General features: G+C 49.3%; 3 protein-coding genes across 8 annotated transcripts; 1 reads left to right on the top strand and 2 right to left on the bottom strand.

Annotated features, from left to right (window-relative positions):
- Positions 1–26,350: 26,350 nt before the first annotated feature.
- On the bottom strand, positions 26,351–42,861 carry CIMIP4 (ciliary microtubule inner protein 4). The gene is made up of 5 exons (XM_007165666.2): positions 42,840–42,861; positions 38,134–38,585; positions 36,127–36,271; positions 26,638–26,748; positions 26,351–26,442 (listed from the first exon to the last, which is right to left on the bottom strand). Exons 1-5 carry the CDS (start codon positions 42,859–42,861, stop codon positions 26,351–26,353), a joined length of 822 nt encoding a protein of 273 aa, XP_007165728.2.
- Positions 42,862–51,347: 8,486 nt separating this feature from the next.
- On the bottom strand, positions 51,348–62,698 carry TST (thiosulfate sulfurtransferase). 4 transcript variants are annotated; one of them, XM_057556830.1, is made up of 3 exons: positions 62,610–62,698; positions 57,617–58,232; positions 51,348–51,817 (listed from the first exon to the last, which is right to left on the bottom strand). In XM_057556830.1, the coding sequence occupies exons 2-3, from the start codon at positions 58,209–58,211 to the stop codon at positions 51,519–51,521; spliced, it is 894 nt and encodes a 297-aa protein (XP_057412813.1). In that variant the 5' UTR covers positions 58,212–58,232; positions 62,610–62,698; the 3' UTR covers positions 51,348–51,518. The 4 variants fall into 4 exon arrangements, with proteins under 4 accessions (XP_057412813.1, XP_057412812.1, XP_057412810.1 ...); XM_057556829.1 differs by lacking the exon at positions 62,610–62,698 and adding an exon at positions 59,382–59,523; XM_057556827.1 differs by lacking the exon at positions 62,610–62,698 and adding an exon at positions 58,881–58,941.
- On the top strand, positions 59,004–66,339 carry MPST (mercaptopyruvate sulfurtransferase). 3 transcript variants are annotated; one of them, XM_057556833.1, is made up of 3 exons: positions 59,004–59,260; positions 62,906–63,527; positions 65,753–66,339. In XM_057556833.1, exons 2-3 carry the CDS (start codon positions 62,933–62,935, stop codon positions 66,049–66,051), a joined length of 894 nt encoding a protein of 297 aa, XP_057412816.1. In that variant the 5' UTR covers positions 59,004–59,260; positions 62,906–62,932; the 3' UTR covers positions 66,052–66,339. The 3 variants fall into 3 exon arrangements, with proteins under 3 accessions (XP_057412816.1, XP_057412815.1, XP_057412814.1); XM_057556832.1 differs by having other exon boundaries at positions 59,004–59,356; XM_057556831.1 differs by lacking the exon at positions 59,004–59,260 and adding an exon at positions 61,355–61,491.
- The last annotated feature ends 3,635 nt before the right edge of the window (positions 66,340–69,974 follow it).

Genomic DNA, 69,974 nt, shown 5'->3' with positions numbered 1-69,974 from the left:
TTGATAACCTTGAGAAGCTCAATAGGAGACCATCTGAGGCCCTGCACACACCCTAATACTTATCAGCAACCCTACCCTTGAACCATCGCTATAAAACTCTTCACCAAATCCTCCCGGGTTGGGACACACAGTTTTGAGAGGCACAAGCCCACTGCATCCCCCTTTGCCTGGTAAAGCGATAAAGTTATTCTTTTCTACTTCACCCAAAACTCTGTCTCCAAGATTCGATTTGGCATGGTGCACAGAGACCAGTTTTCGGCATCACTACTCTTAGAGGTTCCAGAGATGCCTCGAATTCAACATCCTGACCATGACCCCTCAGCCCCCGACCACTTCTCCTTTTATAAGTGGCCTTGCCCCGGGCCACTGGTTCTGCTAAGGCCACAGAAGTGCTGGACATGGGCCAGGGTGGCCTGATCCAAAAATGAGGAACTAGAGAGGAGGCACCACACCCCTCCCCAAGCCACCTGCCTTTCTCAAGGGCGGGTCAAAGGAGATACCAGGAACTACTCTGCAGTCACGAGGAAGATGAATCTCTCAGTGCTCATTATCTCCAAAGACAGAGAAGAAGCAGCTCCCATATGATGACAGAGGGAAGAGTCTAGGGCTCAGAAACATGGCAGCCTTCCCTCTCCAATGATGGGACTACGCTTATGAAAATCCCTTGCATGGGAACCCCTGGCCAAGAAACTCATGCCTGGGTTCGCAGCCCGGATCTGTGGGAGGAGTGACTTTGCAGTCACATGGGAGGTTGAATCCTGCTGTATGGTCAGGTCACTCAAAATGACTGTTCTCTTGCTCTCTGTACATCCCCTGCCCGACCAGCACTTGCTTCACCTACACCCTACTCATATGATTGACCTTCCTACATACTTGCCCCAGGCCCCAGCTAGAGATTGTTCTTATCAAAGGGGCAGTGAGGGGCATGCCCCTCTGCTGGTTTCCCTGGTAACTAATGAGCCAACCTGACGTAATTCCCCCTTAAAATTGGTAACCTCTTCTTACCCCCAGGAGTGAGGACTGCCACCGTGTCCTGCCCACCATCACCGCACACGGTGGGGTGTTGCTTCAGACGTGTAAGCTTCCCCCTGTCCATTAAACCACTGATGTCTCTGTTGCTGACTCCCGGATCTTTCTTCGGTCTTAAAACTGGGCAAGTGCAGGCCTCATAGGCCTGTGGGATACAGCCCAACACCTGCTCTGCCACTAAGCTATGTGAACTTGAACAAGTTACTTCATCTTTTTGAGTCTCAGTTTCCTTATCTGTAAAATGGGAACAATCATAGCTGTTCCTGTACTTCATAAAGTTATCATAAGGATTACTGAGATTAGGGTAATCATCCTTCCACAAGAACTGTTCTTGGTGGGGGAGGTGGGGGGGCCCTCTTGAGAATGAGAAGAAGCCGAGGAACAAAGGGGCTTTTGTGTCTGCAGATCATGGAGGGTGCTGTGGGAGCCTGGGGCAAGAGGCCCTGTGTCTGGTCTATATGCCTGCACCTGTCCTTTGTCAATGAAAAATTAATCAGTCAGTCTAAGAAAGAAATGGAAAATTTTATTCGAGCCAAATTTGAGAATTGTAATCTGGGAAGAGCATCTTAGAAAGCTCTGAGAACTGTTCTGCCCATTAGAAGTCAAGGCACAAATATATAAGTTTTTTGAGACAGAGGGCTGTACATCAAATTGTTACCAAGTCCAAGCTTGCTCTGCTCACTGCACGACCCGCCAATAAATTGGGAGACAAGGTGCTGAGGCAAAGAATAGCGACTTTATTCGGAAAGCCCACAGACCGAGAAGATGGCGAACTAGGATCCCCAGAAAACAATCTTATCAGGGTCTGGATGCCAGTTTCTTTTATAGAACAGAGAGGGGGAGGAGGTGAGGAAGTAAAGTAAAAAGGCCATTTATCTTGCAAAATAGGAAGGGATGTGTTAATTTCTTCTTTTCTGCAGCCATTCACAGGTGGGCAGGGTCAGAATATCTCTCTGTGAGGGCTTCCCTGGTGGTGCAGTGAGTGGTCAAGAATCCAACTGCCAATGCAGGGGACACGGGTTCAAGCCCTGGTCTGGGAAGATCCCACATGCCGTGGAGCAACTGAGCCTGCGCACCACAACTACTGAGCCTGCGCTCTAGAGCCCGCAAGCCACAACTACTGAGCCCGTGTGCCACAACTACTGAAGCCCGTGCACTTAGAGCACGTGCTCTGCAGCAAGAGAAGCGACCGCAATGAGAAGCCCGTGCATCACAATGAAGAGTAACCCCCGCTCACCACAACTAGAGAAAGTCCGCGTGCAGCAACGAAGACCCAACGCAGCCAAAAATAAATAAATAAATAGGAAAAAATTTTTAAAAAGAAAAAAAAGAATGTCTCTCTGTGAGCTGAACAAAGGCACTTTAGCTTAACAGTCAGGCACAGAGGCAGGGTTCCCTGTGGCAGGCCAGTATGTATGCTTACAGCTATAGACAGTGATTATAATAACAAAAGCAACAAAAAGCAAGGGTTAAAGTAAAAGAAAGAGATCCAACGTGGAGTCAGAATTGGCTCTTCCCTGTTACAGAATGACGTATTATTGACAGTATACACAATCTAGAGTTAAGCATCCTTACAAGATCAAGAAGGAATGTTCTCTTTTGTTGTCTTGCTGGGAGAATGTTGCTCTTTGTAGTTGAGCAGGTATTGCTGCTGATGCACAAGGCAGATACACAGTGCGCAGTGCGGGGGGAGAGAGGAGGCCGAAGGGCAGAGAAAAAATTTTATGTTTACATTTTCTTCTCTTGCCATAAAATATGAATTTTATTTCACACCTTGAATGTGATGATTTGGAGGGTGCCAGGGGGCTGGAGGTGGATGATTATACTGCCCTTGGGCCAGTGCCCAGGAGCCATGCTGGGTCAGGAACCAGTCCAGAACCCTCCAAGGGGCAGGCCTCCCAGGACCCTGGGAGCTCAGCCTGAGCTGAGAGGGATCCACGTGCCACCTGTGCCTGGAAGCTTCCACGGAGATGCTTCAGTTCCCAAGTGGGGTCACTGCCTCCCTACAACACTCAGGATATTTATAAGCCCCAGAGGGACCAGCAGGCACCCACCCTATGGGCCAGGTGGAGGTGCCCCTCTCCAAGTCCCCTCTATCCTGAGCTGGGAATAGAGGGGAGAGAGCCACACCACCACTTCTGCAAAATCTTTAAACAGAGTTGGGTGGTAGAGATTGCCAGGAAGGCTCTGAAAGTCCTTAGGCACATATTTGTATTATCACTAAAGTCAAAGATAAAGAGAGCCCATGAGATAAGTTGAACACCATGACACATCTGACTTATGAATGATGGCTGCAGTACAATTTATATCTTGCCCCTGGCTGGCTAGAAACTCTACATCACCTTTAACCAGATACTTAAAATTTCCTCTTGTCTCTTAAGGAAAGTTGGAATAAACAAAAAAAAGTTTTCTCCAAGGGACAATGACACCTTGTTTAGAGCACACCCGCCTTTTACTGCCTTTGAGCTATTTTAAACTCTATAAATGGTACGTAACCGATAGCAATATTAAATAATCCTTGCCTATAGACATGCAAATAAATTCTGTTCAGCAGGGGGACACCCAACCTCAACACACACACACACACACACACACACACACACATACTTGGTTTATTTCAACATTCTCAATCTGTAAATGTAAATATGTCTGTTCTTTGGACTGTCCTTTGAACTGCATGTAATGTCTACTTGGTCTTCTCATTAATAATGAATTAAATGAAATCTTTAACTTGTGTTCATTTTAAATCTGCATAATTTTGTCCTCCTTTAAGGTTCATCAGCATTCAGTGGAGGATCAGATGTAGGGAAAAAAAATGTCATCTGTAACTTGGAGGCAAAGGCCCTGAAAGTTGATCCCACCCAAGGAAGTGGTCCCAGAGTCAGACTGACCGGCTTTTACTGCAGCTGAGGGGCTGGCATGTCAGCCACAGCCCCCAACCCAAGCCCCTCCCACCTTGGGGTACCTTGAGGAGACCTGGCAGTTCTTCCATCAGGCTGGGGTGACGGGTGTGTTCATTACCTTAATTGTGGAGAAGGGACCGTCCAGGACCTGATGGTCTCAGGCAGCCTGGATCTACTTGACTCCCCAAGTCACCCCCAAGCCCCAACCCCTTATCTCCTTGGGACCCTTCTGGTGTGAGTCAGCCCTGTGTCTAAGCAACCTCTGTCCTAATCTCTCAAGGCACGAGCTGACCACTTCCTCTGCCTCATTCAAAGCTATTCATTCAAAAGAATTAAATTATACAGTGGGGAGGGAGCCATGGAAAGGTCTGGAATAACTGTAGTCCAGAGAAAGGCAGGCTCGGACGCTGACCCCCAAGGTCTGTGCGTTTGAAGCTAGGAACTTGGGATGCAGACCTGGGCACCCCTGAAACCTGGGCAGGTGCCTGCCAGTGGTGATTGGTGACTTGGGAGATTCCCAGGACAGGAAACGAGCCAGCTCCCCCTGACCAGGGCCAGGGCCACAGGCTCCCCATGGCTGGGCAGGGCCCCAGCTCAGGAGCCCAGCCCTCCACTCCCGCCTCCCACCTCCCGCCTCCTCCATCAGCACTCCGCCCACTGGCCCTGCATCAGAGGCAGCTCTGTGCCCTGGGCTACACTTGCAGGATTTGTCCATCCAGGTCGCTCTGTGCTCAGCAGGGGGTCCTCCTCTCCCCTTGACTGAGCCCTCTGTGCCCCACCCTCCCATCCCCTCTCTCCCCACCTCCACTGCCTAGCTGGAGGCGGAGAGCCATCCTCAGTCCTAGGACCAACCCTGGCCCTAGGCAGCAGGGATGCCCAGGGCCAGAGCAGTTTCTGACCCCTGTGCACTTTTGTTCTCATCCTTGGGTCCAGTCTCATTCCTGAGAGCTGGGGCAACCCGGGGCCAGCCTCTGACAGCTGAATCCCTGCCTTCTTTCTCATGCTGGAGGCTCTGTCCTACAAGACTCAAGAGTCAGACCTGTCCTGTTCTGTCCCTCCCCAGCTCCTGATGGGCTTCTGGTCCCATACCCTGGGTCCTGCAAGTGGGACCCCTCGTACCAGAGACTTCCTCTTGGCCCCCCTGATTAATGAGTGGGGACTTGCTTCCTCCTCTGTTACTGCTCACCCTTCTTCTCTGCTTTCCTATCTCTCTCTACATAGGTGGTTTCCAAGCTTTGCGTTTTCACTGATACTCGTGAGTAAAAAAGAAAGAAAGAAAGAAAGAAAGAAAGAAAGAAAGAAAGAAAGAAAGAATAAAGAAGAAGAGAAGCAGTACCAACTTTTTTTTAAAAAAGCAGACCAATTAAAAAGAAACCATCAAGGACTTCCCTGGTGGCGCAGTGGATAAGACTCCGCACTCCCAATGCAGGGGGCCCGGGTTTGATCCCTGGTCAGGGAACTAGATCCCACATGCATGCCGCAACTAAGAGTTCACATGCCGCAACTAAGGAGCCCGTCTGCTGCAACTAAGACCCGGTGCAACCAAATAAATAAATATTAAAAAAAAAAAAAGAAAAGAAAAGAAACCATCATTTGGGACTGGCTGTCCAGTGGTTAAAACTCTGTGCTTCCACTGCAGGGGGCGAGGGTTCCATCCCTGGTTGGGGAACTAAGATCCCACATGCCGTGCAAAAAAAAGGGAAAAAGAAAAGAAGAAAGAAACCATCATTTACTAAACCTTAGACCAGGCTCTGACCTCCCTTTTCTTAGAGCCTTTTCTTTAGAAAACTTGTAAACTCTTTCTCTGCCCCTTTGAGATATCACATCGTTTTTAAAAGCCTCTTTCCAGTTTTACAACCCAGAACTGTCTTTCTCAAGGACCTGGCTGCCATCCCTTTGAAGTGTCATCATCAAAGAAAATGGGTCTCTCTCTCCCAGTTACTGCGCACACGCAGACGTAGGTGCCTAACCACAGTGGGCACTTTGCTCCAAGTTGTAAAACTACCTCCTGACATGAGATAAGATAAAGTTTACTTCTTCCTTGGCTAAAGCCAGTTAGCAAACACAGAGAGCCCGTGAGCTTCCTCTCTGGTAAGCTCTTGAAAACCCTCCTGTTCTTTTTGTTTCAGGAAAGTTGAGTTTAAACTTGATTCCAGTCTTTCTCCCCTGTTGCAGTAGTCTTAAATAAAGTCTCCCTTGTTTTATTTTGCCGGGTACAATTTGCTTTGGCAGCGGAAGCCACAGTGGTGGGACAATCCCTTGGAGTCCCAAACCCACCAGGGATTATGGCTTATGGAGAGATTTCTAATGTTATGGGACCTACTGGTAGGGTCCCTCCTTTAATTTATTGTGCTAATTGAGTTCCTAAATTGGCACTATCACTGCCTTGTGGGATTGAATTCTATTCAGTGAGATATTCCTTTAAAACACTGCTGGATCTGATTTGCCAATATTTTATTGATGATTTTGCATCTGCATCTGTAAGTCAGGTTAATCTATAGATCTCTTTTTATGTTAGCTTTATCAAATTTTGGGAGCATGAAAGAAAAAGTTTAAAAGGTTGATAAGTTAAAAAACATTGCTTTCACGTTTGGATTTCAGGAGAAAAAAAGCTGTCAAATATCAAGTATTTTAAAATTCTGTTACAGTAAAAAAGAAAACAGAAGGCTGTCTCTCTTTTTTTTTTTTTCTTTATAAATTTATTTATTTATTTATTTTTGCTGTGTTGGGTCTTCGTTTCTGTGCAAGGGCTTTCTCTAGTTGCGGCGAGTGGGGGCCACTCTTCGTCGCGGTGCGCGGGCCTCTCACTATCGCGGCCTCTCTTGTTGCGGAGCACAGGCTCCAGATGCGCAGGCTCAGTAGTTGTGGCTCACGGGCCTAGTTGCTCTGCGGCATGTAGGATCTTCCCAGACCAGGGCTCGAACCCGTGTGCCCTGCATTGGCAGGCAGACTCTCAACCACTGCGCCACCAGGGAAGCCCAAGGCTGTCTCTCTTAATGCTACAATCATCCATTGAGGTATCATGCTCTCTGAATATCACGCTGCTTTAAGAAATTTGCTAAGCTTGCTGTTGAATCATTTATGTATACTGACATAATATTTGAACCATCATCAGTTTTCATGAATTATATAATTTACCCTGAACAATGTTTCAGAAGCCTTTGAAACAACTGAATTATTCAAAGATTCTTAATATGAGCAATAAAAAGTAAATGAACATGTTTATTAGCATCAGAGGAATTCATTTTTTTCTGGGAGGTGAGTTCAAGTTTAGGTAAAGCAGGTAAAGCAAAAATGCATTGGTTTTGAGGCTTTTTCTTTAGTTTTAACTCTAGCCTGCAAGCCTGCTTCTGATTAGCAGCTGGCCGACCTCCATTCATCTTCCTGATCTTAGGTTTTCTTTCTAAAGAGGGGCTTATGTGCCTTCTCCCCACAGTTTAGGGATGTGACAGCTGCATTGAACTAATTGGGAAGTTTTCTTTCCATCTTTACCTTTCCTCTGGGATCATTTAAATAACACAAGGACTATCTGTTGCTTAAAAGTAACTTGTCTTGGGCTTCCCTGGTGGCGCAGTGGTTGAGAATCTGCCTGCTAATTCAGGGGACACGGGTTCGAGCCCTGGTCTGGGAAGATCCCACATGCCGCGGAGCAACTAGGCCCGTGAGCCACAACTACTGAGCCTGCGCGTCTGGAGCCTGTGCTCTGCAACAATAGAGTCCGCGATAGTGAAAAGGCCCGCACACCGCGATGAAGAGTGACCCCACTTGCCGCAACTGGAGGAAGCCCTCGCACGGAAACGAAGACCCAACACAGCCAAAAATAAATATAAAAATAAATAAATAAATAAAAGAGCCTTCCCTAAATTAAAAAAAAAAGAAAGAAAGAAAAGCAGCTTCATTATTAAAAAAAAAAAAAAAGTAAAACCCATTCTTATTTAAAAAAAAAAAAAGTAACTTGTCTTAAAAAAACTTAAAAACTTAAATGAATTTAAAAATTTAAAAGAACTTGCTAGTTAAACTGTCTAGACCTGATACATTTATAAGTGTTTAATTATTAAATATGCTTTTCCATTTGTTTCTATGATTATTGTTTTTCGGTATTTTAAAACTTAAAAGGAGACTTGGTGTCTGAAAAATACTCTTTCTACATTCACCTCTCAAGGATCTGTGTCCAAAGCAAAAGCCCCTGCAAGAGCTATGTCTGTCTTTTGTAGCATAGTATTAATTTAATATGCTTCTGTGGCATATTTAAAAATTTTATTGAAGTATTGAAGTATAGTTGATTTACAATGTTGAGTTTAATTTCTGCTGTACAGCAAAGTGACTGAGTTATACATATATATCCTTTTCATATTCTTTTCCATTATGGTTTATCACAGGGTATTGAGTACAGTTCTCTGTGCTATACAGTAGGGCCTTGTTTTTTATCCATCTTATATATAATAGTTCGCATCGGCTAATACCAAACTCCCAGTCCTTCCCTCTCCCCCCACCCCCTCCCCCATGGCAATGTGGCATATTATTAAACTGAGCATCAGATTAAAACCAACATCAGAAAGATTCTCATCTTTTTTCTCTCTCATTAGCATTTCTGCTTCTTTTTGAATTGGTTTTGGTGCATTATAGTTTACAGGATAATTGGGCATTTCATCCAGATCTTCCAAGTTATTGGCACAAAGTTGCACATAGTATTTTCTTATACTTCTATTAATTTTCTCTATCTCTATGACAATATCTACTTTTCTCATTTAAACATTACACGCTTTTGTTTTCTCTTTTAAAAATTAGATCTAGGCCAGGACAGCATTAAGTCTTCTAAAATACTTAGAATAAAATTATTGATATAATCTACATATGCTAGATGAGATCATTAATGCCCTTAGTGCAAAATGTTTTCTAGCCCAGATGCAGAAAAAGTCCTAGTTACAACTTCATCAGTATTAACATTTCACCTTTGGTGGGTCATTATCAGGTTCCTTCAAGAAAATTCTTTACATGGAACCTAAGACCTCGTGATACCAAAGCATCTTCCAAATTTTTAAATTCATTTAAGTTTTTAAGTTCTTCATCTACCAAAGAAGAACTTTCTTCTTCTGGTGGGAAGAAAGAGGGGAATTATGCTTCCTCCTTTCATCTCTCCCTCCCTTCTTTCCTTCCTTCCTTCCTTCCTTCCATCCTTCCTCCTTGTTAGCTCTTGCCTCTTTTTCTTAAGTAGGCTATGCCAAGGGCTTCATGTCCCTCCAGGTAAAGCTTGCTTATCTCTAAAAAGAAGGAATTACACCATGTCTGCAAGTTCTTCATTCTCAATTGCCTTCTCAAAATTATGTTTAAAAATAACTCAGAGTTGTGGTTGGAATTCCACTTGCTTGCTGTCTCTGTACGTATATGCTTCTCTTAAAAATTAGAGAAAAGTGAGTGATTGCATCATTATCCCAAGCGAGATAAAAGGAACGTGTGATTGAATGTCACATGGGCCCTGGTAACTTCATCTGGCCGTTGCAGGGGGTCTCTTGGCCACAGGCAAACCCCACTGGTGTTGCCACCATTGGAAAGAGAACTGGTAGAAAGCCAGACTCTAAGACTGCCCCAGAGGTTGAAGAACCCCGTCTTCGAGCAGAGGGCTGGGAACAGGGCCAGGGTGCCTGGCTTAAAGCAACGCCATGTATTATCTCATGGTCTCTGGGTCAGACCAGATGTGGCTTAGCTGGATGGTCCAGCTCAGGGTCTGTGGCAAGGACACAGTCAAGGTGTCACCTGGGGCCACAGTCATCTCAAGGTTTGACTGAGCCAGGATTTGCTGCCAAGTTCACTCAGTGATTGTTGGAGGGATTCAGTGTCTCGTGTACTGGAGGACTGGGAGCCGTGGTTCCTTTCTGACTATTGACCAGAGCCTGACATGCTCGGTTTCGTAGCACTTGAGCTGTTCCTCAGGCAATTGGCACCGTGGCAGCTGGCTTCACCAAAGTTAGCAAGAGAGACCAAGAGAGTACTAGTAGGAGGAAGTCATGGCCTTTTACAACCTAATCTCAGAAGTGAGGTCGCATCACTTGTGTGGTGTTCTATTGATTAGAAGCAAGTCACTAGGTCCATCCCATACTCCTGGGGAGGAGACATAAGGGCATGACTTCTTGAAGGCAGCGATCATTGGGAATCGTTTGAGAAGGCTGCCAACCACAAGAGTGTGAAACAAAACCAGATATGTGTGGGAATTTACTATCAGACAAGGTGTCATTTCACATCCTGGTGAAAGGGTGGATGACTCACCCGAAAATTGTTGAAAGAATTAACTCTCGCTTGGAAGTTAGGTTCCCTACCTCATACTCTTCACAAATATAATTTCCAAATGGACTAAAAATCTAAAAATAAAACAATAGGGATTTCCCTGGTGGCGCAGTGATTAAGAATCCACCTGCCAATGCAGGGGACACGGGTTCGAGCCCTGGACTGGGAAGATCCCACATGCCACGGAGCAACTAAGCCCGTGCGCCACAACTACTGAGGCTGTGCTCTAGAGTCCACAAGCCACAACTACTGAACCCACGTGCCACAACTACTGAAGCCCACATGCCTAGAGCCCGTGCTCCACAACAAGAGAAGCCACTGCAATGAGAAGCCCACGCACCGCAACGAAGAGTAGCCCCTGCTCGCCACAACTAGAGAAAGCCCGCACACATCAACGAAGACCCAACACACCCAAAAATAAATAAATAAATAAATTTATGAAAAATAAAAAAAAATAAATAAAGCAATAGAATACCGTAAAAATAGTAGAAGAAAATACAGGCAACTGTTTTTATGATCTGCAGATAGGAATGTCCTCTAAACCTGATTAGTGGGAACAATTCATGGGAGAAGGAAGTTCCCTAGTGTTGTTAAGATTGTTGTATTCCCAGGACTAGAAACTGTACCTGGCATGTTACAAATGCTTAAGTAATACTTGAAAATGACAGAAGGAATGAAACCCAAAAGCCCTAACAGAAAATACTGACAGATTTGACTATATACAATTTTTAAAGGTGTATGTGGTGGTGAACACTAAAAGTAAAGTTAAAAACAAAACCATATGCAGTCACTTTGGAAAGCAGTATGGAAGTTCCTTGAAAAACTAAAAATAGAGATGCCATATGACCCAGCAATCCCACTGCTGGGCATATATCTGAAGAAGACTATAATTCAAAAAGATACATGCACCCCAATGTTCATTGCAGCACTATTTACAACAGCCAAGACATGGAAGCAAGCTAAATGTCCACTGACAGATGAATAGGTAAGGAAGCTGTGGTATATATATATATATAATGGAATATTACTCAGCCATAAAAAAGAATGAAATAATGCCACTTGCAGCAACATGGATGGACCTAGAGATTGTCATAGTAAGTGAAGTAAGTCGGACAGAGAAAGACACACATCATGTGATATTGCTTATATGCAGAATCTAAAAAATGATGCATATGAACTTACTGAATGTATTTCAAACCAAAGATGTCTCTGAGGAATTTCTTAAAAGACATTTATATCAATCAAGTATCAGAGCACAGATAAAACTGACTTTAGTTTGTGGATGTTGAAACTTCAGGGTACACTTAGCAATTCTATCACTAAATAATAAAATGAAGTATAGAGTTTTTTCTTTAAAAAAAAAAAGGGAGAAAAAACTGAATAGCACTTACACAGTACTCATTTCTGCAACTGACCACATGGACATAACTAGTGTTAATAACTTTCCTTCCACCACCCATTCTGTGTTTTCCTTGCCCTCAACCAGCACTTCCACGCTCCTGGTTCTTTACTTGGTGGGGCAACTCACACCACCCTTGAAGGTGGTTCTGCCTCTCTTGGGTTGCTGTAGTTTTGCTCTAACTTTTACCATTGAGCATGTAATATTAAGAGGCATTGCAAAAAGGCCCTGGGTTCCAGAGGCGCTCTTCCTTCTGCATTGTGTAATAACAATCCTCTTCTCCCTTGAGAGTCACAACTAATCACCCCTACAGGACAGTGACGCCCTTCTTGCCTGTTGGTTTAGTGATGTGAGAAACCCCAACTGGCCAGGTGGCAGCCTCAGCTTCCAGAACAGCAGAACCCTTGTTTGATGTCCCCTGTTAGAAGCATTTCTCCCTTGGGAACTAAGATCTCTAAACCACTAAAACCCAACGTTGCAGAGACAGGAACAAAATTTTTGCCAGTGGGCCATTAAGAAAGGCCAGTCCCAGTTCTGGTCCTTGTTCCTGGACCAGTATTTTCCAAAAGTCTGGATCTTTTCCTTTCCCCGATGCACAGTCCCTTTGGAGAAGGCTAGAAGAAACATTTACTATATACATATTTGGCAGTGTAGCAGGGTCCTTCCTTGAGGGGATCCACCCTTCCCTTCAATCGAGGGGCTCCGGGTCTGTGAACTGGCCGAGTTCTAGGAACTGGACGAGGGGGGAAAGCTCCCTAGTGTGGTGATTCAAATCACATCTCTGTCCATTAAGAGTGTTTTCACTTGTACAGATTAAAACTTTCATAGGCTGCCCCTCTACATCAGTCCTAAGTACCCCGTGACCAATTAACTTCTGCTAAAGTCCTCTCAGGTCATACTATCCTTTGACTATTTCAGCTCTGCTTCCCATGATGCCAAGCACACCCACCCTTCAAGTACTTCCTTCTAGGCTCCACTACACCTGGATCCCATCAAGCCCCACTGAATTCAGGGAACCCATTGCAAAGGTGGCATCTCCCACCATCGTCCCTGGTCTGCAAAGAAAAACCACTGCAGAGCCTTTTAAGAAGGCTTGTGTTCCTCTCACCACTGAAACAGGGATTATCACACTTCCAAAGGTCTCTAGGAGCATGTGGTTTGTTTGATAGAAAGTGAAGCAAAGAGACTAAAGAGAAGAAGGTGTTATGGCGATGCTAACAGTCCCTCAGTCGAGCATTCGGTTTCTCCTATCTTCCAACAGTAAATTCCACCTTCCCTTAGTGTCGCTACAGAGGTTGCAGGGACTGGGGAGATCACACCTGAAAGATCCAGCTAGTTTGATCAGTTGCCAAGTGCTTGCACATCCCGAATTATGTCCTGCTATGAACTTGTCCTAACAACGAAGCATTCTGAGCAGACGCTCTACATGCTCATTGGATATTTTTGTCTCGTGCAGCTGAACATCTGCACTGCGGTGCAGCTCCGTGTCCCTGGATGACTGACAGGAATGAGGCTTCCCCATCCTCAATAGGCTTTGCCACATCTTACCACCCCAAAGTGTTTTCCCCCAGCTTTATTGACGTATGATTGACAAATAAAAATTGTACATATTTAGGTGGTACAGTGTGCTTTTCTCATACAACGTGATGATTTAATATACATACACATTGTGAAATGATCACCACAATCAAGTTAATTAATACATCCATCAGCTCACATGGTAACCATTTTTTGAGATCTACTCTCTTAGCAAGTTTCAAGCATACAATAAAGTATTAGTCACTACAGTCACCATGCTGTACATTACACCTCAGAACCTATTCATCTTAAAACTGATAATTTGTACCCTTTGACCAGCCTCTCCCCATTTCCCCCACCCCCAGTTCCTGGCAACCCCTACTCTACTCTTCATTTCTATGAGTCCTACTTTTTAGATGCCACATATAAGTGAGATCATACATTATTTGTCTTTCTGTGTCTGGTTTATTTCACTTAGCATAACGTCCTCCAGATTCATCCATGTTGCCACTAATAGCAGGATTTCTTTCTTTTTATAGCTGAGTAATATTCCACTATGTATATATACTACATTTTCTTTATCCATTCATCCACTGATGGATGCTTGGGTTGTTTCCATATCTTTGCTATTGTGAATAATGCTACATTGAACATGGAAGGGCAATTATCTCTTCAAAGTACTGATTTCGTTTCCTTTGGATATATACCCAGAAGTGGGCTTGCTAGATCATATGGTACCTCTACTTTTAATTTGAGGAAACTCCATACTATTTTCCATAGTGGCTGCAGCAATTTACATTCTCACCAACAGTGCACAAGGGGTCCCTTCAGCCCATACCTTCATTAACCCTTGTTAGCTCTTGTCCTTTTGAGAAAAGTTATCCTAACAAGTGTGAAGTAACATCTCACTGTGGTTTTGATTTGCATTCCTCTGATGATTAGTGATGTTGAGCACCTTTTTAGGTACTTGTTGGCCATTTGTATGTCTTCTTTGGAAAAATGTCTGTTCAGGTCCTTTGCCCACTTTTTAATCAGGCTATTTGTTTTTTTGCTATTGAGTTGTAAGATTTCCTTATATATTTCAGATACTAACCCCTCATCAGATATATGGTTTGCAAATATTTTCTCCAATTTGTAGGTGGCCTTTTCATACCTAACTTATGCAAAAACCAGACTTAGGAATATTAGATTCTGAATGTTTAAAAGCTGAGGCAGATCTATCTATACATGATGACTTGAAAACAGGACGAAGTCATATTATGTGAAAAAGTAAGTTGGAGAATGTGTGTAGAATATGAGTGTATTTGGGGGGGTGGAATAAAACACTTGTATGTGTGTTTACATGTGTACAGAAGAAATTGTGTTGAAGTAGAGAAAAATGTCTGGCAGAGTATGTCATTGGGAGAGGGGAGATACTGTCACTTTCTTTTACAGCCTTAAAAAAAATGCCAAGGACTTCCCTGGCGGTCCAGTGTTTAAGACTCCGTGCTTCCATTGCAGGGGGCACAGGTTCCATCCCTGGTCGGGGAAGTAAGATCTCGCATGCCTCGCAGCGCGGCCAAAAAAAAAAGTGTCAAGTTATGGATGATTTTTACTTCCTTTTGCGTGTGATTTTCTATAATAAAATGTGTTGAATTTGTAATCAGAAAATTTTAAGAAACAAAAAAAGAAAAATATTAAAAGTGAACGGGAGGGCTTCCCTGGTGGTGCAGTGGTTAAGAATCTGTCTGCCAATTCAGGAGACATGGATTCAAGCCCTGGTCTGGGAAGATTCCACATGCCATGGAGCAACTAAGCCCAGGCGCTACAACTACCGAGCCTGCGCTCTAGAGCCCGCAAGCCACAACTAGTGAGCCCGTGTGCCACAACTACTGAAGCCCACGCGACTAGAGCCCGTGCTCCGCACCAAGAGAAGCCACTGCAATGAAAAGCCCGCGCACCCAACGAAGAGTAGCCCCCGCTCGAGGCAACTAAAGAAAGCCGGCGTGCAGCAACGAAGACCCAACGCAACCTAAATAAATAAATAAATATTTTTTTAAAAAATCTCTTTATTAAAAAAAAAAAAGTGAACAGGAAAAAATGAATTGGATGAAAATATAGGCACAGAAGAATGGAATGGATAAACCCTTGGAAGATCTGTTGCTTTGGGAAATCTCCAAACTTTCTGGAATAGGGTAGATGCCTGGTGGCTCTCAGGTCACCCACGTCCTCCGCCTGCCCCGCTCTTCTTCCTTCCCGGCCTGAGCTGAGGCTTGGCTCGGCTTACTGCTGCCACCTGGAGGTCAGCGTCAGACATAACTTCAACCGCTATCTGTAGGAGGGCAGCCCCTCCAGCGGGCAGTTTACAGTTTTCATTCTAAGTCCTTAGGTTTCAGAGCTGAAGATGGAGATTTGTGGGAACTTCCAGTGTGAAGAGAAGACGGGAGGAAAGAGCAAGGCAGAATGAGATAGAGAACACCTGTGTGTGTGCATGTGTTCAAAAATTATTAAGCATTTCAAAAGCACGACAGTAGATCATTAAATCGAGCGTGGGGTCCCTGTGAGCGTGACGCCCTGTGCGACTGCATGAAGCCATCCCTGCTTGCACACTTGAGTCTGGATGTGTGCGTGTTTGCGATGCTTTTCTATGCCTCGTATATGTGTATGTGTGTACAAACACGTGTATTTGTGTGTAAGCGTCATGACCACGTTCAGCCATCTGTGAATACACATTTGCTCCGGTGACTGTGTATGTCCATGATGGTGTATTTGTGTGTGTTTGTGTGTGAGAGAGCAGGTTTCTGTATTGCAGGACACGAGAGCCTCAGGTCTCTGACTCGGGCTGTTGGGGAACGGTAAACGGGCTGGTTGGCTTCCTGGGTACCACATACAACAGGGCCAGCCGGGCTGCCGCTCAAAACTGCAGAACTCTTAGCGCATAAAGACTCATGCAAACCCCTGCACTAAGAGAGCTGGCCAAACTCTACCATGGCTTCTGGCAGAGTAAGGCTGTGCCCCTAGGATGACCCCAGGCCTCCCACTGAAAGGCCTGCCTGAGAAAGTTCACACTGCCCGGAGAATGTACTGTCCTTTGCAGCCAACACCCAACCGTAGGTCCCTGTCCTCTGTTTCTTAGAGAGGTTGCCGGAAAGCACTCACCATGGCAAATCCCTTCTCTGTCCCTTTGAGATGTCTCTTTCTCCTACACCCCAGGAGTATCTTCCTCAAGGACCTGGAATGAAAACCATCCCTTTGAAAAGCAATCAACAGGGAGGCCAGTCCTGTCTCCCAGTATCTGTGGGAGGACAGAATCTCGGCCTGTACGACTGCCCACCTCCAGGCACCCCCTGTCTCATCGCATTTACCTGACCCAAACCTTTGCAACTTTTCACTTGAGCCCCATTTCTCCCCTCTGCACCCCCTCATTCTCCCTTTAAAACGCCCAGTTGAAAAAACAAACAAACAAAAAAAAAACGCCCAGTTGCCTCTGCAGAAATCAGAAGGGACTCAGCTCTTTCCCTACTGTCAGTAGTCACTGCGTAAAATCTGTTTTCACCCCTTTAACTAATGTCAGGCTCTGTTTATCTTTGACGCCCCCCTCCCCTGCAACAGCTGCCCTAGGAGGTTTTTTTTCTGACTTTCCTGTTACAGATGAGGACCCCGGGGCTCAGGGCAGCCTTAAGTAACCTGCCCAGGGGCTCACACCTGTTTGGATGCTGAGCTGGGCATCCCGAGGAAGAATCCTGAGACCCAGCTCTGCCCGCCACCATGAGCTGAGTTAGCAGAGGTAAGGAAGGTCACTGAGAGGTCATCGCTTCACTTGATTTTGTGTGCCTCAGTTTCCCCATCTGTTAATTAAGGGGGTACAAGGGTTACCTAAAGTCCCTCCAGCCTTTGCCCTCATGCTCCTTTTTAGGGATGGAGCACATGGTCTGATGATCTCAGGCCACAGTCCAAGATGCCCTGCCTGCCTGGTAGCCTGTAAACATAACCCAGGTTAATTTTCTTTGTGGATGTTGTCTGGCTATCATTCAGATCAAATACTTTATAGTGCTCCTCCTCCTTCACCCAGCTTTAAAAGATCACTGGCATTACATCATCAGGAAGAATTTAAGGACTAGCAGCAAACACGAAAATCTCTGTGTGAACTTCCTCCTCTGGACTCTGATACAAACATTCTAGAAGCCTCACTCCTGTCCACACTAATTCCTGAGAAAACCACCATTTACATTTCCTCAGAGCAATGTAACCTGTGGTTAAGGGTGAGGACTTCAGAGTTGGACCCTCGGAATTCAAATCCCAGCTCCATCACTTACTGTGCCTCCATTTCCAGATCTGTAAAATGGGGACAATAAGGAACCTACCTGGTAGGGGTGTTGTGATTGACTTGATGCACGTAAAGCTCTCAGTGCTGTTTTCTAAATGGGGTCACCCTGGGTTTCTAGTCCCTTAAGTTCGAGGACATACAGGCTCTCCACAGTGACTCACCTTTTCTGTGGTAGACTTTTCCAAGGAGGTTGAGGAGTGGGGAGTTACCCTGGGCAAAGGCGTAAATAGACAGAACTGAAAGGAAAGCAAAAACCTAGGGAATATCTCTTAGGGGTCATGGGTTAAGATCTGTGAGTGAAAAATGTTGCCTGCCGTATCAGTAAACAAAGGGTGTTGCAGCCATCAAGCCACTACAGCTCCCCCACCCATGGTGAGCCCTGAGGGGACTCAGGATGGGAGAGAACGGGATACTGGCCCTAGATATCAAAGGTGCATATCAAAGGAATGATTTCAGTGAGCCCAGACTCTTGCATCTTCTCATACATAGAAAAATGCTAAATTCCTTAACTTGAGATGTCTGGTTTTCTTTCATTAATGCTAATCTTTCGATGTTCCGACTACCTGGTCTTCGTTGCAGAAACCCCTATGTATTCTGGCTCCTCCCTCACCTCTGGGGAGAAGTTCCTCAGAGCGATCTGAGAGTCTGTCCCCCCGGGCTTGAAGTCCTCAGAAAGTCTACCAAATAAAACACAACTCTCAACTTCTAGGTTGTGCTTTTTTTTCCCCCAGTCAACAGGTCAATGGAAGGAAGAACCTTCTAATCACAGGGCTTGAGGGCTTAGAGACAGCCGAGGGGAAGGGCTGTGGAGACCAGTTGGGGAGAAAATAAGCAGCTGTGGAAGTCTTCACTTCTGACCTCCAAAAGATCTCACAGATTTCCTTCCCCCAGATCTGGAATGATCTACCCCACCGAGTCTCTACCAGGACCCTGGCCGGCTCCATCAGCATTCACCCTAAGTCTCCTGGGGCGGGGGCAGGGCTTCATGGCTCGTAATGCTCACCCTGGAGGCCCTAGGCAGTGAGCTTCCAGCCCCAGCGCCCTGCTGCACCATCTCCTGACCCTCTCACTCTGTTCTGTGCTGGTCTCAGCCAATCAGTAACCAGTACTGTGGTTGGACCCACCATTGTGGTTCTTATTATGTGATTTTTATTATGATTGCAAGACGTCCCTCAACAATAACCACCAGGAAATGTTGAAGAAATAAAGATTTATTACTTACAAGACCAGAAAATTACACAGTACACTGGGGCCATACAGTGAAGTCCTGGGGAGGAAGAGAGAGAGAAAAGAGGAGGGCCTGGGGTCCTGCTTTTATTGGGGTCGAAAGTGGGGGCCTAAGGTTCGAGGACTCACTCTTTATTGGTGAATTTAAAACGCAAGAAGGGAAATTTTTTGTTTTAATTTTTTGGCCACGCGGCATGTGGGATCTTAGTTCTCTGACCAGGGATCGAACCCATGCCCCCTGCATTAGAATTGCAGAGACCCAACCACTGTATTGCCAGGAAAGTCCCCAAGAGGGGAAATTTAAAGCATGGGAACAAGTGACCCAAATGGTCAGTGATTGAAATCAATCAAAATCTCTAAGACGAGGAGCCTCAGTGGGGGAGGTGACCTAGCTCTTTATTTAGTTGTGTGGCTGGCAATGTGTTTATTTGTTATCATCTTTGAAGTTGATGCCTCTGCAATCAAAGCTTAAATCAAGCCCTTGCATTACAAAGAAGAAAAAACAGGGGCTTCCCTGGTGGCGCAGTGGTTGAGAATCCGCCTGCCAATGAAGGGGACACGGGTTCCATCCCTGGTCCGGGAAGATCCCACATGCCACGGAGCAGCTAAGCCCGTGAGCCACAACTACTGAGCCTGCGTGCCGCAACTACTGAAGCCCGCACGCCTAGAGCCCGTGCTCCACAATGAGAGAAGCCACCGCAATGAGAAGCCCGCTCACCGCAACGAAGAGTAGCCCCGCTCTCCCCAACTAGAGAAAACCTGAGCGCAGCAATGAAGACCCAACACAGCCAAAAATAAATAAATTAAATAAATAAATTAAAAAAAAACAAACAACCTTCAGGGCTTACCCTCTACACTCCCTAGCATTCTGCTCACCTATGTCCTCCGTTATTATCACCCCCAGCCTGGAAGCCCTCTGAGCACAAGGACCACTCATCCCTGTCTCCACCCACGGTGCCAAACACCAGCACATACTAGGTGCTCAGTAAATGCAAGCCCACTGGAGAGAGGTGAGACATAGGCCTGCCTCCTGGCCACTGCCTGGATCATGTCACCCTCTAGCTTGTAAACCAGGGAAGCCAGAGGTACAGGACTGGGAGCAGGAGGCTGGGCTAGACCTCACTCAGCTTGATTCACATGGGACCACCATCAAACTCACCACCTTGTCCTGAGGACAGGCTCACACGCCTTCTCTTATTACTTATCTGCTCCCTAGGTGGAATGCCTGCAGGCTTGGCCAGAGGGAGGGGGGCCAGGCCCTTAGGCTTTGATAATGAGCACCTTGGTTGACACATCAGTCCACCCACCACCCCCCAAAAAACAAGGCTCCTCTCCCCCAGATGACTTCCCAGGTTTCTGAACGTGCAATTTTAACAAAATCATTTTTATTGTCACAGCTCTTGGTGGCTTGCTCTGTCTGTACCAGCATAGTGGGGGACAGTGAACACTAGGCAATAATTTGGGGTGACACAATGAATCTTAGCATATTCCAGGTCCTAAGAAGTCTTGTACCAAAGAAAACTGTTCAGTGTTATTTAAATCAGCATCATCCATTTGACAATGGAACAATTTTTTACATCATACCCATTAACATGTCGCAGTGTTTCTTGAAACATAGTTGGGAAACCTAGGCCTGAAAGAAAAGAATAAGCACTTGTTACATGCCTGGAAGAGGGCTACACACTGTGCCTTGTCCTGGATGTGCATTTTCTCAGGCAAACCTGAGATTGATATTATTACCCCTGCTGTAAATGAGAACGAGGCTCTGACAAGCAAGTTGGTCTTCCCAGGGACTCGAGTCCAGGTAGAGAGTAACTTAGGGCTGCAGAGTCTCTGGTTGCCTCTTGGAGTTCCTCTGGACTTGCTGCAGCTCCTGCTAGCTCCCATGTACCACAGAGACCATGATTCCTGGAGGGAGAAGGGGGAAAGTCTCTGCCAGCCACACTGGACCATCACTGACAGATTGGATTTGCAAAGCTGACCACGTGGACTGTTCACTTCCAAATTAAACATAAATTCACTCAATTGGGCTTTAGTTTCCTCATCTGTAAAATGGAGATATGAGTGGGGAGCAGGAAAGGCATGGTTAGAAAGATGTAACTAAATGGTTTCTGGGTCCCCTCCTTAGCATGTACGTCCTGGATCTCTAAGGCCTAACTACTTTGCCTGCAATTTAAAGACACTGCCACCAGGGGGCAAGCTGGACCAGGATAACTGCCAGGTAAAGCAGGTCACCTGAAAACAATAAAAGTTGCTTTTTTTTCTTTTTTTCTTTTTTTGGCCGCGTTGGGTCTTTGTTGCGCACAGACTTTTCTCTAGTTTTGGCGAGCAGGGGCTACTCTTTGCTGTGGTGCATGGGCTTCTCATTGTGGTGGCTTGTTGTGGAGCACAGGCTCTAGGCACACAGGCTTAAGTAGTTGCAGTGTGTAGGCCCTGGAGCACAAGGGCTGCAGTAATTGAAGTATGTGGGCTCCATAGTTGCAGCATGCAGGCCCTAGAGCATGTGGGCTTCAGTAGTTGCAGTATGTGGGCTCAATAGTTGTGGCGCACAGGCTCTAAGGCACGCAGGTTTCAGTAGTAGTGGTGCGCGGGCTCAGTAGTTGTGGCTCGTGGGCTCTAGAGCACAGGCTCAGTAGTTGTGGTGCACGGGCTTTGTTGCTCCACAGCACGTGGGATCTTCCCGGACCAGGGCTCGAAGCCGTGTCCCCTGCATTGGCAGGCAAATTCTTGACCACTGCTCCACGAGGGAAGTTCCAGATCCAACTTCACATTTTCTATGATATCCAAGTACCACCTGAGGGAGGAACCTATAAAAGCAACTTCCAGGACTTCCCTAGTGGTGCCATGGTTAAGAATCTGCCTGCCAATGCAGGGGGACACGGGTTCAACGCCTGGTCCGGGAAGATCCCACATGCCGCAGAGCAACTAAGCCCATGTGCCACAACTACTGAGCTCACGTGCCACAACTACTGAAGCCCATATACCTAGAGCCTGTGCTCCGCAACAAGAGAAGCCACCACAATGAGAAACCCGCGCACTGCAACGAAGAGTAACCCCCGCTCACAGCAACTAGAGAAAGCTTGTGCACAGCAACGAAGACCCAACGCAGAAAAAATAAAAAGAAAGAAAAGAAAATATGAAGACAGATCTGAATCACTATGAGTAAATGAGGCCCTGCATGAACTGAAGGATGAATAACTTTTCCACTATATGTGTTAATGCTGCTTAAAACCTGGTCCCTGTACCTCCTTGAAACTTAAGAATCACCATGAATTCTACCATCCAGTGACTTCAGGAACACAAAGAACAAGGAATGCTGCTGGAAACAGCACCAGTGAAATAAAGGTCTTATTTAAGTTTTAAAATCTATGCATGTTTTATTTTGCCAAGATTACAGCTTCTCTCTCTCCAAAATATTCAATATTTAATTAAAAAGGGCTTCTCTTAATGTCCAGAGAGAAAATCTTTAACTGAGGCAAAGTCATAAAACGTACCACATTTGTTCATTTTGTCCAAATTGAAATTGCTCGTTTACCTTAAAATCAGCTACCCCGCATTCTGTTACTCAGTCGCTCTTTCTAGCATCTGAGTTCTCTTGGAGGGCATTTTGCCAGCTCTCTCGTGCAGTTATAGGAAGCAAAGCTGTGTCTGAAAAGGGCTAAACTAAATATAATGTGAAGTTGAATTTCTGCAGTGTCCTTCCAACCCACCTTCCATACTCTGATGAGCGATGGAGAGGTTGGGTGTATGCTTTTTGAAGGTTACTTAAATGGCATGTTTCATACCGTAGGGCTCATTCTGCAGGCTGTCATTTCCACCCACTATGATATATTGGGAGATCCTTCCATGCTGGTGTATGTAGATGTGGTTCGGCCCTTTCCACTCATAAATTACCCCCCTTGTCCATTCTTCTCCTAACAGATGTGTGCGTCGTTTTGCTGTTGCAAAGAACGCTGCAATGACTATCTTTGCGTGAGGTTCCTTGTGTGCATGTTTCAGAGTTTCTCTAGGCTACGCAGCAGTGGAAGTGCTAGCTTGTAAAATTTAATTTCAGCGTTGCTAAATTCTTCCTTGCTGTTCTGTACTCCATGATTCATGGAGTGTATGAGAGTTCTCATTTCTCTCCTCACCTACACTTGCATTTTAATGTTTGCCAACCCGATGAATTTATTGTTTTAATTTGCATAATAATCTCTCTGATTATTGGGGATATTGAGCATCTTTTCAACTCGGCTGCGTGGTTTCTTCTGTCATTATTAACTCTTTGTGTTCCATCCAGTTCTCAGTTCCTGGAGGGAGGGCTGGGTCTCACATCCAAAACACAGCCCCATCCAGGTATAGTTTCTCTTTCTGTGAACATTTCCCACCCGACCTCTGTGCCCCACCTTGGAGCCCTACCCTCCAAGCTTAACAAGCCTCTTGCAGCTCCGCCACGCTGGGTTTGTGCTCACACAGCGCCTTCTGTCTGGAATGCTGTACCTCTTCCAGGTCACCTAAACGTACCTACTCACGTCCCAAGATTCATCTCCAGAGCTTCCTCCTCTATGAGGTCTTCTATGACCCCCAACCCTCCCTCCCATCTCAGCATCACCTCTGTGCTTCCACTGGCCCCGTACGAACTTCTCACTGCATGTGTAAAACTTCTGAGCATCTAATGACTCATCTGTCTCCCCACCAGACTCTGGACTCCCTGAGGACAGGTGCCATGTCTTAACCATCTCTGAACTCCTGGTTCATTGGTCAGGGCTGGACAGAGGGTAGATGCACAGTACATGTTTGTCAGATGGGTGGATGAGCCTTGAGGTCAGCTCCTTCCACATCAGTTCTCTGCAGACTGTGAAGTCCTTAAGGACAAGGACTGTATTGAATTCATACCACTGTCCCCCACGGTGGCTAATAGGGCCAAGTATTTGTGGCACTCAGTACCTATTTGTTGACATGACAGTATGATTTCCTGGTAGATCAGAAAATGACTTTGGTCAGAAATTCCTGGACTTTCCATCCCAGCTTCCTGTTGGTAAAACCCAGGGCAATTTCCTTGGCCTCTCCAAGCCCCAGTTTCCTCATCTTCATGAAGAGGATGATAATAGCTTTGAGGACTGGCATAAGGATGAAATAAGGCTGTGCATGTAAAGCATTTGGCACATAATCGTATGCATCTGGCATATTATAATTTCTACATCAGAACAGGGTGGGGTCTGCTTTAGCTACAATTCTCTAGATGGCTCATTTTTTTTTCAGTTGCCACATAAGATGAGTAAATAATAGCTACTCAGTAAAGATGGGACTTCCCTGGTGGCTCAGTGTATAAGACTCCACGCTCCCAATGCAGGGAGCCCAGGTTCGATCCCTGGTCAGGGAACTAGATCCCACATGCATGCCGCAACTAAGAGTTTGCATGTCACAACTAGGGAGCCCGTGTGCCACAACTAAGGAGCCGGTGAGCCACAACTAAGGAGCCCGCCTGCCACAACTAACACCCAACAACCAAATAAATAAATAAATATTTTAAAAATAAATAAATAAATAAATAAAGATGAAGTCTGGTTTTTCCAGACAAGAACAGTGTCTTGCAGAAATCAGATACTCAATATTAAGAAGTGGAGCTGAGGGACTTCCCTGGTGGCACAATGGTTAGGAATCCGCCTGACAACGCAGGGGACACAGGTTCGATCTCTGGTCCGGGAAGATCTCACATGCCACGGAGCAACTAAGCCTGTGTGCCTGCGCACAGGCACAATTACTGAGCCTGCGCTCTAGAGCTTGCGAGCCACAACTACTAAGCCCATGTGCCACAACTACTGAAGCACACGCACCTAGAGCCCGTGCTCCGCAACAGAAGAAGCCACCGCAATGAGAAGCCCACGCACCGCAGCAAAGAGTAGCTCCCCCGCTAGCAGCAACTAGAGAAAGCCCGCGCGCAGCTACGAAAACGCAACGCAGCCAAAAATAAATAAATTAAATATAAATAAATTTTTTAAAAATAGAAGTGGAGCTGAACTCAATGCTTTACACAGTTAGGTACTCAATAAATATTAAATCAAGCCAAATTCATCTCCCTGTACTGCATCCTGCTCCAATCCTACCTTAAAGAAGTCATTCCCTTTTGTGGGAGGAGGGGCAGTCCCCCTTTTTTCTGGCAGAGATGTGCTTTTGATTTTTCCGGAGAACGATGGTCGCTGTGGCGGACTGTTAGTGTGGTGAGTCCCCAGTGAACCACTCCTGCTGATAGGAATGCTCTGTGCAACCACCTCCCAACATGAGCCCAGTTTGACCCTGTGTCTCTTTGACCACAGGGAACTTAACAAGCCAGTGTTAAGACATGATAAGGTCTTACACATTGAGTCTTGTCTCCTTGAGAAGTTCCTTCTTAGAACACAGTCACCATGCCAGGAAGAAGTCCAAGCTAGCCACGAGGAGAGGTGAGACCCGACGAAGACAAAGTGATGTCCAACCAGCCCCAAGCTGAGGCACCAGGCATGTGAGAAAAGCAGCCATCTTCACAGCAGGTGCCACGTGGAGCGGAAATGAGCCATACCCACTGAGCCCTGCTCAAACTGCACAATCATAAGTAGGTAAATGATTATGCTCATTTTAAGCTACTAGGTTTTGGGTTGGTTTGGAACACGGCAAATGGTAAATAACCCACAAGCAGAGCATGTTCTGCGAGTGCAAGTCAGTGATCTGGGGGTGGGGTGTGCTGTGGCTTGGAGACCCACCAGGTAATAAGCTTCAGGATCAGATGGTAGGCATGACTGTCTAACCTGGAACCCCTTCTCTGGGGGATTCTTCCTTGGGGCCCCAATTCCCAGGTCCCTCCCCTGTTGTTACCAGGGGCCCTTATCGGTTCAAGGTAAGTTTGTCTTAAACAGTAGGATGATGCCCAGGTGCACATTATAAGAAGTCCAGGGTGGGCGGTGGTGAGCACTTCTGGCCAGGAGGGTGGAGCAGTTCAGTGAGGTCACGGGGGACCCAGATTGTGCTGCAGTGTCTGCAGTTCCTCCAGTCACAGGGTGTCTGCCAGGAGCAGTCTGCACTGCACGGTTCTTCACTCACTACAACAGCAGCAGGGAAGGCTCCCAAGCTTTCCCAGTAGAGAAAAGAGTTTCCCAGAACGCTTCATACGCGCGCACCTTTCCTTGCATCTTACTGGTCCAAGTTGCGTCATATGCCCCTTTCTGAACCAATCACTTTGTGTGTAGGGGGAAGGGTTAGAATTCCCTGAGACCAATCAAAACTACTCCTGGATTGGAGGGGGCGTGGCTAGTTCTTCTGAAGTCCATTGGGTCTTGGGGAAGGGATGGATGTCTGGAAATGATTGGGGTTCTGCTAGGGAGGTCATGCAGGGTTAAGATCCAGCAGTGTCCACTATAGGAGCCCTCCACACAGGGCAAGGCACCCTGGGCTTGAGCAAAGTTCTACTCAGGTCTCACATCCTTTCCTGGAATTACGGGGGAAAGGTGTGTGTGTGTGTGTGTATGTGTGTGTGTCTGTCCCCAGGAGGGAGGGCTAGGGGGTAGTTTGGGTCCTTAGAGCGTCTATCCCTCCTCAGTAGGTCTCTCCAGCACTGCACATTGCCCCCTCCCCCAGCCTGAAGAGCGGCGCCAAGCAGAGGCAAAGGTTCAGATGTGTGCCTTTCTTTATTAGCACTTTCTCTGAGTGGTGAGCACCTCTTCTGGGTTGTATCTAGAACTTCGAGTTCTTGCTTCTGCTCTTTTCTTTCTCATCCAGTGCTTTCTGCAAGTTCATGTTCACCGCATTCTTCTGGTGCCACCGTCCTGCAGAGAGCAGGGAAGGAACCAGCACAAATCACCCAGAGGACCTCTGGAGTGTCCAGGCCCCAGTGGTAACCCATATGTCTTCTGGACCCACCCCAGAGTTCTAGCTGCTGCTGTGGTTTCTCTCTGGACCTTGGGGCCAACACACCCTGCCCAGGGAGTGCCCCCCTCCCACGCCCCCAGCTCCCCACCTACCCAGATCATCCGTCTTCCTGCCATGCCAGTGCTCTAAGTCCCTCATTGATTTCTCAATCACCTCAGGGGTGTAGGAGGCCTTCATTAGGCTCTTCATCTCCTGTGGGGCCCCTGTGGAACCCCATGAAGAAATCCCCAGAAGCCCCAAGTCAACAGAATTCAGGTACTCCAGGGTTCATATGTCAGTTTCCCCTATGGATGGTGGATTGTGGAAGGGTGGGGTGTGGGGAGAGTTAGGCAAGGGGAGGCCGGCCTAGGCTCAAATGCCAGCTCCATCATTTATGAACAGTGTGGCCTCAGACAAGATTTTAACGTCTCAGAGCTTTGGTCTCTTAAGCTATTCAAAAGAATAAAATGTTCTCACAAGATTGGGAAGATTACATTCATTGGAGCAGCTGGCATGTGGCAGTTGATACCTGTATTTTCAGAAAATGTTTATGTCTGTGTGTAAAGTTAAAACACATACACAAGAAAATAAGTTACCATGATCAAAAGTCAGAAAAATCATCAAACAGAGAACCAAATTCCAAAAGATAACAAGGATTTGAATGATCCATTACAGAATATAAAATAAGTATCATTTAATGTGTGAAGTTGTGAAAAAGAGAATAAAAGTATAAACAAAGAATAAGAAACTAACACAACATTGTAAAGCAACTATACTCCAATAAAAAAAAAAATTAACACAATATTGTAAAGCAACTATACTCCAATAAAAATTAATTTTAATTAAATAAATAAATAAAAGTGTGAGAAAAGAATAAGAAACTACCCAGAAAGAACAGACAGATTAGTAAAAGAAGCAAATGGAATTTCAGAAATGAAACATAATAGTTGAAAGGTAATGGATGGTAAGAGGCCTGGGATTTGCTTCAAAATAAACGGGTGGGAATGAATGGGTGGGTGGGAAAAAAGATGAAACAAGATTAGTCATATATTGATAATTGTTGAAGCTGTATGATAAGTGCACCATGTATTTATTAAACTATTCTAAGTTTGAAAATTGACATCATAATGTTTAAAAACAAATTCAATGAACAGGTAAAAGAGCTGATTAGATACAGCTGAGAAAAAATGGTAAAGTGGTAGATATATCTAAAGAAATTAACTAGAATGCAGCACAGAGTGGGGAAATAATGATGTGGAAAATATGAAAAAGCTGTTAAATGAAGATTAAATGAGAAGGCCTAACATTTGTCTAATTGTAGTTCTGAAGGAGAGAGAGTGGAGAAAACAGGGAGGGGCAATATTTGGAAAGCTAGTGGCTGGAATTTTTCCAGAATTGATGAAATATATGAATCCTTAGATTCAAGAATAAAAATTCCCCAGTGAGTGTAAATGAAAAGAATTCCTTACCTAGGTACAACCAAGTAAAATTTAGAACACCAGAGACAAAGAAATCTTAGAAGTAGCCATAGAGAAAAGACAGATTAGTTACAAAGGATAACAATGAGTTTGATTAACCATCAAAGCCAGAGGAAATGAATTAACATCATCAAAGTGCTTACAAAAAGAAATCAACAATCTAGAACTGTTTACAATAACTGTCTTCCAAGAATAGGCTGAAATAAAACTTTTCTGAGCTTAAAATTTACCAACAACAGAATCTCACCCCAAATATCTTCTAAACAACATACTTCAGAAAGAAAAAAATAATCCCAGAAGGAAAATGTGAGATAAAAGAAGGAATAGTAGGCAAAGAAAGTGGAAACCTTGAATAAATTTAAATACACATCAATTATGATAACAGTACCAATGTTGAATATATGGGGTAAAATAATGACTGCGATAGATAAGAATGTTTGAAGATTTAACATATGCTAAGCACAGTTTTCATTCAAAACTTTACAGAACTTACTCACTGAATCAACCCTAAGAAGATGGGGGTGATTATTACCCCCATCTTGCTGTTGAAGTCACTGAAGCACAGAAAGGCTAAATCACTTGTCTAAAGTGACACAGCTGGTAAGTGAAAGACCCGGACCTGTGTCTCCAGAATCCACAGTTTAAACTACTTTGCTTATGTATAGTAAAAAAAAAACCTGTAAACTAATAACATGTCAGCTGATATGGGGGGGGCGGGTGGAGAGAATAAATGTGAAGCTAACATCCTTATATTGTTCAGAAAAGCTGAAATACCTTGATTAACTTTAGAATTTGCTAACCATGCATGTAAAAATGTCAAAGATAGGGAATTCCCTGGCAGTCCAGTGGTTAGGACTCCACGCTTCCATGGTCCGGGAACTAAGATCCTGCAGGCCACACAGCGTGGCCAAAAAAAAAAAAGTCAAAGATAACCACTGAGAGAATAGGAAAAGTAAGGACAAAAATTGGATTGGGGAAAAAGGGAAGCTAACTCAAATCCAAAACAAGGGAAGGAGAAAGAAAGCAGCATAGAAAAATTAGGACAAATGGAAGATACAAAATAAGATCATAAAAATAAATCCGAATATATCAGTAATTAAAATAAATATAAATGGAGTAGGCCAACTGATTAAAAAACAGATGCTCAGGCTACAGAAAATATTTTCCAGATATATATTATTTAAAGCATATTTAAAGCAAAAGGACACAAAGAGGATAAACATGGAAATACAGAAAAAGATTAATACCACAAAAATACAAATCAAAGCAATCTGGTCATACTATACTAATATCGGACAAAATAGACTGTAAAGCAAAAGCACTATAATAAATAAAAACAACTCCAGTTAATTCAGGTGATATAATAATTCTAAACTAGCTGCACTGGAACAATCTTAAAATAGGTAAAGCAAAATTGACAGAGAAATTGACAAGTCTGCTATCATAGGGAAAGACTTAAAGGTACATCTTTTAGTAATTAATAGATCAAGCGAAGAATATTAACAAGGAATTAAAAGATTTGTATAGAAATAATTAGCAAGCCTGCTCTATTGGACAAATACAGAATCCTGAACTCAAGAGAGAATTTTCAAATGCATATTGATTATCTATCTATAAAAATTGACCATCTGCTGTGTTATAAAGCTCCACAGTTTCAAAGGACTGAAATCATTACAGGTCGTGTTCTCTAAAGATGATGCTATCAAGAAAGAAATCCCCTTTTTTTAAAGCAATTTTTATGGTGTTTCGTATTTATGGCTTTAAATGCTTACATAACAGAATGTTAAGTTAAAAACTTGGACTGAAGCCCTAAGGATGGTAGAGATCAGATATTAAAGTGAGCTGTGAATCAGACTCCTTCAGTGGGGTCACTTGGGGAGCTCGAGGGTTTGGGGGACACCAAGGCTTGGAACAAGAGGCATTGGCCTGAGAGAGCGAGACAGAGAGAGCACCAGGGCCAGGCATACTTCCTCAAGTGCAAGGATGTACAACTGTTTCCGTGGACCAGCTGTGGGCTAGTGGAGAGAAGACCAGCCTGGAGCCATTTTCTTTTCTTTTTTTTCCCTGGCTTTTTTTTAACTTTTTTTTTTTTTAATTTTATTTATTTTTGGCTGTGGTGGGTCTTTGTTGCTGCACGCGGGCTTTCTCTAGTTGCAGCAAGCGGGGGCTACTCTTCATTGCAGTGCACGGGCTTCTCATTGCGGTGGCTTCTCTTGTTGCGGAGCACGGGCTCTAGGCGCGCGGGCTTCAGTAGTTGCAGCACGCGGGCTCGGTAGTTGTGGTTCAGGGGCTTCTAGAGCACAGGCTCAGTAGTTGTGGTGCACAAGCTTAGTTGCTCCGCGGCATGTGGGATCTTCCCAGACCAGGGCTCGAACCCGTGTCCCCTGCATTGGCAGGCGGAGTCTTAACCACTGCGCCACCAGGGAAGCCCTGGAGCCATTTTCAATCCTACCCCTGATCTGATCCTCCTCAGTGGTCCCCCTGATTCTACTCCTGCCCCACTGGCAGTTCTGTCCTGTCTCAACACAACAGCCAGATGGATCGTTGGAAACATAAGTCACTCCTCGGTACAAAATCCCACAATGGTTCCCAATAAAAAGGCCAGGAAGAGCCTACATCCTCAACATGGTACTTGTGCCCGACTACTCTTCCCCAGCAAGCCACAGGCTGAGCCCCCATCCTTCTGGTCTGTTCTCAAAGGTCACCTGCCCAGAGAGGTCTGACACTATAAAGGAAAGCAAAGGGATCATTAACAAGAGTCAAACAAAAGTCAGGTGACACAGCTGGGAGAAATACAGGAGAGGCTTCCGAGGTCCCTGTAACACCCTCTGTTGACCTGGGAGGTGGCACATGGCTATTTATTATTATTCTTTATACTGCACACAGAGGTTTTATACACTCTTCTCCATGGCAGTTTTCACAATTAAAAAAGATAATGGGGCTCCCTGGTGGCGCAGTGGTTGAGAATCTGCCTGCTAATGCAGGGGACACGGGTTCGAGCCCTGGTCTGGGAAGATCCCACATGCCGCGGAGCAACTAGACCCGTGAGCCACAACTACTGAGCCTGCGTGTCTGGAGCCCGTGCTCCGCAACAAGAGAGGCCACGATAGTGAGAGGCCCGCGCACCGCGATGAAGAGTGGCCCCCGCTTGCTGCAGCTAGAGGAAGCCCTCGCACAGAAACGAAGACCCAACACAGCCAAATAAATAAATAAACAAATAAATAAATAGATAATAATTAAAGGTGCTAATAATTAAAAAAAAAAACACAGGCTTTAAAAAAAAAAGATAATGCATCTACACTGGTTTAAATGCAGGAATACAAGTTTGGTTTAATATTTAAAAATCAGTTACTATAATTTACCACATCAACAGATCAAAGGAAAAATCATATGATCATCTAAATTACAGCTATATGAATAGTTAATACAACTCAACACTCATTCATGATTTTTTAAAAAACTAAAGTGATAACTAGAAATAAAGGGGACCCTCAATCTGATAAACGGTGTCTTCAAATTCTTTTTAAAATATTACATTTATTGGTAAAATGTTAGAATCAAGAAGGAGAGGAGGACTTCCCTGGTGGTCCAGTGGTTAAGACTGTGATTCCAATGCAGGGGGCCCAGGTTTGATCTCTGGTTGGGGAACTAAGATCCTGCATGCTGCATGGCTTGGACCAAAAAAAGTATTCTATCGTACTTCCCTGGTGGTCCAGTGTTTAAGACTCTTAGTGTGGCAATAAGATCCTGCATGCAAAAAAAAAAAAAAAAAAAATTGGAGAGGAGGATGCCTGCTTCCCCTGCTTATTTGCACCATTGTCCTTGACAAGCCAACCAGAACAGATGGTATAAAGGTGGCGAAAAGCCTCCTGGTGGGCTTCCCTGGTGGGGCAGTGGTTAAGAATCTGCTTGCCAATTCAGGGCACATGGGCTCGATCTCTTGTCCGGGAAGATCCCACATGCCGTGGAGCAACTAAGCCCGTGCGCCACAACTACTGATCCTGCGCTCTAGAGCCTGCGAGCCACAGCTACTGAAGCCCACGTGCCTAGAGCCCGTGCTCTGCAACAAGAGAAGCCCCTGCTCGCCACAACTAGAGAAAGCCTGGGCGCAGCAACAAAGACCCAACACACCCCAAAATAAATAAATTTATTACAACAAAAAAAATGCCTCCTGGTAATAATGTGAACTCTGGCCCCAGACTGCCAGAGTTCAAATCCCAATCCCAACTCTGACTATTCCTAGCTGTGTGCCCTTAAGGGCAAGTTATTTAACCTTTCCATGCCTCATTTTTTCTTTCTTTAAAAAAAAAGGGGTGGGGGGGAATTATAGCACTATAACATTCACTGTATAAGATTCTTGTGAGAATTAAAATGTACATGAAGTACTTAGAGCAGGGCTTGGTGAATATTACATGCAATGCATAAATGTAGCCATTATTATTATTTAAAAATAGTTCCAAAGAATCTACAAACAAATTACTGGAATTAATAGGTGAGCTGAGTCAGGCTTCTGGATATAAGATTAAAGAACAAAAATTAAAATTGCCTCCATGTATACAAGCAGCAAAGTTAGAAAATGTGATTTTTAAAAAGATACTATTTGCAATAAGCAGCAAAAAAATAGATAAATAAGAGATTCTTCAAAACAAGTCTAACAAAAAGCTGTGTAATCTTTATAGGAAAAAATTACAAAGTGTTATTGATGGATATTGAAGGAAGATTTAAATTAATGGAGTTGTAGACCATACTCATGGATTGGAAAATTCATTATCATAAAGCTGACAACTGCCCCTAAACTGAGCTGCAGATTCAATGTTCTTCCAATCAAAATACCAACAGGGTTTTTCATGGAAATTGACAAGCTGATTCTAGAATTTATATGGAAGAGCAAAGAACCTAGAATAGCTAAGACATTAGCTGCTCCTGCTGCTGGTGATGGAGGGGTGGGGAGTGGGGACAGCCCAACCAGATATCAGACTACTTATAATACCTTGATAATTAAAAGGGTAATATTAAACCAGTGGGCAGAATAGAGAGCCTGGAAACTGATCCATGCACATAGGGAAACTTGATGGATACCAGCAGTACCACTGCAGGTCACTGGGGGGAAAGATGAGATTATTCAATAGAAGGTACTGAGACAAAAAAAAAAAAACAGAAGGTACTGAGACAATTGCTAATCCACATAAAGAAGGAATTAACAATGAATCCCTGCTTCACACTGAAAAGAGAAATCAACTCCAGATGGATTAAAGACTTAAATGTGAAAAGCAAAGGTAAATATTTTAGAAGACTATGTAAAAGATCATCTTTATGACTCAGCATGGCATAGGATTTCTTCAACCCACTCCTCCTGGAACCTTCTCTATCTCAGTAAATAACAATTCCATCCTTTCCGTTGTTCAGGTCAAAAACCTTGACATCTGGACTTCCCTGGTGGCGCAGTGGTTAAGAATCCGCCCACCAATGCAGGGGACACAGGTTCGAGCCCTGGTCTGGGAAGATCCCACATGCCGCGGAGCAACTAAGCCTGTGCACCACAACTACTGAGCCTGCGCTCTAGAGCCCGCAGGCCACAACTACTGAACCCACGTGCGGCAACTACTGAAGCCCACGCGCCTAGAGCCCATGCTCCGCAATGAGAAGCCCACGCACCGCAAGGAAGAGTAGCTCCTGCTAGCCGCAACTAGAGAAAGCCCATGCGCAGCAACGAAGACCCAATGCAGCCAAAAAAATAAATAAATAAATTTATGAAAAAAAAGAAAAACCTTGACATCAGCCTTAATTCCTCTCTCACACACCCCAAATCCACTGATTAGCACATTCTGTTTGCTCTGCCTTACACACATAGCCAGACTCCTCCTGCATCAGGTCACCTTTACCATTATCTCCCTGTGCCGCCATATTGCACAATAGTATCCACTAGAGTCGTGCAACGCACCAACCCTGCTCTCAAGACCAAGCCTCCATCATTAACCCCACCTGGATTTTTGCAATCACCTCCTCACTGGTTTCCCTGTTTCTGCCCAGCTCCCTTACTTTTCTTCTCAGCATAGCAACAGTAGTGATCCTTTAACCTAAGTCAAACAATGCCCTTCTCTGCTTAAGACCTTCCTGTGGCCTTCCCCACCTAGCCCGTTTCCTCTCTGATTTCCCCTCCCTCACTCCTGTCTAGCCACAAGTGCCTCCCCAACCCGGAGCAGCAAATGCCAAGATCAGCCTGGGTGGATGGAAACGGAGGGGGACACATGGGTGAGGCACACTGACAGTTGGGTGCAGAAAGCAACACCCTAATTTGTAGCACTTGCCAATTTGTGGAGTGTCAATGCAGTTGACCCTTGAACCACATGGGTTTGAACTGCTCGGGTCCACCTATGTGTGTATTTTTTTTCAATAAATATAGTACCTGTATTTTCCTTTTACAGATCTTTAAAAATTAACTAGGCATGGGGAAAGTTTGTGTTTGGTAGGAAGTCACAATACATGGGATCAAAAGAACTAGGGTTTGAGTCCTGATTCTATCCAAACTATCTCAGCTTCCTGGCCTTGGATGAGTCATTTATCAGTTCTTTTGTTTTTGAGTCAAAGATATCAGTACTTGGATTTTTGACTGTGGGGCAGTGGAGGCGGGGATAGCTGGCACCCCTGACTCCCCCGTTGTTCAAAGGTCCATTGCACGACCACGGTCAATTTGAAGATCTCTCATGATGCCAACAGTTCAGTAAAATTTAACAATCGACTCTTAGAAGCTGGAGCAAGCTGGTTTGCACTGGTTCCAAGGGTTTGCCCCCTTGACACAGCTGTGCTTCTCAGGCTGGGTGAGGGGTACACAGACGCTTTTTATATCATTCTTTTAAATGTATGCAGACATCACCATACAAAGGCCTACGTAAGAACTACTGAGTGATCATTGTTAAAGACAAGTGGAAGGCCGACTCCTGAGGCCCAGAACAGGACAATCTGAGCTGTATTCTCTCTTCTCTTCCCAAGCACCACCCCTTCTTCAAGCTCAAAGAAAAACCCAGAAAGGCTTCCAGTGGCTGTCTGGTTCCTCGGGTGATGGGGATCTGAGCCAGGTAGGAGGTTTACCAGGCCCTGGGGACACTGGAGAAGGCATGGAGTAAGGATGGAGGAAAGAAGCGGGCCAGAAAGACTTGACCTTTTGCAATGAGGTCAAACTAGAACGTGGGGCCGGAGAGAAGCCACCCCTTGCTGACCGAGGACCGGCATCCAAGCAATCGGTTAAACGCTTGGGAACAGGGTCCTAGCTCGGGAGGTGACCCAGTGCTGGGAAAAGACTCTGGGACTTTGGAGGCAGAAGAAAAACCTGGATTTGAGTTTCAGATCCACCTCCTACTACTCTGGGCAAATTGTTTCCCATCTGCCTGTGATATGGAGCTAGAAGCACTCCCCTGACAAACAGGACCGAGGGGGACCCACAGGACACATTGCAGATGTCCGGGCCTCCGACCCACACTTTGGCCCAGAGGTGCCACCAGTGGGATCCGAGAAAGAAAAGTGCTGGCCTGTCAGCTACTAAGCACTCACTGTGGGAATTCCCTGGCGATCCAGCGGAATTCCATTGCAGGGAGCACAGGTTTGATCCCAAGCCTCAAGGCACAGCCAAAAAAAAAAAAGAGGACTCACTGGGTGCTGCAGGCCAAGCTCCTCCATAGAATCCTGCTATATTATTAGCCCCATTGTACCAAGAAGATTGGCTGAGGCTCAGAGGTTAAGGATCCTGCCCGAGGCCACACCCATCGGCTGAGCTGACCTTAGAACACAGGAAGCCTGATACTGTCACTGTAACCAAAGGTGGCCAGCCCAGGGGTGCCCCGGCCTCCTCTTGGCAGATTAAGACACCAGAGGTACAGGGAGAGTAAGGGCTGACTGCCAACTGGGAGGGACCATCTGTACAGTGAGGACAGACTCGCCAGGGGACCGGACATTCCCAGCACTCGGCACAGAGCCTGGCACAGAGGAGGCCCTTGGTGGCCGTGAAATGAGTGTCCCTGGAGATGTATCCTGGGGTCTTAGATTCCTTTGGGGGTCCAAGTCCTTCCTTGCCCAGTGCCTTGGGGACTATGGGTGTTCACAGCCCCCACCCTTGCCCTTCAGCCTGACCTTGAAACAAGTTTGACCGCATGTTGTAGCCCAGATCATAGTAGTCCGAAAAGACGGAGGTGATTTCGGCGGGCCTCTGGATCCTGCTGGGCCATGAGCTTGCCCTTTTCTGGCCCTCCAAGGCTTCACCAATGGCCCTTTGAGCCTGAGTAGGGAGGGAGGGAGGGAGGAGAGACAAGGGGTAGAGAAGCAGAGTCAAGTCCCGTATCTCCCCTCTAACTTCTCCTCCCTCTGACCCTGCCTCCACCACCCTCACCCCACCCTTAGCCTGCAGCCTTCAACCAACTCCCAGGCCTGGGAGCTGGCATAGCTGAAGTCCCTCCGCCCTCCCACACCACCCCACCTCCCACAAGGCCTCGGGCATCAAGGATGAGAATGATCGTGAAAGCTTCTCCCTACATTGGGTACATACTGTAGAACATCACCAGGGGACATCTTTATAAGATGATATTATTCCTACATTTTATAAATAAGGAAACTGTGCCTCAGGGCAGGGACTTGCCCATCACACAGCTGGTGAACGAAGCCCTGGCTTGCCTGCTACAATGGAAGCATCACACAAGTCAACTCTAGGTGGCTCTTTATATTTCACCAGGGGCAGCTCCTTCCTTGTACCAATGGGGAAACTGAGGCCCGGAGTGGTTGAGCTCAGGCCTAGGAGCCATTAAACGTGGGTTTGGGTCCCAACTCTGCTATATACCAGCTGCTGATTTGGGCAAGTCTTTGCTTGGGCCTCAGGGTCTCAGTTCCCCTACTCATAAAATGAGGGTGGGGGCAGAACTGGGTGGCCTTTGAAGTAGCTTCCAGTTCTGATATTTGCTGGCCTGATGACACTTGTGATTTGGGTCACAGCTGGATTAAAACAAAAACAAAAACAAAAAACAGATCTCTTGATTTAAGCCCAGGACCACGATGGCCAAAGAGAGAAATGGTACCTTCCCAAAGCCAGGAGGTGCAGTGAGAGATAGTGACCATACAGCCAACCTCAAGGTGGGACAAGATCCTCCAAGTGGGGCAGGGAATTTACGATTGTGACCTCCCAGACTAGCAGGTGTGTGTGTGGGGGGGGGATATCCCCATCTTAAGATGACAAAATGGAAAGGGGCCCTGCCCATAGCCTTTGTGACCCTGGCTCTCCTGCTTGCTCAGTGTGACCCTGGGCAGATCATATCACCTCTCTGAGCCTCAGATTTACCATCTGTTAAAAAAGGAAACAATGACTCCTGCCTGGCCTGCTGCTCAATGTAGTCACCATGAGGGTTGAGATGGTGGCTTTGAAAATACGACTCAAGATGCCAGAGCAGGTGACCATTTGACCAGAAATGGCAAATAAGTTTCATCTCAACTTTCAGTGGATCAGCATTGAGTTCCTAGAATGATGTACCAAGTAGGAAAAAGTGCCAGAATCGATTAGTGATGTCTGCCATGAATGCAGGCTAGGAGAGTTATGGAATGCATGCTCTGTATTTGCCAGCCTGATCTAGTCTAACTGCCTCACTTTACAGATGTAGAGACTAGAGCCCAGAGAGGAGAAGTAACTTATCCAAAGTCTTTCAGTATTCTGGGGCAGAGCCAGGATTCAAACCCAAGTCTTCTGATTCCCAATCAATCCTGTCCCCTTTAGGAGACTTGAGTTAAAATCATCTAATTCAAACACAAGACTTCTAACTGCAAAGTCATTATGGGCCAAGGCTCCAGAATCTGCTAGCCAGTTTGGATCCTGTTTAAGTTTGGTTAATTTACTTAAGCCTGCTAAGCCTTGGGCTTCTAATCCGTAAAATGAGGATAATTATAGTACCTCCCTCACTGGGAAGATTGAACGGTTAGATGTGAAGACTAAACAGTGCACAGGAGCTGGCACAGAGCAAGTGCTCAGTAAACACTACTTTCTGATGATATTGTTACAGGGACTCTGTACTCAAGAGCAGCTTCCTTAGGGGTCCTCACTGTCAGTCTCCATGCTTGACCCTCCTGCTGCCCTTAGCCTCCTGTGCCCCATTCTGACACCTGCTCTTCGGAGATCAGCTGGTCCACCACGTTGCTCCCAAACTTGTGACGAATGTTATTGGGAATACTGCTGTTACTCTGGCCCTGTGCCCCCAAGTTGGGGTCTTCCTCCAGCCCCTGGCACGGCTGAGCCCCCTCTTGGAAGGAGGCCCTGCTCTCCCTCGAGGAGGGTCTGTAGCTCTCCTTCTTCAGGGACCCCGGCTGTGAGTTCCTCTGGGGAGAGTCCCGGCTGACAGCCTTCAGGGGTGGAGGCCGGATCTCCTCCAGGGAGGCCTGCCCGAGGGAGCTGCCCCGGGGGCTGTCTCCTTGGTACATGGACGGCTGTGGGGAGACTGGGAGCTGGTACTTGAACTTGGAGGTATCCAGTGGGCTACGGGCAGTTCTCCAGGGGTCCGTGTCCTGCTGGCCTTCCTTGCTGTTGTTCAGATGGGCCCTGGTCAAAGTGGTTGTACCTAAAAAGGGAGGAGAGAGGGAAGGAAGGAGAGGAGACAGACAGATGCAGAGAGTGGAGGGCAGGAAGGAAGACGGGGATGGGGGTGGGGAGGGGGAACAGACAGACACAGAGCCCCAGAGATCCAGAGCAGGAAAAAAGACAGGGACAGAAAGAAGTCACGGGGGCCAGAAGCATGGGTGAGAAATCAGGAGAGAGACCAAGGGAGAGGGTAGTTCAGCCTGCCAAGTCTCCCACTAGACAGGGCAGCCCTCATTGTTTCTGCCAATAGGGACTGCAGCCCAAGCCTGACCAGCCTTGAGGCTAGCTGTGTGACCTTCAGCAAGGGCTGTGACCTCTCTGTGCTTTAGTGAACCTGGCTCCATTTGGTTAGTTCCCTTCCCCACCTTGAATCCCCCCAGCAATCCAGTCAGGAAAACCAGCAGCTGTGGAAGCTGGCAGAGGGCATCCCTCAGCTTGGCCAAGTTACACGGCTGGAAAAGTACTAGAGCTGGATTGAGCCGGCCTTTGCGCCCCACTTAGAGCTGCTCCCCAACCCCACTTGCCTCCTCTGTTCTCCAGCTAATGGAACGGTGTCACCGCAGCTGCTTCCGGCCTCTCACACCTTGACCGCTCCCCTCCCCTCCCCCCACCCCACTCCTGCCCTGACTCCCAGTTCCGAGGATCTCCTGCTCCCAGCTTACAGGTCTCCTCCTCATTCTCTTCCCCCGTCCCCAGCTCCAACCAAAGAGACCGCCACTTCTTCCCCACCACACCCTGCGATGTCCAACCTCCCAGGGTCTCCTCAGCCTAGTTCGCTGCCCGGAAGGCCAGCCCCTCTTTTCCCCTAAGTGAAAATCCTACTGCTTCCTTCCAATGCAGCCCCACCAGGAAGTCCTCCCTGACACCCACCCCAAGCTGCCAGGGCCATCGCCTCCTCTCAGCTCCACAACTCTGTCCCCAGCACGCTCCACTCTCTGGATTTTCCCATTCTCCATCCTTGTGAACTACAAACCCTCTCATTTTCTCTCCTCCATGCAGGAGGGGAGTCATTGAGGCAGGTCCACAGGTGAGTCAGTCCTGGGCCTCCCTCAGCACCCCCCAGAGCCCTGTGTACCGGAGATGTTGGTGACACCCATCAGTGAGCGAGTGAATGAATACATGGCTGCAGGGGTGTCACACCCAGGGTCACCCTGCACCCCATCAGTTCTAAAATGTCCTTTCTTCTCATGTTAGCATCGCTGACATCAGGCTGTGTCTGACAATCAATGGGCCCTGGTCTAACCAGCGATGTTTTCTTTCTTAGTGACAGGTAAGTAACAGTGCATCTTACAACCCACTGGATGGAGACTTAAAATATACATTTTGAATAGTGTTTTACACGTTATAATACCCAAGTAATATGTAAACTCTTTCTTACTGGGCAAAATATAGAAAACGAGTCAGTCCCCACCCTCTCCCCACTTCCAGCTGTCCCCACAATCCTCAGTCCCAGGTTGTAACTGTAAGCTTGTTTGATGAGCTTCCCTCCAAAACGTTCTAGATGGGTCCTAGCGCTCTTGAAAGATGCATAGTTTGGCTTCACTTTGGTTTATAAATGTGATCAGATTCCATGTATTGCTTTGTAACTTGCTGTTTAAAAATTTAACACTGTGCCTTGGGGATCTATTCTTGGCCACAAACACAGACCTAACTTTCCTTTCAAACCATGCAGGCTTTAGCCGCTGCCCTGCGGGTGGATGTTCAGATGTTTCCAGGTTTCTTTTTCAGAGAAAGCTGCTGGAAATGGCAGGTTTTGCCGGCCACAGAGGTTTTTATTTCAAGCCCCCCTTGACCACCCGTGGGGGCTGCAGACCCTTCCCCAGGGCAGTAGAGACAGAGAAAGCTGAGGTCCAGGCCTGCTCGCTTCCTCCTCGCCCTTCTCCTCCCCACCGTCCTCACCCCACGGAGCTGAAGTCAGAGTATCCTGTTCCTGCCCTTTCGTCAGCTACACAAAAGAGGAAAAACCTGTTCCCCAGAGACCAGACTGCCTACCCTCCCTCCCGTCCTGGGTTCTGCCCCAACAAGCAGATAGCCAAGCAAAGGGGCGCTTCTGGGGACAACTAAGGCTTCCAGGATGGGGACAGTGACCCTTCTCAAAAGAAGGGAGACAGAGAACCTTAAGAGCACGCAGCACCAGCCTGATCAACCACGGCCCCTCCCTGTACTCGTGGGGAGACTGAAGCCCAGCGCAAGCCTGGGCTCCTGAGCTCACAGGTCTCAGGGCTCAGGACTCCAGGATGTGTGCTCCCATTTCTCCCAGGCTGTGCTCTGCCCGCCTCTAAACACAGTGTATGTAATTGTCGGCTCACCTTCCACCTGGCCTTTGGGCTTAGGAGCGCTGTGATGGCCAGGACCGTGTCTCGTGTCCCCTGGCTCAGAGAGCCAATACCTTCACCAATTCAGCCATCAGGCGAGCACCTACTGTGTGTCAGTGCTGTGCTAGGCACTGGGGCCCCAACAGTGAGCTAAGTGGGTCAACCCCCATCCTCTTGGGCTTACATGTTTGTTGAATGAATGAATGAATGTCTGTAGCTGGCATTCCAAGAATCTCAGTGCAATTCCACGCTTCCTCCACTCCCTTCCCCTGTACAATGGGCAGAGTTCATCCTACTTTACTTGCTGTTGTGAGGATCAAGCGATCAGTCATCAGAGTTCTCCAAGCTGGGTCATTTATCAGAATCCCCTGCAGGCACTCATTAGAAATACAGATTCCTGGGCCCCTCCTAGAGCTGCTGCTTCAGAATCTTCTTGGGAGAGGCTGGGATCTGAGTGTTTAACTAGGCCTCCAGGTCATTCGGGTCTTTGGAGAGAGCTTCCAGCAGGAGCCCTGCCCCAGCGTCCCTGGATGCGCCTCTCCACATCCCACCCTCCAGCCCCAGACGCCAGCCCCTCACCGGTGCGGACCTTTCTCAGAGCTGACCTGACCCAGTCATTCCTACATGGAAACCTTTCCCCTCATCCTCAGGGCAGAGGCCCTGCCCTTGGGATGGGTCCCAGGACCCCAGCCCAGCCTCCTCACCCACCTCCCTTCTCCAGCCTTCAATCCATATAGAATTTCATTCAGCTTCACCAAAGCACCAGCCCACTCTCACTTCCAGACCTTTGCCCGCACTATTCCCCAGGCCTGGGACACGCTTTTCTCCCTTCCTTGGGCCATACCACTCCCTGCGTTTGGCTCACTCAGGACCTACATGGACCTTCCACTCACAGAGACCAGGTCCCTGCTGTGTTCTCCCATATCCTGCCTTTCTGGTGCACAAAGTGTTGCTGCTTTGCCTCTGAGCCTTGAGAGTGAAGCTGAGCAGGACCCTGTAGGGCCCTCCTGAGCATAAAAGCCTTTCTGGGTTCCCCATTTCTTATTTGCAAGTTAAAGGCTTCAGTCTCCCTAGACCTTCCCTGAGTTCCTAAGGGCAGATTCAAACAGCTGCTACTCAGGGACAGGAAGGAATGCAGAAACAAAAGAGGAACAATCAAGAAACAATAGTGCAGGGAATTCCCTAGCGGTCCAGTGGTTAGGACTCTGCACCCTTGCAGGGGTTCAATCCCTGGCCCGGAAATAAAATCCCACAAGCCACGTGGTGCGGCCAAAAAAAAGAAAAAAGCAATAGTGCAGTGATTAAAGCAGGGTCCTGGTTCCTCCTCAAGGGATATACATAACAATATCTTCCAGTTCTTCTTCAGGAACTAAGGTGCCCACGCAGGTGGAGGATGGTAACTTCAGGCCAAGCACAAGACTCCTGGAGCACCGCCCTGTTACCTCACCACCAACCAATCAGAAGGAAGCTACACACCCTGCAGCCTTCACCCTAAATTTTGCCTATAAAAACTTCTCCCCAAAAACCATCAATGAATTTGGGGGTTTTGAACATGAGCCACCCATTCTCCTTGCTTGGCCCTGCAATAAAACTTTCTCTGCTCCAAACTCCGATGTTTCGGTTTGTTTGGCCTCACTGTGCCTCGGGCGCATGAACTTGTGTTCGGTTACAAGAGGGACACTGCAGTGGGGTCATAATCGCCAGGCCTGGCAGATGGGAGAGGCTCAGCAATACTCCATACCCTCCCTTTTCCTTCTGTCTTCAAACAGAAGCCCCGAGGAAGTTAGGGCCACATAGTGGGTCTGGAGGCCAAAGCAAGACTGAGGGAGAGGGGGAGGGGGCTAGTCGCTGCTGTCCCCAGGGGGTCCCTCCAGAAGTCCTGCATGTGCATTCAGCATGTCCCTGGTCACCTGTCCTACCTGCTCGGTGGTCCAGCTCCATCCGCTCTTGCTCTGGGACAGGTAATTCCAAGCTTAGTTCTGCAGACAAAGAAATACACACAGTCATCTCAAATGACAGAGAGGGCTGAACAGGGCGGCCGGTGACCATCTGCCCAGCCCCTGACCAGAGGTCCCTCCATGCTGCTTCCAGTGCTCTCAGGCACCAAGGAACCCCCGCCCCATCCACCCACCACCCCTGGCACTGGGCCTGCTTCCTGGACCCTTGCAGGCTGTGCTGTCTGTGGAAAGCCCTAGTCACCCCCATCACCTGTGCCTCAAAGACCTTTCTCAAACAGACTGGGGGCCTGGGACTCCTCTTCTTCTTTTGCAATCCTTTTCTTCTATAATATTTTCTTCCCCATCTGTACCACCCAACACTCCCCTAGGAACCCCAGCAGACCCCTTGCTGGGAGGGGCATTGCCCCGAGCCCCCCATCCTGGTGACTGTTTGCCTCTCTGCAAATAGGATTTTGCCCATTCTTTTACCAGCTGGTCATTCAAGGAAAGGAACCAGCTTGGCCAATGTGGAGGAGAGCCAACAGCAGGAACCAACTCTGGGATAATCTCAGTCTTCCTCCGAAGAACAGGCCTTTGGGGCAAATTAGAATGTCAGCTCTGGCATCTTCAAAAACCTCTGCAGCTTTCAAGTTTGGGTTCCTTTTCCCTAGGTGATCTTTTTCTTATCCATATTCTCTTATTTTATTGCATGTGTTTTTTAAAGGCTTCTGTGAATTTTGTAATACAACTAGGATAAAAGAATTTATTGTATAATTGGATAAGGAAAGCATAGAAGCAGCAAGTCAGAGCTGGAAGGGATCTTTGAGATTAGCTAATCCAGTCCCTTCATTTTATTTATTTATTTATTTATTTTTAAAATTTATTTATCTATTTTATTTTTGGCTGCGTTGGGTCTTTGCTGCTGTGCAAGGGCTTTCTCTAGTTGCAGCAAGCAGGGGCTACTCTTCGTTGCAGTGCGTGGGCTTCTCATTATGGTGGCTTCTCTTGTTGCAGAGCAAGGGCTCTAGGCACGTGGGCTTCAGTAGTTGTGGCGTGTGGGCTTAGTTGCTCAGCGGCATGTGTGATCTTCCTGGACCAGGGCTCGAATCCGTGTCCCCTGCATTGGCAGGCAGATTCTTAACCACTGCGCCACCAGGGAAGCCCCAGTCCCTTCATTTTACAGGTAAAGAAACTGAGGTCCCAGGGAGAAGGAGTGACTTGCCTGAGGTCACCCAGCAAGTTGGTCTGCTGGTAAACTCAGAGCAGGTTAAGAATCAGATGAATTTTGAAAAATCACCAGGCAAAACACCCTATTAATTCTGACTTGTTTGGTGATTGTGCAGCTTCTGATATGACTTTTCATGATCCTTATCCCCCTGGTATTCATACACTATGTTCCCCACCTAACACTTGAGTGTGGGCTGGACCTAGTGACTTGCTTCTGATCAAAAGAATATGACAAAAGTGAGAGGATGTCACATCCAGGATTAGGTTAGTGACTTCTGTCTTGTTCACACTCTTTCTCTGGCTCTCCTTGCCTTGTTCACTCTGATGGGCGCAGTACCATGTTTTGAGCTGCCCTACAAAGAGACTCATGTGGCAAGAACTGAGGGTGGCCTTTGGCCAAAGCTAGTAAGGAACAGAGACCCTTATTCCAATAGTCCTCAAAGAACTGAATGAGGGACTTCCCTGGTGGCGCAGTGGTTAAGAATCTGCCTGCCAATGCAGGGGACACGGATTCGAGCCCTGATCCGGGAAGATCCCACATGCCATGGAGCAACTAAGCCGGTGCGCCACAATGACTGAGCCTGCGCTCTAGAGCCCGCGAGCCACAACTACTGAAGCCCACGCACCTAGAGCCCGTGCTCCGCAACAAGAGAAGCCACCGCAATGAGAAGCCCGCGCACTGTAACGAAGAGTAACCCCTGCTCGCTGCAACTAGAGAAAGCCTGCACACAGCAACGAAGACCCAATGCAGCCAATAAATAAATAAATAAATAAATAAAAATTAAAAAAAAAAAAGAACTGAATGAATCCTACCACCTGAATGGTTCCTCCCCAGTTGAACCTTGATATGAGAATACAGCCCATCTGACACCTTAATTGTAGCCTATGGTAGACCCTGAGCCAGAGGACCTAGTCAAGCCTCACCCAGGATCCTGATCCATAGAAACTGTGAGATAATAAATTTGTATATTTTTTTAAGCATACCATTTTAAGCCACTAAGCTTTGTGGTGATTTTTTAAATGCAGCAATAGATAATATGTATTTTGGTGCCAAGAGTGGGATGCTGCTGTAACAAACACCTAAAAATGTGGGAGTGGCTTTGGAACCAAGCAGTCGGTGGAGCCTGGAAGGATTTTGAGCAACATGATAGAAAAAGCCTAAATTGCCTTAAACAGACTACCAGTAGAAGTCTGGTCTTAGAGGATGCTGCCAGTGAAGGCACAAAAGGAAGTGAGGAAGATGTTCTTAGATCCTGGAGGAGGACTGGTCCCTGTTATGTAGTGGCAGAAACATAGTGACCCTGTCATCAGCAGTTATGTGGAAAGCAGAATAAGTGACTAATGAACTGGGTGATCCAGTGAAGAAGATTTCCAAGCAAAGTATTGAAGGTGCCTCCTGGTTTCTTCTTGATGCTTGTAGTGAAATGTGAGAAGAGAAAGAAATTTGAAGGAGGGACTGTTAAATAAAAATGAGGCAGGACTTAGTCATTTTGGAAATTCTCATCCTCTCCAGATGTCAAAAGATGCTAAAATTCAGAAATAGCTTCAGAGGACTGTTGGTAAAATGTAGCCAAGGCTGTGACTGTTTGTTATATCCTTCGAAAGATGAAAGATCAGAGTATTATTCAGTCCCACAAAAGGCCCTTTAAAGAGATAAGGACATGCCTCACAAATCCTCTTAATGGAACAATAGGGCCTCTCAGAAGCTTAAGGATGCTATCCCTCAACAGAAGCCCCAGTGGAAAAGAATGTGACTTTTGTCTAATGGAGAGAATCCCTATAAGGTTCACAGCTTTTGAGAAAAGTATGTTGGTGAAAATACTGCCAGCATGGAGTGAAAGGGACAGAGATAGTACAAACGGAAAAGAGATCAGTGAACTCCCAAATTCTACTGGCAGAAAGCAGTCTGAGAAAACTACTCAGTTGCAAACGTGTTCCCTTAAAAAAAAAAGAAAGAAAGAAAGAAAAAAAAAGATATTGTATCAAGTAAAAGCAAGAGTCCATACATATGGCAGAGCAGAGAGCCATAGACAATTATCTCCAAACCTTGAAACCAAATCAAAGAAAGTCCAACATTTGCCTGACTGGATTTCAGAATTGCTATGAACCAGTGAATACTTCATGTCTGAATTTTCCTCATTTTTGAACAGGAATATCTATAGCTCTTATCCTATAACTGCCACACCATTGTACGTTGGGTGTGTTCAGGCAGATAGCTTAGTTTCACAGATCTACTGATAGAGAAGAGTGACACTCAAGGAGGCTCATCCACACCTGGACCTGATTTATAGGACCAGATTCTAAAATTGAAGCTGATTCTGTAATAGGATGAGATTTTTGGAGCTCTTGGGAGGGGATGAATGTATTTTGCATGTGGAAAGGATATTTATCATCGGAGGCTAGAGGGTGGACTGAGGTGGGCAGTAACATGGCTCCCAATGACCCCTATTCCTCAGTATTTACACACCTGTGTAATTCCATCACTTTAAATATGGGCTGGACCTACTGACTTGCTTCTAACCAGTAGAATATGGTGAAAATGATGGGATGCCACTTCCAAGACAAGGTTATAAGATTGTGACTTCTGTCTTTTTCATACTCTCTCTGGCTCTTCTCGGCTCTTCTTGCACTGATGGAGGCAGTTTCTTTGTTGTGAGCTGCCTTCTGGAGAGGCCCACATGGCAAGGAACTGAGGGCCTCTTGCCACCAACTCAAGAGGAACTGAGGCCCTCAGTTCAACAATCTGAGGAACTGAATCCTGGCCATGGAAAGGGTCCTTGTCTAGTTGAGCTTTGAGATGAGACCGAAGCCCTGGCCAATATTTTGATCACAGGCTGTGAGAGACCCTGAGACAGATGGCCCATTGAAGCTAGATCTGTATTCCTGACCCACAGAAACGATGAGATAATGAATGTTGTCTTAAGTCACTAAGTTTGGGGTGATTTGTTATACAGCAGGAGATGACAAATACAGCTCATGTGTTAAGTATTCTCACATCTAGTAGATTAGTCTCTCTTCACAAGGACTCAGTGAGGTGTTTGGAGAAAGTATTAACTCACTCTCTTTCACAGCTGGAGAAAATGAGGCTCAGAAAAGAAATAGGACCTCACCCAGGTGGTGCTGAAACCCAGCCCCAATTCTATCTCCTTCAAGTTCTCTTTCTGCTCCTGTCCCCATTCCCCATCCCCAGCCACCCACCTGATGCGTCCACAGGAGCTGCCCCTCGGCCCCAATAGCACCCTCAGTCCAGAGTGGCCTGGACTGGCTTGAAGAGAAGTGTAGACTCACTGTCAGTTTCTGACCTGGAGAGAAAATCCCAAGAGACGTCAGGCAAAGAAGGAGGGAAAGTAGATCCTGTTACGGTCTGAGCATTCCACTCACAAGCAACTCTGAATAGAGAGAAGAAAGATGAAGCCCCATGTCCTGGCAGACCCCTGGCCCACCTCAAGGTCCCTGCCTCACCTCTCCACTCTCTCTCATAATGTCAGAAAACCGTGAACCACCCTGGTGTGTGCTGAAGCCCAGGAGTGCAGATCTGCGCAGCACAACTGCTGCTGGAGACCAGTGGATGGTTGCTGGGGGGCAGCCCCCCACGTCCATTGGAGTTGCCATGGCAATCACTGTACACAGGGCTCTGTTACCTCATAGGAATGATAGGCCCACCCTGGGGAACAGAGGCCAGGGAGAGCCAGTACTAAGTGGGCAACAGGGGCCTTCAGGTGTCGTTTACTCTCTCATCCACTAAAAATGTCCCCTGAGTATTCACCACAGGCCAGGTACCATGCCAGGCAGAGAGGGCTCAGATGCCATCAAGTGTGAAGGATGTTCTTGGGATTACCAAGCATTAAGTAGAGAGAGTGATTAGTCATTTCTGTGAAATGCCCAGCACATTGCCTGGCACAGAGTGAGGTGTCACCTGTAATTCTAAACCAACCCCATAAGTGAGTCATCAGCAAGTCCTGCAAAATACACCAGACTCAGACCCCTTTACCCACCTCCACATCCTCCCTGGCGCCTGGTAGAAGCCAGCACCACCCCTTGCCTGGGTTAACACATTTGCCTCCTCCCTGGTCTCCTTCTTTTGCTCTTGTGCCCTGCATTGATTATCTACTGCTCCATAACAGCATTACCACAGGCTCAGCAGCCTAAAATACTTTATCACAGTTTCTGTGAGTCAGGGTCTGGGCATGGCTTAACTGGATTCTCTGCTTTGGAGCCTCAGAAGGCTGCAGTCAAGGTGTTGGCTGGGGCTGTGCTCTCATCTGAGGCTCGACTGGGGAAGGATCTGCTTCCAAGACCATGTGGTTGTTGGCAGGACACAGTTTCTCATGGTTTGTTGGACTGAGGGCCTCAGCCAGAGGCCATCCTCGGTTCCTTGCTATGTGGGCCTCCAACACGTCACTCACTTCATCCAAGCCAGCAAAGGAAAATGCCCAGCACAAGATGGGCATTATAATCTCATGTACTATAATCACAGAAGTGTCAACTATTATAGACTAAATGTTTGTGTCCCCCCTAAATTCATATGTTGCAGCCCTAACTCCCAATGTGATGGTATTTGGAGGTAGGGTCTTTGGGAAGTAATTAGGTTTGGATGAGGTCATGAGGGGTCCCCACGATGGAATTGGTGTCCTTAGAAGAAGAGAAAGAGGGACCAGAGCACTACTCTCCCCCTCTTCCCCTCTCTCTCTCCAACATGTGAGGACACAATCAATGAGAAGCCAGGAGGAGAGTTCTCACCAGGAACCAAATCCACTGGCACCTTGATTTTGGACTTCTAGCCTCCAGAACTGTGAGAAATAAACCTCTGTTGTTTAAGCCAGCCAGTCCTGTTATAGCAGCTCAAGATAAGACAGCATCCCACACCATTGCTGTATTTTGTTGGTTAAAAGCAAGTTGCAGTTTCCACCCACACTCAAGGGAGGGGATTGCACAGGGGGTGGACATCAGGAGGCGGAGGTTATGGGGACAACCCTAGAGTCTATCCACCAAGTCTCTTTCCCACCTCAGCAGCCAAGTGATCTTGTTAGAACTTATTTGGATCATGTCACCCCTCTAATCAAAACCTTCCAGTAGCTTCCCATCTCAACCAGAGTAAAACCTGTAGTCCTTCCATTGATTTGCAAGGCCCTACCATAGATGTCCACCCCCTTCTCTGACCTCATCTCCTCCCCCTCTCCTGGTCACTCCCTTGGCCCCAGCCATGCTGGTCTCCTCTGTTTCTTGAACACACCAAGCCCAGTCCTGCCTCAGGGTCTTTGCACTGGCCATTCCCTTTGCTTCAACTTTCTTTCCCTAGATATCTACGCGACTTACTTTTCCAACCTCCTTTGGGACTCTGCTCACCTTCCCAGACCACCCTTTAAAAAAACAAATCTTAACCCACCCCACACTCCCCATTCCCCTTACTCTTTTTTCCCACAGCACTTGTGTCACCATCTTACACCATATATATATATATATATATATATATATATATATATATATGTATATATACCCCCAGGTAGGATGTGAAGCACACATGAGGAGGGAGATTGTGTTCACTGCCATGTCACCAGCACCTGGACCAGTGCCCACCTCACAGTAGGTGCTCAGTAAACATGTTGATGGAATGAGCTCTGGGACTGGAGAAGGAGGAGGGAGAGGAGGGAGAGTTTTCATCCCCTGAGATTGGCTCTTTGGCCCCTAAAGGCTCCAGTAAGGGACCTAAAGCTGGTAGGAGAAGGATGGCATGGAGGCAAGAGGCGCCAGCTGTCCAGACTGCCCTAACCCTCTTCCACTGCAGACGCCATGGGCCCTCAGCCCCCTGCCACTAACCCAACACCCTCAGCAGTAACAGAGCACCCGATGGCCCCAATGCTGGGTTAGGGGCTGGGGTCCGTCACTGACAACCTTGGTCCCTGGCCCTACTCCTCCTGTCCAAACTTAACCCAGGAAGACTGGACAGCTGGGATCAGAGAATCCCCATTAGGTGGGGCCTGGAATCATCTCGAAGCCCCAAAGGAGGGTTTAGACAGCCTGTTTCCGGGAAACTCCAAATCCAGTCACATAGGTCCCAGTCTACCAGGTTACTTTCTTCTCCTGTAGCTTCCTGATTCCCACTGCCAGAACTCGAAGACCTTCTCCCAGGGCTGAAGCTGCTTCTCCAGCGCCTCCCCCCATCGCTCCCCAAAGGGTCTTATTCTGATCCAGGAAGGGCACCTAAGGTAGAGACCACCTTCCTTTGGCCTACTTCTTCTTTTTTTTTATTTTTTTTATTTTATTGGCATACAGTTGATTTACAATGTTGTGTCTTTTTTTAAAATTGAATTTTTATTTTATTTTGGGGTAGAGTTGATTTACAATGTGTTAGTTTCAGGTGTACAGCAAAGTGATTCAGTTATACATATACATATATCCATTCTTTTTCAGATTCTTTTCCCATATAGGTTATTACAGAATGTTTAGTAGAGTTCCCTGTGCTATACAGTAGGTCCTTGTTGATTATCTATTTTACACATAGTAGTGTGTATATGTTAATCTCAAACTCCTAAATTATCCCCCCGCCACCTTCCCCCTTTGGTAACCATAAATTTGTTTTCGAAGACTGTGAGTCTGTTTCTATTTTGTAAATAAGTTCATGTGTATCGTATTTTAGATTCCATATATAAGTGATATATGATATTTGTCTTTGTCTGACTTACTTCACTCAGTATGATGAACTCCAGGTCATCCATGTTGCTGCAAATGGCATTATTTCATGCTTTTTTATGGCTGAGTAATATTCCGTTGTATATATGTACCACATCTTCTTTATCCATTCCTCTGCTGATGGACACTTAGGCTGCCTCCGTGTCTTGGCTATTGTGAATAGTGCTGCAGTGAACACTGAGTTGACCTGCTTCTGAGCGTCGCCTCTTCTGAAAGGCCCCAGGGCCTGCGGGACACCTCTTTGAACACTCATTTCAAGTGAAGACCAGCTGTCTCCCCTCCCACCCCCTCCTCCTAGAGGGCTGGGTGCACAGCAGGAAGGGGTGGTGCACCGGCTAGCCTAGGTTTCACTCTCTGTCTGGCTTCCTGGTACCCCTTCCAGGAAAGGTCCCAGCGTGTTCCATCTGACAGGTGGCAACAGGCGGCTTCCTTTGCCAAAACTAAATAATAAAGCGGTGTCCCCAGCGTGTGGGTGGGTGTGGAGGTTCCCTTCCTCGGTGGATTCTAAGGAATCTGAAGGAGAAGGGAACATGGGGTAAGGAGGGAACCAAGGGAGAAACGGGCTCACACAGCTACTCGGAAAAGGCCAGGTTTATTCCAGTGTTGTTGGGAAAAGGAGCACTCTACACATTAACTCTAAAAACTTGTTCATCTCCTTAGCCGATGAGGCATGGACCAGCTGCGGGCCACGCTGGGGTCACTCCACTGGCGGGAGTTGTGGGCGAGGGTAGGAGAGGCCACCGCTCACGCCTTCCCGCCCTTCCCCTGGGACACCCGGGTCTCCGGGGGGGCCCGGTGGAACCACTCGAACCAGGAGCCGTCATAGATGGCCACATCGGGCTTGCCGCAGAGGTAGGCGGCCAGGGCGATGTGGCAGGCAGTGACACCCTTTCGGCACGTGGCGATGATGGGCTTTGCGAGGTCCACCTTCTTGGCCTCGAACATGGCACGGAGCTCCTCCGGGCTCTTCTCGAAGCCATCCTCCATCAGGAAGTCCATGAAGGGCATGTTGACTGAGCCTCGGATGTGGCCCGAGTCCAGTCCTGGGCAGGGGTAGAGGACAAAGGGAAGGACAGGGTTAGGAGCGACACAGTGGTTGGGGGTAAGTGGGGCCTGGAGGTCACAATCAACCGTGGCTATAAGGAGAGGGAGCTTTGCAAATAAAAATAACAGCTTTGCCCTTCTCAGAGCTCAATTTATTCCAGCCCTACCTACATCCAGTGCTCATGACACCACCCCCCTACGCCAAAATCTGCCTTGAAGTAGGAATGTCCTACCTGCTTGAGAGGACAGGGAGGAGTCTTGGCTCTACCATCTACTAACCTTTACCTTGGGCAAATTGCTTCACTTCTCTGAACCTCAGCTTTCTCATCTGTAAAATGGGCTCAGTGGTACGTACCTATCTCATAGGGTTGTGGAGGACAGCAAATGGGACGATGACTGCAAATGCTATGGGCTATTGCTGAGAACACGGTGGTGAAGGGGAGACACAGCCCAGGCTCTCAGGGAGGTTACAGTCTAGCAAGGAAGATAGAGGTTAAACACATAACCACATAATTCACTAAATATAATGTCACTCCCTTTTACAGATGAGTACACTGAGGCTTGGCAAAGTGAAAAGGCTAGCCTGAGGCCACACAGAGAGGTAAAGGCAGATCCAGGATTACACCGAGTCCCGTGGTTTTCCTGTCAAGCACACAGTGTGGAAAGAGCCTGTGACTTGGTTTTAGACTAAGTTCAAATCCCAGCTCTGCCACTTACTGGCAAGGTGACCTCAAGCAAGTCACATAACCTCTCTGAGCTTCAGTGTCCCCGTGGGTTAAGTGGGAATGAGTGTTTGCGTGTGTAAGGGCTGCTGTATAGGGTAAAGTACCGACGTACTACAGCTGGCCGAGCCACCCTCCGACGCTGCTGCTTCTCTACCACTTCCCCACCTACTATGGGGGACAGGTGAGAATGGGGGCAGTGTGGTCCCTTCAGGACCTTCCTAGCAGCCCTGAGAGGCTTTGATGGAAGCAGAATGGGGGTCTAGGCTAGCTCCAGGGTCCATTCCAGAACCTTCTCTGCACCCAGTAAGGCCCCCTGCCAAATCTGGCTTCAGAATAGCCAGCATGTGGGGCAAATGGGGCTGGGCCATGGCCAGAGCTGGTGCCACGTGCAGACCCAAGGCCTAGGTCACTCCTTGTCCTCAAGCGCCCTACACCCTGGCAGACTGGGCACTGGGAGCGGGGCCCGAGGAAGGTTGGGGTGTCTCTTTGGGCTCCCCTTCCTCCAAAATTCCCCACTTAACCCAGACTGTGGGGCAGGACAGGACCAGACTGGGCAGCAGTGGGAGGGAAAGGACCTGACCGGGGGTAATCAGGGCACCAGCGTGCGGCCAGGCATGCCCTGCACGTCTGAGCCTCAGTTCCCCACCTTTGAAATGGGGAGATAACCCCACCTTCCTCACAGGCTTGTTGGGAAGTCAACTTCTGCAGATAAAAACCCCTAATGACTGTGGGCACCCAGGAGGTGAGCAATCATGCCAGCAAAGTCCCATTCTCCTCACCCCAAGGCCAAAGAGTATTCAAAATTTGCTGGTGCAAATCAAGAGTTCCTTTGATTGACTAGATGTCCTGACTTATAAAATTTTTTTTAAAGGATTTCCTTTATTATTATTTTTTTTTAACTTTTTCCTTTTTTTTGCCTGCGTTGGGTCTTCGTTGCTGCGCACGGGCTTTCTCTAGTTGCTGCAAGTGGGGCTACTCTTCGTTGCAGTGCGTGGGCTTCTCATTGCAGTGGCTTCCCTTTGTTGCAAAGCACGGGCTCTAGGCGCGTGGGCTTCAGTAGTTGTGGCACGCAGGCTCAGTAGTTGTGGCACACAGGCTTAGTTGCTCCGCAGCATGTGGGATCTTCCCAGACCAGGGATCGAACCCATGTCCCCTGCATTGGCAGGCAGATTCTTAACCACTGTGCCACCAGGGAAGTCCCCTGACTTATAAAATTATAGTGATTTCTTCCTGTTGTGATTTCACTTTTTGCCTGGAAACTTTGGTCTAAGATCAGATGTGTACTGACCCTACCGATGAAGGGCAATTGGTCTGTTGGCTTCAAAGGTGTTCTTTTCCAAGAAACCCAACTTTAAAATGTTTCAAGGAGTTCCCTGGTGGCCTAGTGATTAGGATTCCATGCTTTCACTGCTGGGGCCCAGGTCAATCCTTGGTCGGGGAACTGAAATCCCGCAAAAAAAAAAAAAAGTTTCCGTACCCAGGCCGTGGGCTGGATTTAAGTGCATTGAAGAGCACAAGTGTTTGTTGAGTCCTGAACGCTGTTTTGTTTCTTTCCACCCATCCCTGATGAAACAGCTTTATTGTTTTCTTCGAATTAATAAAAGGCACCTCTCTGAGTAAAGAAGTTGGGGGCAGGGCGTTCTGCCGACTCTAGCCCCCCACACTGGGCCAGCGTTGGGAGGTGCGAGCCTTCCCTTTCTGCCAGCGAAGGCTCAGGGCCTGTCTGAGGAATTTAAATGAGCAGGAACTGGCCGCCTTCATGGGGGGAGGGTTGAGATGAACTTGGCCAGAGAACCTCGGAGAACAGGCAACAGCCGACGAGGGGAAAGGCGCTCGGCACCCAGGGCTCCTCCTGCTCCTCCAAGTTCAGCTTCGGTTGCAGGCTTGTGGCTCTCCCTGGCCCCAGCAGGCGTGCCACCAAGCTCAAAACCTCTGGCACCAGACAATGGGCTATCCCAAGAACTTTATCTTCCTCAATCCTCGCAGAGCTGGGGAGAGAGACGAGCCTCCTGCCACAAATGGGGGGGCCCAGGCCCAGAGAGGTGAGGTAACTTGCCCCATGACACACAGCACAGGTGTGATGTGCAGTCAGGTGTGCCCAGCCCCAAAGCCTGTGTACTTTGACTACCCTGAGCCTTCCTGGAAAGAGTGGCTGAAGCAGGGGAATGGCTGCGATGACCTCTCCTGACGCCTGCTCAGAGGTCTGGGACTTGACGTGATGCTCCAGCTTTGGCCAAGGAGATGCTAGTCGAGTTGGTGAGCTGGCATCCCTCAGGTCACTGACAGGTATGGGTTTTCAAGGCCAGGAAAACCTGTGTAGCTCTTTCTTGCTTTCGTCCTAAAGACACTAAGGAACCCAGTGCAGGCAGCCCCAGTGGGCGGCCCCCAACCCTGGCGGCTGGGAGGCTGCTCAGCACTCCCCCTGGCCCCCACCCCAGTCCCCATCCCTGGGAGGAGACACAGGCAGGACCCATACAACCCCATGATGCAATGTGAAGCAACACCTCGAAGCTATGACCTTTCCCCACCCCCCTCCAACCCCATCCCCGTGTCTGCTTACACAGCAGCGGCCTTGGGAAATAACGCCACTTTGATCCTGCGACTGGGGTCAAGTCTTGGCCTCTGTGTCTGGATAGAGAAGTTTCTGCTCCCTTTCCCCACCTGCAAAGTGGGACCACTTTGAACCCCCGCCTGCCTCCCCTGTCGGGCTGCTGTAGGTACCCGGGGGAGAATGTACATAAAGTGTCCTGCAAATAATAGTATGCATTACGGGGTCAATATCCTCCCTCTTCACCCTCATGGACCCCCCCACCTGGGGTGGGCGGTGGGGAGGAAAAGAGAATAAGGTTTATAAAGACACTGAGCTGGATCAACTCCCACCTCTGTTCTCTCCCTTTCCCCAAGGCTCCTACAAGGTAAGCGGTGTTCCTTTCATTAGGAGGAGGGTTCAGAGGTGAAGGGAACTGCCCGAGGCCACACCAGGATGTAAACTCAGGTCTGTCTGACTCTCACCTTTTGCCCCTTACAAACAGGACTGAAGGCACTGGGGGCACAAAACTGAGGCCAGAGGGGAAGTTACTCACCTGAAACGGGCAGGAAGTGGCTGTCGGGTTTCTAAGGCCCTGTTTCCAGCTCCTCTTGGGGGTCATTCCTTCCAGGGACACCCACACTCCCCTGGGCGTTACATCTGGACAGTTGAGCCCACGGTGTGCCTCTGTGATCCCACCACAAGCGGGGGACTGTGAACTCAGCAGAGCCTCACGTGCCCTAATATTCCCCAAATGTTTTGTACGGGAGGCTTTCCAGGCGGCCCGGCCTTTGCACAGTTCCTCACCCTTCTCAAGATACCTTTCCAGCCACTGCTGCATTTAATAAATACACAGCCAGGTGGGTAGGGCTGGCATTACTCTTTTCATTTTATAAGGGAACCCAAAGAGGCCAAGCAATTAACTGATTGAGGTCCCAGCACAAAGGAGGAGCAGGGCTCAAACTGGGGTCCATGCTCCCTGGTCTCCAAACGGGAACTGGAGGAGGGGGGAAGCGGGCCACAGAGACGGGGAGGGACTTTAGAATTCGGGGCTTCCAGGAGGTCTTGCCTGCAGCCACAGGCTTTTCCCCTCTCTGAGCCTCAGTTTCCTCATCTCTAAAATGGGAGTAAGGAGATGGGATCTGGCACCTCTAAACTCTCCCTTTACTTATTCTGTCTGCTTCAGAGCAAGCTGGGGAGCAGCTAGAGAAACAATTCCACGTCTCCTCCCTCCAGCGGCAGCTTAAGTCCCAAGGAGAGAAGGTGCCTTGAACCAAGGCCAGGAGGAGGCTGCAGGAGCTCCGTGCCAGGAGTCTCTGGAAGGTGCTAAACAAACTTGAATCTTCAACTCCAGAACTTCAGAGAGCAAGCTGGGCAGGAAGAACACGGGGCTCGGAGAAAGCCACAATGGGGAGGGCAGAGCCCTGCGCTTTCCACTAACTACCCAAGTGGCCTTGACCTACTCCTTCCTCTGTGCACCACAGCCTCTCTTCTGACTGATGAAGTGACATTTCAGGCCCTTCAGCTCTAAGAGTGTCGGAAGCAGCTTTCACAGTGCTCTCTCCTCAGAGGCGCAGAAAGGAAGGGATTTTTCAACAAATTAGTCCAAACGTTGCACAGCAGCTGGATTCCACAGAGGCGCCCTGACTGAGGACAGAGCCGCAGCCCCCTCCAGCCATCCTGAGGACTCAGCCAGCCTGGGCCCCGAGAGGCCCTGAGAGCAGTGAGGTCCTGGCCACCAGAGGTGTCCAGGCAGGGGCTGGAGGGCGCCCAGAAGGGGTGATGGCATTACCTCTGTGGTCCTCTCTGTTAGGAGTTTCTAGTTAGAACGCAGCATTTCCTCTCCTGAGACTCCCCCCACCTCCAGCAGTGTAGAACCCTCCCCCCACACACACACCCTTTGTCCAAAGGAGAGAACTCATGAGCCATCTCCCTAAAGATGTCTAGCGGAGGGGCTCCCTGCTGGCCCTGGGAGGTGGGGAGTGGGCAGAATGATGGTGCATCCTGGTTTAGAGCACTGGTTTGAAACTAGGCAGCACTGGGTTCAAATCCTAACTCTGCCACTTAACTGAGCAAGTAACTTAAGGAAGGTCAGGGGGTCCAGGAGAGCTGGAGGGAGGGATGGGGTGCTGGGGAAGAGCATTGTTCACGTCTCTAAGAATTTCTGAAGAACTAGAGAGGTCCTGAGGAAGCTTCTGTTCAGCGACGCATGTGTGGCTCACGGACACTTTTGGGCATGTGGTGGAGCTAGTGCCTGGGCATGGATGTGGGTGGATATGTCATCAGTCACCTCTGCTGATGCCACTCCATACAGATGCTAGGTCACGCCTTAGCATGTGGCTACGGGAACACATGTGTACGTCCTCATGCATCAGAGCTTGAAAAGCCTTTAGGTTGGGCTCTACCCTTTCATTTTACAGATGGAAAGACTGAGGCCCGCATGGGGGTACTGAGGGCAAAACCCGGAGAGGGTCTCAAATATCCACTCCCCATCTCTCCATTGGGCATTGCTCCCCAGGGACCATCCCCACCACGGGGACACCTACCTACTGCATCTGGCTCCGGCTGCGTGCCCAGGTACCGCCCTTGGGCCCGTGAATCCACCAGCTGGAACCTCTTTGATTCGAGGTTCTCCAGCACCTGCTCGTAGGTCTTGAGCAGGGAGCGGTCCAGTGTGGCTTTGAAGACAGCTGGCTCTGGGCGTGAGGGCTCAGATGTCACCGGGTGGCCCTCCTTCAGCCAGTTCCGGAAGCCACCATTGAGCACGGATACGGTGCGGTGGCCAAACACACGGAACATCCACCAGACCCGCGGCGCATAGAAGCTGCCCAAGTTGTCACCATCGTACACCACCACATGCGTGTCGTTGCTGATGCCCAGGCTGCCCACGTAGTCGGCGAAGCCCGCCTTGCTGGGCAGCATCATCTCGTAGGGCGACGCTCTGTCCCGGCACTCCTCTATGTCAAAGAAGGAGGCGCCGGGCACATGGCGCTCTAGGTATTCCTTGCGGGCCTCGCGGGTGCCCGGCGAGTACCAGGAGGCGTCCAGCACTCGAAGGCCAGGGCCCAGCTTGCCAGCCCGGACGGACTCCGCCAGCCACTTGGTGGAGACCAGCGCCCGGTACAGCACCTGCTGAACCATGGTTTCAGCTCTCCGTATCACCTGGCGCGGGTGGGAACCAGGAAAGAGACCGGCATGAGGACTGTGGGTGCAGTGGGGTGGGGCCTGGGAGGAGGAGCTTTTTGCCCACTGCACTCCCCCACGGGTGTCATGTTTACAGCAATCAGGCAGTGGGGTTAGGTTTGCAGATTCCCTAAGGAAAGCCTGCTTCCGCCGCTCCCTGCGCCCCCCTCCCGCGCAGAAGGGGGTGGGGCAAGCGGGCTCCAGATGGGTGAGCTGGCGGGGAGGGTGTCTGGCCCCAGAAGCTACAATACTCGCCCTCAGGATCCTGCCAGAAAGTGCGGCGAAAAGATGTCCAAGATGGGGGAAGAAGGCATCTTGGGCTTAGAGCCCCCTTTCCTGGGAGGGTAGGGGAGTGGGCGCATGGGGAAGGGTTCGCACACGCCCTCGCCCCCGCCTCTCGTCTAGCAAACCTTCCTGCGGCCTCTCAGCAACCTGGGCTCGCCCGCCTCCTGAATGCCTGAGTCCGGCCCGGTCCAGTGCCCTCTGCCCCAGTTGGGTCCAGGGTTCCCGGGGCACCCCGCCCCGCTCTCGCCACCGGGACCCTCCCCTGGGTGGCAGGTGGTCCGGTCGGCGGCCCAATCCCGAGCGGCCCGGGCGCCTGCCTCCGCCCCACGCCGCCGCACTCACTCGCCCTCGCCGCCTCCCCGGCGCTCGCCCCTGCCGGCTGGAGAAGTTGGCAGGTTCAAACCCTGAGCCCGCAACTCCCCGGCCGGCCCACACCATCGCGCCGCCGCCCGGGGGTGGATCGCGCGCCGCCCGCCCTGCCCCGCGCCCCCGACGCCCCGCCGCGCCCGCCCCCGGCCACCCCCCGGGCTCGTGGCGCCTCTCGGACCCCCGAGGACGCGCCGGGGGCGCCGGGCAGTGCGGGGACGGCGCGGAGCGGGGTTGGTCGGCGCGGGCATCTCCCCCCCGCCACGGCCTGACCAGTGGAAGGCGCCGGCAGCTGAGGTTCCGAGTGGCCTCGGCGGTGGGCTGTGCCGGAGTCTCCTCCCTTTGGCCGGCCGCAGGTTGGTGGCGGGAGCGGGGGACAGCTGAGAGCGCGGGGAGGGGGCGCTCTGCGCGGGGCCATGGCCGAACCCAGAAGCCGGGAGCCCGAGACTGGGGTAACTGCTGCGGCGCTGCGCTTGCCTTTCTTTAGGGGGAGGTCGATCGTCGGGGTGCGCGGCGCCGGGCTCCCCCGCGGGGCCTGAGCGGCGCAGGGGGCCGCAGTCTCGGAGGGAAGGCACACCCCTGGCTTCACCCTAAGGATGGCTGTCCGCGGCAGCTGGGGGCGGCCCCCAGGGTGGGGTCGGGGTGAGTGGCAGGGGGAGGGGGACCTGGGGGGGCGGGATCACCTGGTGCCAGCAGCGAGGGTAGGAGGGAGGAGGACTAATAAAGCCTGACGGAGAAGCCAGGGAGGCCAGCTGACCCAGAGGCTCCAGGAGGACAAACTGGCAAAGAACTTGCTAGAGTGAAACGAAACTAACATTTGTCAAGGCCTGCTTGGCGAGGCACTTTACTGGGTACTCCCACGGGGGTCACTTACTTCCCACGACAACCCTGCGGAGTAGGCCAGAAACTTATTTAAAGACGGGAGAGAGAGGCCCAGCGAGTTGCCTAGCGGCCTGCGGTGGCATTGAGGCCAGGCTGTTTGTTAATCCCGGATCGGAAACCCACCTGGCAGGGGCTGCTTTTGTTTACCTTGCTCATCCCTGAAGCCACAGACTTTTAAAAAACTGCCTTTGTCCTTAATTTAACCTATTTCATTGTAAATGTATATAATTTAATTTTTAACAGTGGCTGCGTTTAACAACCAGTTGGCCTAATTCCTGAAAATCTAACAACTGGTTCTTGCGAGCTGGTGGGGACACCACTGCCCCTACTCAGCTTTTACATATGCTGTTATACATGCCCGGAATGCTCTTCTCATCCCACTATAAAAAATTCTTTTTATTCTGAAACAATTATATTCTCACCGAAAGTTGCAAAAATTCATACTTTGTTAAGCGTTTACCCGGGGAATCCTCTGAGCTTTGTGCTTTGCAGTCAAGGGAGAGAGGGTGCCAGGAAAGACGAGACTGGGGAAGGCCTTGCAGAATGCCCAGTCTGACTGGAGCCCTCTTATTCCAGGGCCCACCCCAGATGGCAGCCTGGGACTCACCCTTCCCCTAGCACAGTTGTGTACACTCTGGAGATGGGCCTGGGGCTGTCCTGCTTGTCTTGGGGTCCTCGACTCCCGGAGCAGTCCCACCTACAGCCATCCAGGCCTGCCAAGCGCATGGGGACCTGGTCCACACCCTTCAGTGACACACACAGCCTGGTCTTCCGGAACCTCCTCTACCTCCCACGGTCCTTTCTGAGAACTGCCAATCCAGCATAGGGGGCAGTGTGTGTATGTGTGTGTGTGTGTGTGTGTGTGTGTGGCAGGATGACCTCAGACCTCTGAAGTCCCACTCAATCCTGAAACTCTTAAGATTCTAGACTTGCTGCTGATGGTTCAAAGGCCACCTATGAAGTAACTTTGAAGAAATAATGGGATTTTTATGAAGCTGTTTTTAATGATGATTAAAACCAGCCATTTGCAGGGCATTATGGTGGCGCTTCAACGTTCATTATTTAACCTTCACTGTAAGAAGTGAAGGTTGGAAGCTCCACTATAAGAAATGGAAATGGCGCAGGGACCCTCACATGCCCGCTTTCACACTCCTAGTTAAGCAGGGGAGTGGGATTTGCACTGATTTGGAGGGGCTCTGGCTCCAAAATCAGGGTTCTTTCCACTCTAAATGGATCCTTGGGGAAAACACCAAGGAGCCTCAAGAATGGGGAGGGGGCAGGGGCTGCTGTGGTTCACAATGGGGTCTTCAAGTAGGGGCCCGCTGTATCCCCCGAAATTATCTAGCTGCGGCAGAATCCACAGGCACTGGGACCGCCCCTTAGCCAAAGCCTCTTTGGCAGCCTCACCCTGAAGGTCAAACTGTGGTTTCCAGTTTGAGCGCATCAAATCAGTTTGGACTTCCCCCTCCTCCCACCTTCCCCAGCCTTCCCACCCCAGGTGAGCTAGTGGCCCCCCTGTGCTCCCACTGAACTCCAGAAATTCTGCAATTACGTTGTCTCTTGAGCAGGCCTGTGGCTGCCTTAACTCCCAGGGCCGGACAAAGGCAAGAGTTTCTCAGTGTCCAGCATAGGGCCTGGCCACGTGGAAAACATGGTTCCTAAAAGCCAGGCTGCAGCGAGACTGCAGGAGGGCGCTGGGCACCAGGTAATCCCTCCGTGGACTCCTTAGGCCCTGGTCGTCATTGACCCGGGGCTGGGGAAGAAGTCTAGCCTGAGAAGTTGCAACCTGGCTGCAAATCCTGAGGCTGCCCCTGACCAGCTCTGTGACCGAGGGCAAGGCATTTATATCTCTAGCCACCAGTGGTCTTATTCAGAAACAGGCAACCCCACATAGTCACTACTGAAGGCTGTGGTGCTCATTAGTGTATGGCCCGCAGCGGCACTCCACAACACGCTCCGTTCTCTGCCCACCCCCTTCCCCTTGGCGGCAGGGCTGCCTGGTATGAATGCAAGGTTGCGCCCTGCACGGGGGGTGCACAGCTGGGGGGTGAGTGGAGCTGACTTGCAGCTCACACTCCATTCACCCAGCCCCATGCCCTGGTGAGGCTCTGCCTCTGCCTGGCTGAAGGGGCACCTTTCTCTACCCTGCCCAAAGGCACCTAATGGACAGGGCGGACGGTGGGCGGGGTGGAGGGGGTGGGGGGAGGGGCTTGCCTAGGCGCTCCGCACGTTTGGAGCATCTCTGGAGCATCTCTGCCCTGGAAGGCCGTGAGTTGACTTGTCACGGTGCGCTGGTGAACTGCTGTACTCTGAGCTACTGGCCCGCAAGGGAGAGGAGCGGGGGAGGGAGTGAGGCCCTAAGTCACTATTTCCAGAGAGGAAACTCCAGGGGCAAAACCTGACCTTGCTGGACTGCCTGGTGTGAAGCCTGGCACCACCACTGCTTCTTAGCTGTTGACCTTGGTCAAGTTAGTGCACTTCTGTGAACTTCATTGTCCCCTCTGTGAAACAGTGAGGAGAAAAGCAACCTTCTCGAGGCCACTCATGCAGCAAATAATTGAGAGCCTACCCTGTGTCCTGCAGTGGTGTAAGGTGTGAGAATTAAAGGGCACATAGGGAGGACTCAGTAAATTCCAGCTGCTATTCCTCTGAGGCTGCTTATATAAATGATTGATGAATGAGTGAATTCCACCAGGGACCTTGGTTGATTGCAAGCAAAGCTGAGCTACATCTTAGGGAGGGACTTTGCCCCTACTTGCCTTAAAGTGCCAGCGGGGCCTTCCCCTGCTTGGGCCCTCTCCCTATCCACCCCGCAGCAAGTACCTGTGAGGGCCCCCGCCTGGCCCCCTCCAAGGGGTCACGGTCATTCGGTCACTGCTCTGTGTATATATCCAAGGCTTAGCAGGAAAACGGAGGGGAGGTCCCGGTGACCGACGTCTGCTTCTGGGTTCACCACCGCTGGTTTTCCACGTTCCCTGGACTCTGACCTCCCTGGGCTCCACCGCCCCTTCCGGCCCTGGCCCCAGCCCCGCCCCAGTCCCAGCGGCACAGGCGTTTCCCACCCCCGGCCCGGCCGGCCTCTTCCTCGATTCCCTCCTGACATCCTCCTTGTCGCCCAGGCCTGCAGCCCCAGTGTCGCCGCCGCCATGGCCTCGCAGCAGCTCTTCCGCGCGCTCGTGTCGGCGCAGTGGGTGGCCGAAGCGCTCCGGGCCCCGCGGGCCGGGCAGCCCCTGCAGCTGCTTGACGCCTCCTGGTACCTGCCCAAGCTGGGCCGCGACGCGCACCGCGAGTTCGAGGAGCGCCACATCCCTGGCGCCGCCTTCTTTGACATCGACCAGTGCAGCGACCGCACGTCGCCCTACGACCACATGCTGCCCAGGGCTGCGCACTTCGCCGAGTACGCGGGCCGCCTGGGCGTGAGCGCCTCTACCCACGTCGTGGTCTACGACGCCAGCGATCAGGGCCTCTACGCAGCGCCGCGCGTCTGGTGGATGTTCCGCGCCTTCGGCCACCGCACCGTGTCGCTTCTCGACGGCGGCCTCCGCAACTGGTTGCGCCAGGGCCTCCCGCTGAGCGCGGGCAAGAGCCGCCCGGAGCCCGCAGAGTTCCACGCGGTGCTGGACCCCGCCTACGTCAAGGCGTACGAGGACATCAAGGAGAACCTCGAATCCCGGCGCTTCCAGGTGGTGGATGCCCGCGCCGCTGGCCGCTTCCGGGGCACCGAGCCCGAGCCCCGAGAAGGTAACCGATGTGCGAGGAGCCCGGGAGGTCCCTGGGGTGCGGGGTCAGGCGCACCCTGAGCCCTCGTCCCGCCCTTGCCTTTAAAGGCCACCGCGTGGGGTAGGGGGCCGAGAATTGGTTTCTAGTCGCCTCACTGGCTTTATTCTAAAGTGGGGGCAATAATACTTGTCCCACCTCCACCCCAAACTAGTTGGGAACCCAGGGGGCCCAGTATAAGTGTGAGAACCCAAACAGCCCCACCCCAGTACTATGGATGTAGGGGTCACTGCCAAATAGGAGGGGTGGGCAGGCCCAGTTGGGGAAGAGCCCCAAAGAGAGGGGGCTTGATCAGGTCTAGGACCATCTCTGAGGAGGATGAAGCCGGGGAAGAGGAGTCTGGGGTGGAGAGTGAAAGGCCCTCAGAGGGACCAAAGTCTTGCAGAGGGCAGGATAGGGGGGCGCTAAGTAGAGAGGGAGGTAGCTGCCCCAGGTTGGAGCAGAAACTGAATAGAGTGTGGCTGACCGCCTGGGTTGGGGCAGGGCCTTCTGCCCGTGGGCTGGGTTCCCCGGGCAAGGAGCAGAGGTCGGGAGGGGTCCCCACAACGCAGGTGGGTCAGTGGCCACTTTGGTGTGAGCTTTTTAATGATGGGTACCACAAGATGGGTACTGTTATCATACCGAAGGGGAAATGGAACCTTAGAATGGCTACCTTGCCCCAGATCTCAGGAAGCAGCCAGGCATTGAATTCCAGTACCTTTAACTGCAGTGAGCAGCCAGTAATCCCCCAGCCATTTGTCTCGTGTCTGCTTCGAGGAGGGTGCAAGGATCTTGCCGTTTCCTCTGGGGAGCTCTCCCTGAAGGGCATCCCCCGTTCCCCTGCGTCAGGGTTCGATGGAGCTTCTGTTTTGTTTCTAGAGTAGCTTGGGTTCACCCTGTCCTGGCACCGTTTGGGGTGACCTGAGGGCAAGGACCATCCCCGCTCCCAGCACGTCCTGAAGACTAACCCGGTAGCCAGACGGAGTCAATACCCCAGAGACGTTTGGTGATTTCACAAGGTCCCTGCTACACGGAACCCTGCAGAGCTGTTGACATAAGGTCAAGCGGCAGGAAACTGCTGATAGCCAACCTTTTTTTTTCTTTTAACATCTTTATTGGAGTATAATTGCTTTACAATGGTGTGTTAGTTTCTGCTTTATAACAAAGTGAATCAGCTATACATATACATATATCCCCATATCTCTTCCCGCTGGCGTCTCCCTCCCTCCCACCCTCCCTATCCCACCCCTCTAGGTGGTCACAAAGCACCGAGCTGATCTCCCTGTGCTATGCTAGCCAAACATTTTTGAACCTACATCGGTGGCGGTTTAAGATGGTTCAGCCTAATAGGGATGCCGCCTTGAACCCGTGGGGCACTTCAGCTCAGCCCCCTGGGTGGTGGAGCAACATAGGGCAGTGAGCCAGAGCCGCACCTGGCTTCAGAGCCCTGCCCCAGGTTGCACCGGCTGTGTGACATCTGGCAGGTCACCTAATCTCTGAACTGCAGCTTCTGCATGTCAATGTCAGGGCAGAACACAGAGCTTAAAGGATGCAGTGAGGGTCAAATGAGAGCAAGTGTGTAAAGCACTTAGCTCCGTGTTTGCACACACAGGATGCACTCAAGAAACGGGAAGTGATAAAATTAACATGTGCTTCCCTGGCTGTGGCTCTTTACAGGGGTGCTTAATGCTTACCTCAAGCGTGCTTGCTCATTCGTAAAATGGGAGGTAACAGTAAACACCCAGCAGGCCTGTTGTCAAGGTGGCCGAACTGATTTGGGTACAGGCTCCGTCTAAATCGGTGGAGAATATCACCGTCCCCATCGTCCCCACTCCACAGCCTCAGACCTGGCCAAATGTGCCACATCGGTCCGGCAGGGAGGGGAAGCGTGCTTTGCTTGGTGGGGTTCGAGGTATGGGCACAGCCCTCCTCTGACAGTAGCCACCCTGGGTTGAGAGCTGAGGCCTGGGTTCAAATTCCAGGCAGCAGTTTGCTAGATGCGTGACTTTGGACAGTTGCGAACTTCAGCATCTCCGCCTGTAAAACGGGGATTCCTCTAAACAGTGCCCGGGTTTCCTGGCGGTGAGGACTGCATGAGACGATGCTTATAGAGGGTTTAGCACCGTGGCTGCGTGGAAGGCTCTCAGTACTGCAGGGGCCATTCATACTGCCCTTGTATTTGTTCCCTGCATCTTGCTCTCCCGCTGCAGGCATCGAACCCGGCCACATCCCCGGCACTATCAACATCCCCTTCACGGAATTCCTGACCAAGGAGGGCTTGGAGAAGAGCCCCGAGGAGATCCGCCTCCTCTTCCAGGACAAGAAGGTGGACCTGTCCCAGCCCCTGGTGGCCACGTGCGGCTCCGGCGTCACAGCCTGTCATGTGGCACTGGGGGCCTACCTCTGCGGCAAGCCCGATGTGCCCCTCTATGACGGCTCCTGGGTGGAGTGGTACATGCGCGCCCAGCCCGAAGACGTCATCTCCGAGGGCCGGGGCAAGACCCACTGAGGCGTGGCGGGACACAGGAAGCTCGGGTGACACCCAGCCGCCAGCAGTGCCCAGCCTGGTGGTTCTGACTCTGCTTTGACCAGTATAGGGTTTCTTCCTCCAACCCAGGTGGCGCTTAGGGTGACATCCCAGAGGCCAGCAATTCCGCTGCCTCGCGGGCTCTCAGTGGAGGCGGCAGAGAAGGTGGTGGCGGGAGCAGGGGGAGGGGAGCTGCCCACGTGGTGCCGAGCTGGAGCCCCACCTCCCCTCTGTTGAGAAATAAAACAGTCAAGTGCTAAATCCTTCTAACTGAGGCTGCCTCAGCTCTCCTCGCCTCCTTGGCCAGTGGTTCCAACATGCCCAGCGAGGGAGCTTCGTGGAGCCGGAGGGTCTTGAGGACGCTGTCCCTGCCTTCTGAGCGGTGCTGGGGTCCCAGAGCCCTTCCAGTCCTGTGACTGAATGTCTCCCAGCGAACTGTCTTCTACTTCTACTTCTATGGCTGGGGTCTCCCTTCTGGCTTTTGGGCTGTTTAAGGTGAATCTGCTGTGCTCTGTCTAGAATCACACCCAAACCCCCCACTGCAGGTAAGCCATACATCTCATTTCAAGACAGAGATGGTGGGGCTTCCCTGGTGGCGCAGTGGTTAAGAATCCGCCTGCCAATGCAGGGGACACGGGTTCGAGCCCTGGTCCCGGAAGATCCCACATGCTGCGGAGCAGCTGGGCCCGTGAGCCACAATTACTGAGCCTGCGCGTCTGGAGCCTGTGCTCCGCAACAAGAGAGGCTGCAATAGTGAGAGGCCCGCGCACTGCGATGAAGAGTGGCCCCCACTTGCCACAACTGGAGAAAGCCCTCGCACAGAAACGAAGACCCAACACAGCCAAAAATAAATAAATAAATAAAATTTAAAAGAGATAAGCAAAAAAAACATTCTAAAAAAAAAAAGACAGAGATGGTTCCAGAACTTAATGGGAAGCTATCCCACGCTGTGGAGTACTGTGTCAGCCCAGCCAGGATGTTCTGGAGAAGGGCAGAGTTTAGCCAAATTGGAGGAGAATCTAGCTCTCGACTCTGAGAGTCACACTTGGAGACTAACCTCTGGGAGCTACCTGAGGGCGGGCAATCTGGGGGTTTGATCCTTTCTGCTCAAGGAGAACCCTTCCCCCAAGGCTTCCCCAATAGGGGCTCTGTTCTCCTCCCTCTGCGTTTGTCTTTGTGCAGACGTAGACATGGGTGTCTGAGAAGGCCCCAGGCTCCCCCTGTCAGAACCTGGGTTACCCCTCCCCATCTTCCAGCTCCCAGAGCACCTCTTGGTAGCAAAGGGCCAGGTGTCAGCCAGTACTGGGGGGAACCCTAGAAGGAAAAAAACCCAGAGGGGGCAGTGACTTACCCAAGGTCACGTAATGTGTTCACAACAGAGCTGGAACCAGACCCAGATTTCTCAGAATTGACTCTTTCTCACTTGTAGTCCCCATCACATTTCCTCTGAGGCTGAGTTGTGTCTCCTAAGACCACAGGATTTGTGGGGGACCAACAGGACAGAATCCTGGTTTTCTGAATAAGAGGTCTAAAGTAGGCCTCACCTCTCTGAGCCTCAGCTTTCTTATCTATAAAATGGGAATAATACATACTTCAGAAGAAGGGATTTCAGACAAGGACTTGGCCAAGAGCCCCGTGCTGAGCCCCATCTTTCCAGCTCAGGGTTTCTCAACCTCAGGACGACTGACATTTGGACTGGATCATTCTTTGTTGTTGTAGGGACTGTCCTGTGCATTGGAGGATGTTTAGCAGCGTTTCTGGCCTCTACCCACTAGATGCCAGCAGCACCAACCAGTTGTGAGAACCAAAAATGTCTCCAGATACGACCAGATATCCCCCGAGAGGCAAAAATCACCCCCCAGTTAAGCACCAATGCTGTAGGAGCAGTGGCCACACTTGACCACAGCAGTCAGGACCAGTGTAGACAGGGATCCCCACGTGGAGGGGACCCCTGTCTGCCCATCATAAACCCCTTCCCCTGGGGGCTGAATTTAACAGTTTAGAAACTTCCTTTCGTGCTGGTTTCAGACAGACCTCATTTTCTCTGCTGGAAATGTCTCTGCCTCTTCGAGGAGCTTGGTTTGTCAGCAAACACATGTGAGGCTCTGATCTGGCTTCTGGCTCTGTTGCCCCATGCAAGGCTGCCTGACTTTGGACACATGGCTGAGCCTCTTTGAGCCTCAGTTTCTTCACCTTTAAAATGGGAGTAATCGTACCTTCCTTGAGCAATATGGGGGTTCAGTGAGAGAATCCATAGAAACTGTTTAGCTTGGTGGCAGGCACAGGGTCAATATCAAGTGTTCTTGTTATTTTTTAAAGGGCTTTTACTTATTCATCATGTTCAGTGCCTCCTGTACCTCCAGCATTGTGGCGGGGAGTGGGGGGGTGGGGGTGGGGTGGAGGGCGGGGCGGGGAACATGAGTATGAGAATTGTGTCCCTGTCCTGGAAAAGCCTCCCAGCCAGGAAGGAGAAACTGGCCCGTGGTATATTTTTAGAGAGAAATAGCGAAATGATCTATTTTACAACAGACTCAGAGATGTTGAGTGATTTGCCTAAGGGCACACAGCTATTTTGAGAGAGGAGCCTAACTGGAGTTAGAATTCTCAGGGTAGGAGCCTCTCCAGTGGGTTAGGAAAACCTGAGTTGGTTTTCCCAATTTCAGGATCAAGGGGAGAAGGGAGTGGAACTCAGGGTTTGGAAACACACATGGCAAGCTCATGGAAGGTGGCCAAGTGTCTCCCCGGCTCCACAAGGGGACACCTTGAGCTGAGTCGTGAGATTTAAGCAAGGAGATTTGGTTAGGCTACCACCCCCCTCCCCAGACCCACTATCCCTACCCTGCTAGCAAGGAACCCCAGCTGATTTGAGCTGGGGCTTTTTCCTCCTGGGAAGGTTCTCCATGGATCTGGACAGGTTCAGAAGCGGGAGAAGGGAGATGGAGGCGTGCCTTTCTAGGTTTCTCGGAGCTGTGGTTGGTTTAACTTTGCAGGAGTTGGCTAGGAAAGACCCAGGGCCGCCCTGAGCCCTGCCCTGCCTCCTGCATGTCTGAGCTCCCAGAATAATTAATTAACCACTCCCTGCAGAGTCCAGGCCTATGCCAGCGCCTGTCCCACCCGCCCCATGTGTTCCAGGCAGGAACTTGCAACATCGGACAACGGGGATGATGAAATTTTTGTCTACTTGGCAGATATTTGCCGAGCACCCCCTCTGTGTCGGGAACAGTTGGAAGATTGCCAACCTTGTCTCACCAGCTGCACTGGATTATGTCCACTCCCTGGCTCGTTGCCTCCAGGGATCATGGCCCGAAGAAGCCCCCACCGCACGCAGTGGGCTGAACAACAAAGCGATGTGCTTATTTGGTCCTGGCACTTCTCAAGGCCCCAGAAGTTCTGCCTTCCAGACCCTTCCTCAGTCATCGCATCTGGAAAACGGGAGCAAACTGCCCTGTCACACACAGGGTGGGTGTGATGTCAGATAAGGGAAAGCTCTAAGGCGTTTTCTATTGTAGGTCATTCCTACTGGAAATAACCCCAACTAGTCATTATATAAGCAGATGGAGCTTTATTATCCTTAACACATGGAGAATGAGTCATTCGGGAGAAGATGAAATTTTCAGGTTAACTGAAGCTTTATAATTTTAAGCACCCCCAAATTTAACAGAGGGTGGGGCACAGTGTACTGAGGGTACCCGAACTCTCTGTAGCTCTGTTTCATCACTTTATTGTGGCGGCAGTTTGCCCCTAAGCTAAATGGCCCCCATTGCTGTGACTTTCCAGTCCTCGAATCCTTGCAACTCCAAATCATCCTTGCCAACTGTCCTTCCCAGTTACTATCTGTGTTCTGCAGAGTCTCCACCTGCTTCTAGGTGGGCCCATTCTCTCTGGATAATGCCCCCTATTCTAGG

This window comes from Balaenoptera acutorostrata, chromosome 11 (assembly GCF_949987535.1).
Source record: "Balaenoptera acutorostrata chromosome 11, mBalAcu1.1, whole genome shotgun sequence".
Lineage (NCBI taxonomy): Eukaryota > Metazoa > Chordata > Mammalia > Artiodactyla > Balaenopteridae > Balaenoptera > Balaenoptera acutorostrata.
The sequence above is the reverse complement of the archived record's forward strand: the minus strand, read 5'-3'. Positions and strand labels throughout refer to the sequence as shown.

Coding starts and splice junctions, on each gene's coding strand:
- TST (XM_057556830.1), bottom strand. CDS start 58,211: ATGGTTCAGCAGGTGCTGTACCGGGCGCTGGTCTCCACCAAGTGGCTG. Junction 51,818..57,616: donor GCCGGAGCCAGATGCAGTAG/GTAGGTGTCCCC, acceptor ACCCCTGCCCAG/GACTGGACTCGGGCCACATC.
- CIMIP4 (XM_007165666.2), bottom strand. CDS start 42,861: ATGGAGCTGGACCACCGAGCAG. Junction 38,586..42,839: donor GGAGCTGGACCACCGAGCAG/GTAGGACAGGTG, acceptor CTCCCTTTTTAG/GTACAACCACTTTGACCAGG. Junction 26,749..36,126: donor GCGGTCAAACTTGTTTCAAG/GTCAGGCTGAAG, acceptor GGGGTTCCACAG/GGGCCCCACAGGAGATGAAG.
- MPST (XM_057556831.1), top strand. CDS start 61,438: ATGGTTCCTAAAAGCCAGGCTGCAGCGAGACTGCAGGAGGGCGCTGGG. Junction 61,492..62,905: donor AGGAGGGCGCTGGGCACCAG/GTAATCCCTCCG, acceptor CTTGTCGCCCAG/GCCTGCAGCCCCAGTGTCGC. Junction 63,528..65,752: donor CGAGCCCGAGCCCCGAGAAG/GTAACCGATGTG, acceptor CTCCCGCTGCAG/GCATCGAACCCGGCCACATC.